The following is a 72089-nucleotide window of genomic DNA, read 5'->3' on the forward strand; positions in this document are numbered from 1 at the left end:
GCAGAATCGTCTCAGATTAGGGAAAGGAGACGTTTAGGTCAATTTGTGCATTCTGGCGTTCGTAGATACAAGAAAATTGTTAAAACTCTTCAGAAACGTCACTTTTGAAGTGTTTTCTTGTACTTTTAAGCCAATCAGATACCCTACAGGCCCGGAAAGAGCAACGAAACCATCAAATTTTAGCTAGAAACTGTATTTTTGTCGATTTTTATTGAATTTGAATTATATTTCAACATTTTTTGATGGTTCTGAGCCACGAAACACACTTAAAGCATGCAGAATCGTCTCAGATTGGGAAAAGGAGACGTTTAGGTCAATTTTGTGCATTCTGGCGTTCGTAGATACAAGAAAATTGTTAAGATTCTCCAGAAACGTCACTTTTGAAGTGTTTTCTTGTACATTTAAGCCAATCAGATGCCCACGGGCCCCGAATGAGCAACGAAACCATCAAATTTTAGCTAGAAACTGTATTTTTGTCGATTTTTATTGAATTTGAACTAAATTTCAATAATTTTTGATGGTTCTGAGCCACGAAACACACTTAAAGCATGCAGAATCGTCTCAGATTAGGAAAAGGAGACGTTTAGGTCAATTTTGTGCATTCTGGCGTTCGTAGATACAAGAAAATTGTTAAAATTCTTCAGAAACGTCACTTTTGAAGTGTTTTCTTGTACTTTTAAGCCAATCGGATAACCTACGGGCCCGGAAAGAGCAACGAAACCATCAAATTTTAGCTAGAAACTGTATTTTTGTCGATTTTTATTGAATTTGAACTATATTTCAATAATTTTTTATGGTTCTGAGCCACGAAACACACTTAAAGCATGCAGAATCGTCTCAGATTAGGAAAAGGAGACGTTTAGGTCAATTTTGTGCATTCTGGCGTTCGTTGATACAAGAAAATTGTTAAAATTCTTCAGAGACGTCCCTTTTGAAGCGTTTTCTTGTACTTTTAAGCCAATCAGATACCCGACGGGAACGGAAAGAGCAACGAAACCATCAAATTTTAGCTAGAAACTGTATTTTTGCCGATTTTTATTGAATTTGAACTATATTTCAACATTTTTTGATGGTTCTGAGCCACGAAACACACTTAAAGCATGCAGAATCGTCTCAGATATGGCAAAGGAGACGTTTAGGTCAATTTTGTGCATTCTGGCGTTCGTAGATACAAGAAAATTGTTAAGATCCTTCAGAAACGTCACTTTTGAAGTGTTTTCTTGTACTTTTAAGCCAATCAGATACCCGACGGGCCCGGAAAGAGCAACGAAACCATCAAATTTTAGCTAGAAGCTGTATTTTTGTTGATTTTTATTGAATTTGAACTTTATTTCAACATTTTTTTATGGTTCTGAACCACGAAACACACTTAAAGCATGCAGAATCGTCTCAGATTAGGAAAAGGAGACGTTTAGGTCAATTTGTGCATTCTGGCGGTCGTAGATACAAGAAAATTGTTAAAATTCTTCAGAAACGTCACTCTTGAAGTGTTTTCTTGTACTTTTAAGCCAATCAGATACCCAACGGGCCCGGAAAGAGCAACGAAACCATCTAATTTTAGCTAGAAACTGTATTTTTGTCGATTTTTATTGAATTTGAACTATATTTCAACATTTTTTGATGGTTCTGAGCCACGAAACACACTTAAAGCATGCAGAATCGTCTCAGATTAGGAAAAGGAGACGTTTAGGTCAATTTTGTGCATTCTGGCGTTCGTAGATACAAGAAAATTGTTAAAATTCTTCAGAAAAGTCACTTTTGAAGTGTTTTCTTGTACTTTTAAGCCAATCAGGTATCCTACAGACCGGAAAGAGCAACGAAACCATCAAATTTTAGCTAGAAACTGTATTTTTGTCGATTTTTATTGAATTTGAACTATATTTCAAAATTTTTTGATGGTTCTGAGCCACGAAACACATTTAAAGCATGCAGAATCGTCTCGGATTAGGAACCGGAGACGTTTAGATCAATTTTGTGCATTCTGGTGTTCGTAGATACAAGAAAATTGTTAAAATTCTTCAGAAACGTCACTTTTGAAGTGTTTTCTTGTACTTTTAAGCCAATCAGATAACCAGTGGGCCCGGAAAGAGCAACGAAACCATCAAATTTTAGGTAGAAGCTGTATTTTTGTCGATTTTTATTGAATTTGAACTTTATTTCAACATTTTTTTATGGTTCTGAGCCACGAAACACACTTTAAGCATGCAGAATCGTCTCAGATTAGGAAAAGGAGACGTTTAGGTCAATTTGTGCATTCTGGCGTTCGTAGATACAAGAAAATTGTTAAAATTCTTCAGAAACGTCACTTTTGAAGTGTTTTCTTGTACTTTTAAGCCAATCAGATACCCTACAGGCCCGGAAAGAGCAACGAAACCATCAAATTTTAGCTAGAAACTGTATTTTTGTCGATTTTTATTGAATTTGAACTATTTTTCAATAATTTTTTATGGTTCTGATCCACGAAACACACTAAAAGCATGCAGAATCGTCTCAGATTAGGAAAAGGAGAAGTTTAGGTCAATTTTGTGCATTCTGGCGTTCGTAGAAACAAGAAAATTGTGAAAATTCTTCAGAAACGTCACTTTTGAAGTGTTTTCTTGTACTTTTAACCAAATCAGATATCCTACGGGCCCGGAAAGAGCAACGAAACCATCAAATTTTAGCTAGAAACAGTATTTTTGTCGATTTTTATTGAATTTGAACTATTTTTCAATAATTTTTTATGGTTCTGAGCCACGAAACATACTTAAAGCATGCAGAATCGTCTCAGATTAGGAAAATTAGACGCTTGGGTCAATTTTATGCATTCTGGCATTCGTAGATACAAGAAAATTTTGAAAATTCTTCAGAAACGTCACTTTTGAAATGTTTTCTTGTACTTTTAAGCCAATCAGATACCCAACGGGCCCGGAAAGAGCAACGAAACCATCAAATTTTAGCTAGAAACTGTATTTTTGTCGATTTTTATTGAATTTGAACTATATTTCAACATTTTTTGATGGTTCTGAGCCACGAAACACATTTAAAGCATGCAGAATCGTCTCAGATTAGGAACCGGAGACGTTTAGATCAATTTCGTGCATTCTGGCGTTCGTAGATACAAGAAAATTGTTAAAATTCTTCAGAAACGTCACTTTTGAAGTGTTTTCTTGTACTTTTAAACGAATCAGATACTCTACGGGCCCGGAAAGAGCAACGAAACCATCAAATTTTAGCTAGAAACTGTATTTTTGTCGATTTTTATTGAATTTGAACTATATTTCAACATTTTTTGATGGTTCTGAGCCACGAAACACACTTAAAGCATGCAGAATCGTCTCTGATTAGGAAAAGGAGACGTTTAGGTCAATTTTGTGCATTCTGGTGTTCGTATATACAAGAAAATTGTTAAAATTCTTCAGAAACGTCACTTTTGAAGTGTTTTCTTGTACTTTTAAGCCAAGGACCCGGTGGGTGAGGTGGCTTGGCATCTGCCCACTTCACCTTGGGTCGTGGGTTCGATTCCCGCTCTGCCTCTGGGTGTTTTTGTATGTCCCCTTTCCTGTAATTGGGCCTCTCGGCCTGTTGGAAAGTAATTATTAAATCAGAAACCCAACGGACTCGGAAAAAGCAACGAAACCATCAAATTTTAGCTGTAAACAGTATTTTTGTCGTTCTTTATTAAATCTGAATGATATTTCAACATTTTTTGATGATTCTGAGCGACGAAACACACTTAGAGCATACAGAATCGTCTCAGATTAGGAAAAGAAGACGTTTGGGACAATTTTATGCATTCTGGCGTTCGTTTAGCTAGAAACAGTATTTTTGTCGGTTTTTATTAAATCTGAATTATATTTCAACATTTTTTGATGACTCTGAGCGACGAAACTCACTTAGAGCATGCAGAATCGTCTCAGATTAGGAAAACTAGACGATTGGGTCACTTTTATGCATTCTGGCGTTCGTAGAAACAAGAAAATTGTTAAAATTCTTTAGACTCGTCACTTTTGAAGTGTTTTATTGCAGTTTTAAGGCAATCAGAAAACCTACGGCCTCGGCAAGAGCAACGAAACAATCAAATTTTAGCTAGAAACAGTATTTTTGTCGATTTTTATTAAATCTGAACTATATTTCAACATTTTTTGATGATTCTGAGCGGCGAAACACACTTAGAGAATGCAGAATCGTCTCAGATTAGGAAAAATAGACGTTTGGGTCAATATTATGCATTCTGGCGTTCGTAGGTACAAGAAAATTCTTAATTCTTCAGAAACGTCACTTTTGAAGTGTTTTGTTGTAGTTTTAAGCCAATCAGAAAACCTACGAGCTCGGAAAATGCAACGAAACCTTCAAATTTTAGCCAGAAACAGTATTTTGTCGATTTTTATTTAATCTAAATTATATTTCAACATTTTTTGATGATTCTGATCAACGAAACACACTTAGAGCATACAGAATCGTCTCAGATTAGGAAAAGAAGACGTTTGGGACAATTTTATGCATTCTGGCGTTCGTTTAGCTAGAAACAGTATTTTTGTCGATTTCTATTAAATCTGAACTATATTTCAACATTTTTGATGATTTTGAAACACACTTAGAGCATGCAGAATCGTCTTTTTTGTCGATTTTTATTAAATCTGAACCTTATTTCACAATTTTTTTTATGATTCTGAGCGACGAAACACACTTAGAGCATGCAGAATCGTCTCAGATTAGGAAAGGAGACGTTTGGGTCAATTTTATGCATTGTGTCGTTCGTTTAGCTAGAAACAGTATTTTTGTCGATTTTTATTATATCTGAACTATATTTCAACATTTTTTGATGATTCTGAGCGACGAAACACACTTAGAACATGCAGAATCGTCTCAGATTAGGAAAAGGAGACGTTTGGGTCGATTTTATGCATTCAGGCGTTCGTAGATACAAGGAAATTGTTAAAATTCTTAAGAAACGTCAATTTTGAAGTGTTTTGTTGTAGTTTTAAGCCAATCAGAAACACAACGGTCGCGGAAAGAGCAACGAAACCATCAAATTTTAGCTAGAAACAGTATTTTTGTCGATTTTTATTAAATTTGAACTATATCTCAATATTTTTTGATGATTCTGAGCGACGAAACACACTTAGAGCATGCAGAATCGTCTCAGATTAGGAAAAGGAGACGTTTGGTTCAATTTTATGCATTCTGGCGGTCGTAGATACAAGAAAATTGTTAAAATTCTTCAGAAACCTCACATTTGAAGTGTTTTGTTGTAGTTTTAAGCCAATCAGAAAACCTACGGGCTCGGAAAAAGCTACGAAACCATCAAATTTTAGCCAGAAACATTATTTTTGTCGATTTTTATTTAATCTGAATTATATTTCAACATTTTTTGATGATTCTGAGCGACGAAACACACTTAGGTAGAGCATGCAGAATCATCTCAGATTAGGAAAAGGAGACGTTTGGGTCAATATTATGCATTCTGGCGTTCGTAGATACAAGAATATTGTTAAAAATTCTTCAGAAACGTCTCTTTTGAAGTGTATTGTTATAGTTTTAAGCCAATCAGAAACCCAATGGGCCCGCAAAGAGCAACGAAACCATCAAATTTTAGCTAGAAACAGTATTTTTGTCGATTTTTATTAAATCTGAACATTATTTCACTATTTTTTTATGATTCTGAGCGACGAAACACACTTAGAGCATGCAGAATCATCTCAGATTTGGAAAAGGAGAAGTTTGATTCAGTTTCATGCATTCTGGCGTTCGTAGATACAAGAAAATTGTTAAAATTCTTCAGAAACGTCAATTTTGAAGTGTTTTGTTGTAGTTTTAAGCCAATCAGAAAATCCACAGGCTCGGAAAGAGCAACGAAACCATCAAATTTTAGCTAGAGACAGTTTTGTGTCGATTTTTATTAAATCTGAACCTTATTTCACTATTTTTTTATGATTCTGAGCGACGAAACACGCTTAGGTAGAGCATGCACAATCATCTCAGATTAGGAAAAGGAGACGTTTGGGTCAATATTATGCATTCTGGCGTTCGTAGATACAAGAAGATTGTTAAAATTCTTCAGAAACGTCACTTTTGAAGTGTTTTGTTGTGGTTTTAAGCCAATCAGAAAACCTACGGGCTCGGAAAGAGCAACGAAACCATCAAATTTTAGCTAGAAACAGTGTTTTTGACCATTTTTATTAAATCTGAACTATAGGTCAATATTTTTTGAAGATTCTGAGCGACGAAACACACCTAGAGCATGCAGAATCGTCTCGGATTAGGAAAAGGAGACGTTAGGTTCAATTTTATGCATTCTTGCGTTCGTAGATACATACAAGAAAATTGTTAAATTTCTTCAGAAACGTCACTTTTGAAGTGTTTTGTTGTAGTTTTAAGCCAATCAGAAACCCAACGGGCTCGGAAAGAGCAACGAAACCATCATATTTTAGCTAGAAACAGTGTGTTTGTCTATTTTTATAAAATCTGAACTATATTTCAACATTTTTTGATGTTTCTGAGCGACGAAACACACTTAGAGCATGCAGAATCGCCTCAGATCAGGAAAAGGAGACGTTTGGGTCAGTTTTATGCATTCTGGCGTTCGTAGATACAAGAAAATAGTAAAAATTCTTCAGAAACGTCACTTTTGAAATGTTTTGTTGTAGTTTTAAGCGAATCAGAGAACCTATGGGCTCGGAAAGAGCAACGAAACCATCAAATTTTAGCTAGAAACAGTATGTTTGTCGATTTTTATTAAATCTGAACTATATTTCAACATTTTTTGATGATTCTGATCGACGAATCACACTTCGAGTATGCAGAATCGTCTCAGATTAGGAAAAGGAGACGTTTGGTTCAATTTTATGCATTCTGGCATTCGTAGATACAAGAAAATTGTTAAAATTCCTCAGAAACGTCAATTTTGAAGTGTTTTGTTGTAGTTTTGAGCCAATCAGAAACCCCACGGGCTCGGAAAGAGCAACGAAACCATCAAATTTTAGCTAGAGACAGTTTTTTGTCGATCTTTATTAAATCTGAACCTTATTTCACTATTTTTTTATGATTCTGAGCGACGAAACACAGTTAGAGCATGCAGAATCATCTCAGATTAGGAAAAGGAGACATTTGGGTCAATTTTATGCATTCTGGCGTTCGTAGATACAATAAAATTGTTAAAATTCCTCAGAAACGTCACTTTTGAAGTGTTTTGTTGTAGTTTTAAGCCAATCAGAAACCAAACGGGCTCGGAAAAAGCAACGAATCCATCAAATTTTAGCTAGAAACAGTATTTTTGTCGATTTCTATTAAATCTGAACTATATTTCAACATTTTTTGATGATTCTGAGCAACGAAACACACTTAAAGCATGCAGAATCGCCTCAGATTTGGAAAATCAGACATTTGGGTGAATTTTATGCATTCTGGCGTTCGTAGATGCAAGAAAATTATTAAAATTCCTCAGAAACGTCACTTTTCAAATGTTTTGTTGTAGTTTTAAGCCAATCAGAAACCCCACGGGCTCGGAAAGAGCAACGAAACCATCAAATTTTAGCTAGAAACAGTATGTTTGTCGATTTTTATTAAATCTGAACTATATTTCAACATTTTTTGATGATTCTGAGCGACGAAGCACACTTAGAGCATGCAGAATAGTCTCAGATTAGGAAAAGGAGACGTTCAGGTCAATTTTGTGCAAACTGGCGTTCGTTGATACAAGAAAATTGTTAAAATTCTTCAGAAACGTCACTTTTGAAGTGTTTTCTTTTTCTTTTAAGCCAATCCGATAATCCACAGGCCCGGAAAGAGCAACGAAACCATCAAATTTTAGCTAGAAACTGTATTTTTGTCGATTTTTATTGAATTTGAATTATATTTCAGCATTTTTTTATGTTTCTGAGCCACGAAACACACTTAAAGCATGCAGAATCATCCCAGATTAGGAAAAGGAGACGTCCAGGTCAATTTTGTGCATACTGGCGTTCGTTGATACAAGTAAATTGTTAAAATTCTTCAGAAACGTCACTTTTGAAGTGTTTTCTTTTACTTTTAAGCCAATCCGATAATCCACAGGCCCGGAAAGAGCAACGAAACCATCAAATTTTAGCTAGAAACTGTATTTTTGTCGATTTTTATTGAATTTGAACTATATTTCAACATTTTTTGATGGTTCTGAGCCACGAAACACACTTAAAGCATGCAGAATCGTCTCTGATTAGGAAAAGGAGACGTTTATGTCAATTTTGAAGTGTTTTCTTGTACTTTTAAGCCAAGGACCCGGTGGGTGAGGTGGCTTGGCATCTGCCCACTACACCTTGGGTCGTGGGTTCGATTCCCGCTCTGCCTCTGGGTGTTTTTGTATGTCCCCTTTCCTGTAATTGGGCCTCTCGGCCTGTTGGAAAGTAATTATTAAATCAGAAACCCAACGGACTCGGAAAAAGCAACGAAACCATCAAATTTTAGCTGGAAACAGTATTTTTGTCGGTTTTTATTAAATCTGAATTATATTTCAACATTTTTTGATGATTTTGAGCGACGAAACACACTTAGAGCATGCAGAATCGTCTATTTTGTCGATTTTTATTAAATCTGAACCTTATTTCACTATTTTTTTATGATTCTGAGCGACGAAACACACTTAGAGCATGCAGAATCGTCTCAGATTAGGAAAAGGAGACGTTTGGGTCAATTTTATGCATTGTGTCGTTCGTTTAGCTAGAAACAGTATTTTTGTAGATTTTTATTATATCTGAACTATATTTCAACATTTTTTGATGATTCTGAGCGACGAAACACACTTAGAACATGCAGAATCGTCTCAGATTAGGAAAAGGAGACGTTTGGGTCGATTTTATGCATTCAGGCGTTCGTAGATACAAGGAAATTGTTAAAATTCTTAAGAAACGTCAATTTTGAAGTGTTTTGTTGTAGTTTTAAGCCAATCAGAAACACAACGGTCGCGGAAAGAGCAACGAAACCATCAAATTTTAGCTAGAAACAGTATTTTTGTCGATTTTGATTAAATTTGAACTATATCTCAATATTTTTTGATGATTCTGAGCGACGAAACACACTTAGAGCATGCAGAATCGTCTCAGATTAGGAAAAGGAGACGTTTGGTTCAATTTTATGCATTCTGGCGGTCGTAGATACAAGAAAATTGTTAAAATTCTTCAGAAACCTCACATTTGAAGTGTTTTGTTGTAGTTTTAAGCCAATCAGAAAACCTACGGGCTCGGAAAAAGCTACGAAACCATCAAATTTTAGCCAGAAACATTATTTTTGTCGATTTTTATTTAATCTGAATTATATTTCAACATTTTTTGATGATTCTGAGCGCCGAAACACACTTAGGTAAAGCATGCAGAATCATCTCAGATTAGGAAAAGGAGACGTTTGGGTCAATATTATGCATTCTGGCGTTCGTAGATACAAGAATATTATTATTATTATTATTATTATTATTATTCAGTATGTTCAACAGAGTTACCTCCATTTACAGAACATACAACCGTTATACAAATGGATATAGAAAATTTAAGATAATACATATACAAAACAACTCTCCATAAAACTTCAGGATATGTCAGAAAAACTAAGCCTCTTGAGCTCGTTGATCGTGGTGTCAAATAGGTCAACATGTTGACTTGCATAATTACCTATCCTACACATCATCTGCAGTGGTGAGTATTTTAAAATTTCCGTACGCGGTGTTTGTAGATATAGCAAAGATTTATATCTAGGACCATATGATCTGTATTTGATATGGAATTTTATCTGCGAAAGCAAGCTTGGACAATCAAAATTTGAATTTAATAATTTAAACAGGAATATTACCTTAGCAGTTTTACTTCTTTCAGAAAGACTCAGAACCGAAAACCTTTCTAAAAGTTTGAATTGAGAATATCCAATCGGAGGATATATTCCATCAGCTCTAAATGATAGAAATTTGAGAAATCTACGGAGAACTCTTTCCAGTGTGTCAACACGATTTTTGTAATGAGGAAACCAAACAACGGACGCATATTCAAGTTTACTCCTTACAAACGCATTAAAAATATTTAACAAAGTCGATAAATTGGAAAATTCCCTTGCATTGCGAACTATATATCCATAGACTTTCAGTGCTGTGTTCACCTTCATCTCAACATGTTCCGAAAAGGATAATTTCTTATCAAATATAACGCCCAAGTCAGTCACAGTCTGTGGTCTACTCAGTAAATACTCATTTATTCTATAATTCCACTCTATTTCCGAAGATTTCAGTCCAAATGACATTGCCACACATTTCTTTTTATTGACAATTAGCTTGTTCATGTTACACCACTTGATGACTTGGTCGAGATTTTTTTGAATCACTTCACAGTCCTGCCTTGTACGAATTATAGAATATATTTTAATATCATCAGCGTAAAGCAAACATGGCACATTTAGTTCTGCTACAAGATCATTAATAACAATATTGAAAAGCAGCGGTCCAAGCACCGAACCCTGTGGTACCCCCGATAACGCCATATACTCATCAGATGAATGACCATGAACGAAGACAAACTGCTTACGATTAGATAGGTAAGACGAGAAAAATTCAACCACTTTCGGAGTACAACCCATACTACTGAGTTTAGTTAAAATGATACCGTGATCCAGTTTATCGAATGCCTTAGACAAGTCAAGATAAAGGACATCAGTTTGACAGTTCAAGTCAATAGAATTTGAGATGTATTGTGTGATAGTACACAAATTAGTTACTGCTATATTGTTAAAATACTTCAGAAACGTCTCTTTTGAAGTGTATTGTTACAGTTTTAAGCCAATCAGAAACCCAACGGGCCCGGAAAGAGCAACGAAACCATCAAATTTTAGCTAGAAACTGTATTTTTGTCGATTTTTATTGAATTTGAACTATATTTCAACATTTTTTTTTGGTTCTGAGCCACGAAACTCACTTAAAGCATGCAGAATCGTCTCATATTACGAAAAAGAGATGTTTAGGTCAATTTTGTGCATTCTGGCGTTCGTAGATACAAGAAAATTGTTAAAATTTTTCAGAAACGTCACTTTTGAAGTGTTTTCTTGTACTTTTAAGCCAATCAGATACCCAATGGGCCCGGAAAGAGCAACGAAACCATCAAATTTTAGCTAGAAGCTGTATTTTTGTCGATTTTTATTGAATTTGAACTTTATTTCAACATTTTTTTATTGTTCTGAGCCACGAAACACACTTAAAGCATGCAGAATCGTCTCAGATTAGGAAAAGGAGACGCTTAGGTCAATTTGTGCATTCTGGCGTTCGTAGATACAAGAAAATTGTTAAAATTCTTCAGAAACGTCACTTTTGAAGTGTTTTGTTGTAGTTTTAAGCCAATCAGAAAACCTACGGGCTCGGAAAAAGCTACGAAACCATCAAATTTTAGCCAGAAACATTATTTTTGTCGATTTTTATTTAATCTGAATTATATTTCAACATTTTTTGATGATTCTGAGCGACGAAACACACTTAGGTAGACCATGCAGAATCATCTCAGATTAGGAAAAGGAGACGTTTGGGTCAATATTATGCATTCTGGCGTTCGTAGATACAAGAATATTGTTAAAAATTCTTCAGAAACGTCTCTTTTGAAGTGTATTGTTATAGTTTTAAGCCAATCAGAAACCCAATGGGCCCGGAAAGGGCAACGAAACCATCAAATTTTAGCTAGAAACAGTATTTTTGTCGATTTTTATTAAATCTGAACATTATTTCACTATTTTTTTATGATTCTGAGCGACGAAACACACTTAGAGCATGCAGAATCATCTCAGATTAGGAAAAGGAGAAGTTTGATTCAGTTTCATGCATTCTGGCGTTCGTAGATACAAGAAAATTGTTAAAATTCTTCAGAAACGTCAATTTTGAAGTGTTTTGTTGTAGTTTTAAGCCAATCAGAAACCCCACAGGCTCGGGAAGAGCAACGAAACCATCAAATTTTAGCTAGAGACAGTTTTGTGTCGATTTTTATTAAATCTGAACCTTATTTCACTATTTTTTTATTGTTCTGAGCCACGAAACACACTTAAAGCATGCAGAATCGTCTCAGATTAGGAAAAGGAGACGTTTAGGTCAATTTGTGCATTCTGGCGTTCGTAGATACAAGAAAATTGTTAAAATTCTTCAGAAACGTCACTTTTGAAGTGTTTTGTTGTAGTTTTAAGCCAATCAGAAAACCTACGGGCTCGGAAAAAGCTACGAAACCATCAAATTTTAGCCAGAAACATTATTTTTGTCGATTTTTATTTAATCTGAATTATATTTCAACATTTTTTGATGATTCTGAGCGACGAAACACACTTAGGTAGAGCATGCACAATCATCTCAGATTAGGAAAAGGAGACGTTTGGGTCAATATTATGCATTCTGGCGTTCGTAGATACAACAAGATTGTTAAAATTCTTCAGAAACGTCACTTTTGAAGTGTTTTGTTGTGGTTTTAAGCCAATCAGAAAACCTACGGGCTCGGAAAGAGCAACGAAACCATCAAATTTTAGCTAGAAACAGTGTTTTTGACCATTTTTATTAAATCTGAACTATAGGTCAATATTTTTTGAAGATTCTGAGCGACGAAACACACCTAGAGCATGCAGAATCGTCTCGGATTAGGAAAAGGAGACGTTAGGTTCAATTTTATGCATTCTTGCGTTCGTAGATACAATAAAATTGTTAAAATTCCTCAGAAACGTCACTTTTGAAGTGTTTTGTTGTAGTTTTAAGCCAATCAGAAACCCAACGGGCTCGGAAAAAGCAACGAAACCATCAAATTTTAGCTAGAAACAGTGTGTTTGTCTATTTTTATAAAATCTGAACTATATTTCAACATTTTTTGATGTTTCTGAGCGACGAAACACACTTAGAGCATGCAGAATCGCCTCAGATCAGGAAAAGGAGACGTTTGGGTCAGTTTTATGCATTCTGGCGTTCGTAGATACAAGAAAATAGTAAAAATTCTTCAGAAACGTCACTTTTGAAATGTTTTGTTGTAGTTTTAAGCGAATCAGAGAACCTATGGGCTCGGAAAGAGCAACGAAACCATCAAATTTTAGCTAGAAACAGTATGTTTGTCGATTTTTATTAAATCTGAACTATATTTCAACATTTTTTGATGATTCTGATCGACGAATCACACTTCGAGTATGCAGAATCGTCTCAGATTAGGAAAAGGAGACGTTTGGTTCAATTTTATGCATTCTGGCATTCGTAGATACAAGAAAATTGTTAAAATTCCTCAGAAACGTCAATTTTGAAGTGTTTTGTTGTAGTTTTGAGCCAATCAGAAACCCCACGGGCTCGGAAAGAGCAACGGAACCATCAAATTTTAGCTAGAGACAGTTTTTTGTCGATCTTTATTAAATCTGAACCTTATTTCACTATTTTTTTATGATTCTGAGCGACGAAACACAGTTAGAGCATGCAGAATCATCTCAGATTAGGAAAAGGAGACGTTTGGGTCAATTTTATGCATTCTGGCGTTCGTAGATACAATAAAATTGTTAAAATTCCTCAGAAACGTCACTTTTGAAGTGTTTTGTTGTAGTTTTAAGCCAATCAGAAACCCAACGGGCTCGGAAAAAGCAACGAATCCATCAAATTTTAGCTAGAAACAGTATTTTTGTCGATTTCTATTAAATCTGAACTATATTTCTACTTTTTTTGATGATTCTGAGCAACGAAACACACTTAAAGCATGCAGAATCGCCTCAGATTTGGAAAATCAGACATTTGGGTCAATTTTATGCATTCTGGCGTTCGTAGATACAAGAAAATTATTAAAATTCCTCAGAAACGTCACTTTTCAAATGTTTTGTTGTAGTTTTAAGCCAATCAGAAACCCCACGGGCTCGGAAAGAGCAACGAAACCATCAAATTTTAGCTAGAAACAGTATGTTTGCCGATTTTTATTAAATCTGAACTATATTTCAACATTTTTTGATGATTCTGAGCGACGAAGCACACTTAGAGCATGCAGAATAGTCTCAGATTAGGAAAAGGAAACCTTTGGGTCAATTTTATGCATTCTGGCATTCGTAGATACCTGAAAATTGTTAAAATTCCTCAGAAAGTTCACTTTTGAAGTGTTTTGTTGTAGTTTTAAGCCAATCATAAACCCTACGAGTAGCTATATAGTGGGGCTGCTGGCTCAGATCAAATGAGGTCAACCCGAGCTAGGATCCCCACAACTTTTGATCGAGCGGTCATTGATCTTTTTGGTCGAAAATTGACCTGGGCGTTCATTGACTCATTGTGGCTGCAGGTGGCTGACATGAGCGTTGACCTTGCTTTTGCTCGGTTAAACTGACGCAGCGATCCACTTCCTATCTCGAGCAGGCTCGAGTAATACCCCACCATCTCTTTTGCAGTTATATAAACGTCGATTTACTTGTCAGTGATTTATTTAGTTTTGTGCCTTCAATTGTTGAATAGATTGTAAATTTAAAATGTCGTCTTTTATTTCTGGTTTGAATAAAGAATCACAATTACAAGCTTTTGTGAGTGCAAAAACTTTAGAAGAAAACAAAAGTTTTTAATTAAAAGTTTTAGTAAAAGTCCTACAAAATACGGGGACAAAATATTTGTGCAACTGGAAGATTTCAGGACAATACTACCCCAGCGCTTTACTGAAAAATTGGACGATTCAGTAATCGACGATCTTAACAGAAAAATTGCTAACTGCTGGAAGTTGCGTTTCGTCAACAAAGGACCGATCGGTCAAACCGTCAATATAGAATTCATTGAAGGATGAAGATAATGAAAAATATGAAATATAATCTAACTACCGTTAAAACTTTGCATCGGAGATTAGATTTACATTTGGAACGTATTCGTTCCATAAAAGAAGCAATTAAGTTGTATGAAATAAGAAATGGACTTAACATTCTTAAGCTGTACTAGAATTAATGATTTTAATAAATTATAATTAATCACTTACTGTGTGTTTTATTTCACCATCCTCGTACAAAATATTATTTTATGGTGAATCGTCATGAATAAAAGACGTGTGTGCTTCGATAATATACCTGTTATTTTCTTAATAAATGGTAAAGAAAACCGAATTAATACTTGGTTATATGATGTTAGAAGATTTCAAATGAATGTGGAACGTTTCGAAATATAAATAAAACCGTTAATCGAAAAAATGATGGAGAAGAAGCGAAAATTTAGAGAAACAATCGAAAAGTTAGATTCACAATTGAAAATTATTCAACTAAGAAAATCAGTTAAATAACATCTTCGAAAATTGGAATAATTCAAATTTTATTATTATATTGTAATAAATATTGTTTATTTCGTTTGATGTGTTATTTTCACCAGTCCCATATAAAATTATTTAATTGCGATTAACCGTCACGAATAAAAGCCGTGTTTCTTCCGACAAAATTCCGTTTATTTTCGTAATAAATAAATGGTCACTTATATTACAACTACTACTACTACCAATATCTACATTACTGCTACAAACATCTAATTATTATCTAAACTACTGGCCTACACACAATTAATTCTACAAAGCAAAATTTTATACTACTACTATATACATAATTATCACTACTACAACAACAACAACTACTACTACTACTGCTACCTGCTATTACTACACTAAATTTATTTTGTTCATTAATTGTTTCACCCCTTTCACATTACTTTCACAGTGGATAAGTTTTTTGTTCACTTCCGCGAGTTGCGTTTTTCGTTCTGCCAATAGTCTCTGAAATTCGCAAACTTTATTGAAGTATCTTTTCACGTCTTTTTCATACTTGGCTTTTTTTCATAACAGGTCACTTCGGCGCACCTTTTGAATTTGTTCCGCCGCTCGAGACTTCCAACGGAAGGACGACAGCAGCTCCGACGCCGTGGATGGTGCCTGGAACTCATCTTCGCTGTCCTCCTCCGTTCGAAGTGACAATGCCGGTGTTCGGCAAGCCTGTTCCTCCTCTTCCTGCTGGTGTTGAAGTTCCCTTTGCTGCTCCTCCTCTTCTTTATCTCGCTGTTGTTGTTGCTGCTCCGCTTGCTGCTCCTCCTCCTCCTCCTGCTGCCCTTCTTCTTGTTCCTTCGTCACGCCACAGACGTGGCGAAGTAAACCCATATTTTTGCCTTGCGTTTCCAAACCCTCAAATAATGAGGGCGTTAAAGAAACGCATGACTCGTCTAGTGCAATGGACAGCTGGGAGGGCGTCTCTGAAGGCTCTTCCCTTACTTCTATGGCCTTAGAAGTGGACGCTTCTTGCCGAATGGATTTTATTTCGTCCAATTCCTCGGCCGTTAAATCGGCCAGTTTCCTCATTTTCGGCATGGCGGGCTGTCAAACAAAATAAAGACTTATAAACATTTCAACATTTATGAATATACAAAAATTAAAAAAAATGTATATGATAAAATATTAAAAAAAAAACATTTAGCAAAAAAACAAAAGACCTGTCTGAATTGTGTTGTCTTCTAATATTGTAAAAAATATTAAACAAATAAATAATTAAAAAAACGTACCTGAATTACAACATCTTGAATGATATTGATTTTTTTCGGCTTTAGTGAATGCTTCATCTTCTTCACTTTCACGATCACTTCTCCACATACACTGAAGAACTAATAATGACAATTATGTGTCTCCATACAAAATATATCGGAAAAATAATGTAGAGTAATGAAAAAATAATTTTAGAAAGAGGGGTGAAATGCCAAATCAGCAATTTATTATGTCCATATATGGACATCTAAAAGACTGCTAGACTTCAAGGTCATGAAAAACTCTTCCCGTGAGAAATGCAATTCAGCAGTTCTCATGAGACATACATATCAGCAATTTCAATAACACGTGCTTTTCTCAGAATTTAGGGGTTCAAGGTCATGAAAACAACTATTTCCGTGAGAAATGCAATTCAGCAATTTTTGAAGACGTGCTCTTCACGGAACTTAAGAGTTCAAGGTCATGAAAAAACTATTTCCGTGAGAAATGCAATTCAGCAATCCAAGCCTCACTGTGAAGCACATGTATATAAGACGTATTTGTGTTCTATAAATTTATCAGTTCAGTTCACAGATCAGATATGTTTCCACTGAAAGAGAGTATTATGGTTTCTCGCGATCTTGATACAGATTCGTTGAATGAAGAGAAACGTTGTATCATTCAAGCAATCGAAAGTTTGTTACGACAAAAATTTTCATCGTGCAGAAAATTCATGGCTGGTGGATGTGCCGCATTTCTATTGAACCGAACCTCTTCATATACGAACATTGATATTTATATAGAAAAAAATGAAAATATAGAAGAATGGGCTAAGGATAACTGCCAAGCTAACCGAATCTCTACTTACGTTTATCAATCCAAATGGCCTTGTTGTTATTTGAATTTTGAAGGTTTTCTATTTAACCTTATTTTTATTGAACCTCGTCCTCAAATTTCCTTGGAAGCCAGAATACTAAGAATTCTCAAATCTTTCGATTTAACTATATGCAAAGTGGCAATGTATTTTTCAAGTGGAGTAAATCCAGTACTTGTTGAATGTAAATTAACAGATGTGAATTTCGACAATGTTGAAAAAAAAGATCGCATCACCAAGTATAAGAAAAGAATTGCCAAAAAGGAAGTACGATTTGAACCAAACAATTTAGTCATGTCAGCATATACTGTAGTGGTAGATCACGATGATTCCTGTAGTGCTGGTAATAATTTGAAAAATATCAAATAATTTATTGTTGGGTTAAATCGTAGTGCTGAGGCTGTTAGAAAAAATGATAGGATATATGTGAAATAAAACTAATAAATGTAAATAATTGTTTTATTGAATCCGTACATTCATAGATTTTCAAACATTTGTTGGATTATTGGGTTTGCTACAATGAGTGAAACATATTAACACTAAATAAAATAACACACAAAATATAATTACAAAAATAATTGCTCCTGCAGAAGTAAATATCCAGATCCAGGGTTTTGCCAAACAATATTGTGTAGCATTTTCACCGCTAGAACTTTTGTATCCACTATAATCGTTAATAATGGTGATAGTTGGTGACTTGCATCGGCTTCTGTTTTTGAAGACAAATTCTAGTTGATACTGCAGTTGGTTGGAAACGGATACATTTTTTGAATAAAACATAACTAACTGATCATGTCCATCTTTAATTTCTATCATTTTTCTACAAGTACATTTTTTATTTCTAACCAGAGTTTGTAAATATACATCTGTAACATTGCTATCAGTGAATAAATAAAAATCTTTCTGTATTAAAATGGTCGATAAAATAAGTGTGCAGTTTAAGCCTAACATTGTTTGGATAGAATGAGTACTTTGTTGTTGCGAAGTAACATATATATGTATTCAACACCACCACCACCACCACCACCACCACCACCACAACTAGCACTAACGGCTCGCCAAATCCCAGCATGCTACTGTTACGGTCATTATCGAGAATATGAGAAAAAGTGAAGCAAACCACACATGATCGTTTCTTAAACAAAAATCAATGACTTCCTTTGAATTGTTACTACAGTTAATATTTTCTATTATTAACCATTGAGAAAATTGTCGATTTCCTTGTTCTGTTTTTATCTTGTAAGCCAAATGATTTTGCGTTGTTATATTTTTCGCAGAGAAGAGATGATAACTGGTTTCGATTATATTGATCGGAGTAATTTTTTCCCAAAATTCCTTTTCATACGTCTGAATATACAGGAGAGTTATGTTTGGCGTGGTATAGATATATAAGTTGTTTTCAACAAGCGCACTTAATAGTACCATCACGTTGATAGGCAGAAACATTTTAGACTAGTTATGTTCTTGTATACACACACTCGAATAGCAAGCTTGTAGAGGTGGTAAGTCATTGTAGGGTGGTAGCGATAAACGGACCGAAACAAATTACTATAATTATTTTATTATTTTCTTCTAAAAACTGACTTATAATTATTGATTGCTGTTCTGTCCAGCAGCAGCTCCCTACTCATGGAGGGGACATACGTTTGACTAATTTCATCATCCCAGTTGTCTGGGCATTCTATTATTGGCGGTGGTGGTGGTGGTGGTGGTGATGGTGGCGGCTGGGATGCTCTGGAAGCAGGCTCACGGAGACATCTCTCCCGCTCCCATTGCTCACGATGACAATTAAAAATATGGCGCTTCAATCGGCCCTCAAGAAACCTATGGCTTCTGTCAAACGGGCATATGAAAAATTGCTCTAAATAAAAAAAGAAAAAACAATTAAGATTTTTATTTAATAGTAATAAAGACAAGCTTACCCATTTTGTTGTTTATATATATTTTTCTCAAGTGTTGAGGACTGAGTGTGATCTTCAATTTGTTGAAGACTGTTATAACTCTTGCGGGTGATCTTCAATTTATACACATTATCGATCCCCACTCTTGCTATTTTCCTCCACTTTTACTACAGAATACATTTTCTTAATTACTCTGAAGTTGATAATTTAGTTGTTTTTCTGAGCTTGCAAAAATACGCGTCTCATTTTTCGCTGATTTTTATTAAATTTGTTGAGTTGTGAGTTACAATCGGAAATTCGCGTTTACATATAAATAAGAAGGTATTCCACAGAAAAATAAAGAAAAATAATATTGCTCTTCTTTCTACTGTGATAAACAAGTTCGATAACAAAAAAAAAAAAAAAGAAATGCATCCGCAGGAAACAGTGACGGCTATATGTAAAGGCTCGCTTAAGCTAATTCATGAATATATTAGTAAAATCAAAACAATCGAAGAAATTAAAAAATTTTTAGTATATATAAATACCAGCATTAGAATAATTAGAAAAGCACTTAGATGTAAAATACATCGGGAAAATATTTTAGAAAATGCTAATTCCTTAGAAACAAGTCTAGCTTATCTAAAATTTTACCGCTTCAAGCTTTTAAATAAAAAAAAACATTTGTCTCTAAAAATTGGAGAAGGTTATTTTAAAAGAGACAAATTTAAACCTACGGCAAACGTAACCTGCCAAGACATAGAATCTTGTTTTGAACAAAGGATTCGTACAGGATTTATAATTAATCATCACATTAAAGATCCTCTTCAGTTTTGTAACAACAAATTTCAAAACATTTGTATATGGAAAAATTAACTACACAAGAACGTGAGCAGTTTGAATCCTCACAAATATGTCATATATGTAAAAAAACATTTTCAGAAAATAACGTTAAAGTGCGCGATCATAATCACTTAACTGGAATGTATAGGGGTGCTGCACATCAGAGTTGTAATTTAAATTATAAAGATATTTGTGTTATACCTGTGGTGTTTCATAATATGAGTGGAAATGACGCACATTTTTTTATTAAAGAACTTTCAAATTCAATAAAAGGTGACATTAAATTGCTTCCCATCAATAAAGAAAGATATATTTCATTTACTAAATTTGTCGATGATACAAAAGTTAGTTTACGATTTATTGATTCTTTCAGATTTATGCCCTACAGTTTAGACAAGTTTTTTTTCCAATTTAGATAATTCACAAAAAATTATTACGCAGACAAATTGTAATAATATGGAAGAATTTTATTTGTTAAACAGAAAAGGAGTGTTTCCTTATGATTATATAAATTCCAGGGAGAAACTCCTTGGAACAAAACTACCCGAAAAAAAGGATTTTTATAGCCGCTTATACGAACAAGATATTAAAGATGAAGATTATTCTTACGCTATCAAAGTTTGGAATACTTTCAATATTCGTACATTAGGAGAATATTCCGATTTATATTTAAAAACAGATGTGCTTCTTCTAGCCGACGTATTCGAGGCATTTCGAACTACGTGTTTAAATACTCATCAACTTGATCCCTTACATTATTATACTGCACCAGGCCTTAACATTTGATGCCATGTTAAAAACGACAAAAATTAAACTAGAACTCTTAACGGATATAGATAAAGTCCTTTTTGTGGAGAGAGGTATTATAGGTGGAGTTTCTCAATGTTCTAATAGATACAGTAAAGCCAATAATAAGTACATGAATAAAGACGAATATGATCCTTCACAAAATAGTACCTATTTAATGTATTTTGATGTTAATAACTTTTACGGAGCGGCAATGTCTCAATGTTTACCGTATGGGAAATTTGAATTTGTAGAAAATTTCAATATTTCAGATATCTTAGATACTTCTAATAATTCCACAACTGGTTATATTATTGAATGCGATTTGGATTATCCAGTAGATTTGCATGAAATACATAGCGATTTACCTTTAGCTCCAGAGCACATGATACCACCCATTTCAAGGTCTAAACTTAAAAAGTTGTTTTTGACTTTATATCCTAAGAAAAATTATGTTATACATTATAGGAATTTAAAAATGTATATAAAATTTGGTATGAAAATAAAATGTGTACATCGTGTTCTTAAATTCGAACAGTCTGCGTTTTTAAAAGAATATATAGATAAGATACAAGGCTTAGACAGCAAGCGAAGAACAATTTTGAAAAAGATTTATTTAAATTAATGATTAACGCTATTTACGGTAAATGCATGGAAAATGTTCGAAAACATAGGGATATTCGATTGGTCAGTAAATGGGAGGGACGATGGGGAGTTCGTTCTCTTATTTCTAAACCAAATTTTCACAGTTCCGTTGTATTTGATGACGATTCAGCGATCATCGAAATGATTAAATTAGAGGTGTTTTTAAATAAACCAATTTATGTCGGTTTTTGTATTTTAGATATTTCTAAAACTTTTCTCTATGAATTCCACTATGGTTATATTAAGGAAACATTTAACAGTAATGCAAAGTTGCTTTACACCGACACTGACAGTCTAATTTACGAATTTCATGTAGGTGATATATACGAATATATTAAGAAAGATTCTCATCGGTTTGATACTTCAGACTATGATTTGTATATATAATATTTATGGTATAGAACAAAAAAATAAAAAAGTGCCAGGTTTGATGAAAGATGAAAATAACGGTAAGATTATGTTAGAATTTGTGGATCTCAGATCAAAAATGTATGCATATAGAGTTGCAAAGGATGATTTTAATAAAAAAGTAGTTAAGAAATCCAAAGGTAGTACGAAAGCTTCACTTAAAACAATAACATTCGAAAATTATAAAGAATGCTTATTTAATAACTGAAATTACGAAAAGTCCCAAAATCTCATCAAATCAAAGCATCATATTGTTTACACAATAAAACAGGAGAAAATAGTTCTCAGCCATAATGATGATAAGAGAATTGTTACAAGATTTGCAACGGATACGCGACCTTGGGGATATCATATTTCGCCACCAGAAATGTGAAGAGTGGGGAATTATAACATAAAAGCAGTTTAAGTTAGCTGATGATTTATTCGATGTTGGTGATTTAACATTACTACAATGTCTGACTTGAGACAATTTGTTGATTTGCAAGCATTTTGTGCATCCGAAAATGTGTATAAAACTTATCTTCGCGCCGCTGCGAATGATAGGACAAAATTAAATTTGTTCCTTACATTATTGAAAAAGCAGAATTTATTGTACTGGATGAAGTGTTTAAATGGATTGCTGAAAATGCAGTTGGTTTTTTTACTCTTGACATATGTGTACTCCTACAAAAGAAACAATCTGTTGACAGCTATATTGATGCATTTCTACATATATGTGAAAGAGACAACATTGAAAATTTAAATTATGTTTCTTTGGAGTTTTTAATGACCACCAACTACCTTGATAATTCACTAGTTTATAAATCTTTTATTTATAAATTATTAAGTGATCATCGCTGGCAGAATATGGGGGATATCTTCTATCCTGTTGAAAATATCCGGAAAAATTACCGACGGATCGAGCAATGTGTTGACGAATTTATGTGTCGAGCTGCATATTTGGCAAATCACAAAGCACTCACTACATTCTTTGAGGCTCTAACGATAATCAATTACGATTCCTTCACATTTAAACCCTCTGAAAATCAGGAGCACAAAAGAATTTTCACCTGACTCAAAAAGAACATTGTCAAAGGCGAAGCTAATCCTGAATTACCATTAGGATGGACCGAAGGACCAGATGAAGCAAGATGGCCCTTAATTAAATTAGATGATTATAAGTATAAGAAAACTTTAGATGTAATTTTTGGTTCTCATAAATAAAATACACAAAAATTGTTGTATATGTAGTTTTATTTACCCCTCAAACATAATACATTAATTTTAAATACAGTAACATTTTAACTTATTCACAACACTCTGACGACATCTTGTGCAGGAATGTATTTTACCATTCCGTCGTGAAGAATAAGACAGTAGGCTGTGGTGTCTGCTGGAATACCTGAGGTCGTTTCAAACCACAAAGTAATTATAACGGGGCCTCTCTTCAAAGCTTCCGTTTGTTTAGAACAGTCGATTACTACTATGGGTGTCTTTTCTTTAAATTCATCCTTATCGAATAATGGCTCGCTAGTTTTGGATAAGAACGATGTCTGGAACTCTTTAAACATATCATAGAGAATTGCATAACGATTATTTGTGAAATCAACATTCAGGTTGTCGTAGGGATACATAGTATCGTTAAGATACAATTTTACATCTCTCAGATTACAATGATCAAATTGACTGTAGTTTTTCTTCAATTGATTTTTTCTTCCCTGTTGCAATGCAAAAAGTATGTACTGAGGTTTTTCTAAGGAAGTTTTAATAGTCCAAGTATTAGTTATCGATTGATTTTTTACTTCTAAACATAATATCCAATTCCCTGTTGCTCCTTACAATGTCGATCAAGGCGATCCTTTCGGCATCGGACACGGACAAGTGATGCATTTTCCAGTATATTTTACTAAGTTCTACTTTAATTTTGTATTTATCATATGAAGAAATTAGAGCATTTACATCGGTATTAGAACGAACTAAAACAAGCTCTTGTCTTACATTCAAAATAGCCTTTTTGAAATCTTCGCAAAAGCCAAAAATCATTTTTAATGGAATCGAAACTTCAAAAGTTCCATTTTCTTTAATTATATTCGAATCTTTTTTAGGAAACCATCCAGCATTCTCTAGAGCTACGCGTTCATTACTGTTATACGTTACATATCCTTTCATGGTGGACGCTAACCCTGGGTTTCTAATACTATCCACAACGACTCCAGCAATTTCATATCTTATTTGATTAAACAACAAAAGAACGCCATTATTTACAAATTTGATTTCTGATTTCTGTACAATTTCGTCCATTTCATTTTTCACAATAATCTTACCCTCTATATGCAATGTACTCAAATGAGGAAAAGTGTATAAATCTTGATGTTCAATAGGAATTCTTATTTCATCATCATAGTTATATGAACTGTTAGAATAAGGCAAGTGTGTATGTCTTTCTCCATAATAAATTGAATGATCATATGCAGCTTTTTCGTTTACGTTTAATATTTCAAAATTTATTGCTGTCTTTTATACTGGATAAAAATATTATTTCAAGACCGTTAATCCTAGAGATTCAAGAAATCTACGATTCCCTAAAGTTAAACGTTTGATCATTGTAGAAGGACTGACTGATTTTCTTTTCATCGTCCTATATATATACCGAATTTCGGTTTTTTAGATTTTCATTAAAAATAATACCCATCACGTGAGGTTCTTAAGATGCAAACGTACACCCACCTCTTCACCTCTAAAACTAACAATATTTCCTTCTTGATCTGTTATTTTAACGATTATCTCATCTATTTGTTTCGTATTAATTGGTAGATATATAATATTTAATGGTCGCTCCACTATTTTATAACCGGGAGGTACTGTTGGAAAAAATTGATGTATTAGGTGAACAGGATTTCCGTTCTTATATGAACCAGTTACTATATTACAATAAACGCAAAGAGCATTCACTTTTAAAATTTTTGCTGGAAAGTCTGATATATGAGTTTTATGCGCTTTCAGAATATTGTTCTTAAATCCTAATAAACTTCCTAAGGAATCCTTTCTTGAAAAATTTATATCAAGGGTACATTTGACTTCCGATTTTAAGGTATTATTATTTCCTCTGATTATTAAGTTTGATGTTGACATTTTAAATTTCTTTATTCTATTTCCGTATTCGTCAGTTTGGTATTGAAAATAATGTTCCATATAGTTTTTGATTTCTTTATTTAAATACGACTCAAGGTCTTCTATCTCATAAGAACCCCCGGGAATTTCTATATAATGCTCTTTTTTGTCTGGTGTAAAAAATAAAATTTGTTATTATTGTTATCGATATTTGGAAAAGAATTCCAAGTAACCAAACTCTCTAAACCTAGAGCATAGTTATAATCTTCCAAAATAATTGGTGGATAGTATCTGCTCGAAAGTACAGAACTGTTTCCATCCAATGAAAATAACATCGACATCGTAGTACTTACTTCAATGACACTATCAATTGAACTAAAACGCTCTAACTTCGAACAATCTTATTTGTAACAGTTATATAGAAATCGTAGACACAAATGTCCACAATTAATAGTTTTAAAAGTCTGTAAAGCTTGATGATTATATACTATATTACAGGAACCGTTGCTCTGTAAATATTTGATCAGTTCAAGAGGTGGCCTCAACTCTCCATAACTATCGAAGTATATAGCTTCGTTTCGTGTTTTTTTTTAAGCTGTCCAATGTGTTCCAGAACCTTCCTTATTGTCTAGATTTAATATACCACACTCATTAAGGTGCACTTTATTTGGAAGCGAATCTTTCATAAAAACTCCTCTGAAGCGAGGAATTTTCAAACGCTTTACATATTTGCAAATGTCGATGTTGGTGAGAGCATGTTTTGGAAGATTTATCGGTAGTTCTTTTGAAATTTTGATGGGGCTAAAAAAAGACCATATCCTCTTTTATATGGTTTCAAATATAATCCACTCCCTGACTTTCCTACAGCTATCGACTCCATTTTCTGATTGTGTCTTTGGTTTTCTTTCAACTGTTCTTTAGCTGATTTAGCATCGTTAACAGCTTTTGCAACGGCTGCTGCACCACCACCTAAAGATCCCAGAGCGCCTAAAGCGGCAAATGATTTTACTGCTCTCATGGCCACTTTTACAGCATCGTTCATATTCTTAAATTTCTTATTTTTTAAAGCAAGTCTGGCGGATCTTCTTAAAACGTTAAAATTCAAGGCCTTTCCACGTCTAATAGTTTTTCTTTTGATTCGACAACCCATACCAAGTTTTATTTTAGCTTTCATAGCAGCCGCAACACCTAAAGCAGCAGAAAGATGCGTCCGAAGAACGTAGTCTAAGTTTTGCTTTATGTAATAGAACTTTATCGGCTTTATGTCGATTTCCCAAATCTCTATGTTCACTGTAAGCTATATCGTGAAATTTGCAAGCTTCGTCTAATTGATTTCGACCTTTATCTCCTCTTGCTAATCGTTTTTCTAATTTAGTTCCTGGTCCACAAAAGTTATAACCCGGAATATGAAGTTCAAACGGTAATTTATTAATAACCGAATTTACGGTCCCACGTCCACAATATGTTTTTCTGTAGGTCTCATTACGACGACTGTTCCTTGTTCGCTTCGTAATCTTCATTTATACTCAGACTTTCGTATCAGCTAAAATACTATCGGAATCGTAGAAAAATTTAGTATTTATACCACATGTCGGTTTCTTAATTAGATGTCGAAATGCGTTTGATCCCTCAAAACCTTAAATTGCCGATAAGCAATAACGATATCAAAATTAACAGTGAGAATAAAAGACACGGAGATCTTTTACCATCGACAGTAAGATGTATTATTGTCGGACCGTCAAATTGCGGAAAAACTAATGTTATGATAGGTTTAATCGAACATCCAAATGGTTTAAGATTTGAAAATGTCTACGTGTATTCTAAATCTCTTTTCCAACCAAAATATCAATATTTGGAAAATCTTCTAAAACCTATTAAAGGTATAAATTTTTATAGTTTTAGCAATTTCGACAATAACAACATACCACCAGCGCACAAAGCTAAAACTAATTCTGTCTTCATTTTTGACGACGTGGCATGTGACAAGCAAAATTTAATGAAAGAATATTTTAGCATGGGACGACACAGAAATATAGATTGTTTTTATTTATGTCAAACATACACATGTATTCCTAAACATCTAATAAGAGACAACGCAAATTTTATTATTTTATTTAAGCAAGATAATTTAAACTTGCGTCATATTTATGATGATCATATCGGTAGCGATATCACATTTGATAAATTTAAAGAAATGTGTTCATTTTGCTGGCAAAATAGTTATGAATTTTTAGTAGTCGATAAAGAGAACGAAATTCGTAGTGGTAGGTTTAGAAAAGGATTTGATAATTTCATTGACCCATTTTCATAATTTCAGTCTATAAAAGTATCCGTCAACATGCCAGTTCCTGTAAAATATAAATGTCCAGAATGTGGAGGTGAAACAGATACCCCTAACTTACCCTGTATATATTGCTATTATAAAGATCATATAAGAGATCATTACAAAACAAAACATGTGCATCTATACTATTGAAATATGAAAAAAAAAACTAGAATAAAGTCTTTTTTATAGAATGTTTGTGAAATGTTGCATACGTATATAAGCCTTTAATTCAAATAGATTAATTCAGTTTATTTGTATTTTCGAAAGTCTTAGGAGACATGGATTCGAAAATATCAGATGTGCTTGATTTAAAAAAGAAACTGATTAAGAAAAGAAAAGATTTACAAAGAAAATTAGAACTAATTAAAGCAACTCAAAGAAATGAAGAAAAAAAAGTATGAACCCCTTACCAAACATTTGGAAACATTAATTGAGAGAAGAAGTGAATGTGCAATAAAAAGTAATCAAGATGTGAAAACAAAAAATGCATCGAACATTGAGCACAGTACACCAACAAAGCGAAAGTTGGAAAATACAATTCTATCTCCTGTTCGTGCGAAAAAAACTATCAATAATACACCAATGCAAGAAGAAATTTTCACACCAAGACAAAAAAGAATTGCTACAAAAGTTACTAACCTTGTGAAAAGAATCGATGCAATCAAAAACGAAAAAGAAGAAGGAATGAGTCCGATTAGTTCAAAATATGATATTCTGTGACAGGGAGATTTCGAGGAATCAATAAATTAAACAGATGCACAGAACAATGTGTTCGAATACATTCCCGAAGAAGACAATGATAATTACAACTTCGATGAAGTTCTTGAAAAATCTGTACAATTAAGTAAAAATTATATTAAAAACATCGTTGATACAGATGTTTACAACGAATATTTAAATGATTTTGATGAATTACCGAGAAAATATATTGACGAAATGCATCACGATACAGAAAGTAAATTTGATCACAGAACAGGCGTAAGACATGACACGTTCTCAGAGAAATTTTACATTGGTTCGAAGGAGGTACAATTTGTAGGTCCAGATATAAAAATAGATAATGAGATATTTAAAGGGACGCCTGGAATTTATGAACTCATTTTTAAAAAGAAGACTATTCATTTTACTGTGGAAGACAAAGAAATATACAGTGCCTCAAGGGAGACGCGAGAACATGGGCGACGGCCAGCCGAGACGGATGGAGCACCTACGAGGACTTCCGCCACGACTTCGTGGAGTTGTATTGGCCCACACACCAACGCAGGGCCGTGGCTGAGGAGGCCCGGCGAGGACGCTTTGACCCCCACCGAGATGGACTCATGGTGGACTATTTCATCAACAAGTACGGGCTCCTGAAGTCGCTGATGTTACCAGACAGCGAGCTCGACACCCTAGACAACGTCATGAGGGTGTTCCCGGACGACGTCTGGAGTGCATGGAGCACCATCCCACCGAGGGAAAGGTGTTTTGCCAGGGCTCAAGAGTTCCTCCTTGGACGTGGGTCCGGTCGAGAACACAGGGGCTCTGACAGGGGGTCGGCCCACCGAAGGCGTGAGCGCCGGTCACCGCGACGCAGGCGTCGCGACGATTCCAGGTCACACGCTCCTGTCCCCGCGTTGCCTGCTCAGGCACCCTTTAACCCCTTTTCGCTTCCTCCGCCCAACACTTCGGGAAACGCCTGGAGGACACGTTGGTGAGGCAAACGTGTCTTGATACACTTGGAATCGGGGGGACGTGTCCAGAAGAAAAAAGATAAAAATTCGATTGGCCTTCCTTTAGGTTAGCGTTTCCAGTCGCTGCGCGTAGCTTCGCTCCGAAAACGCTGGGGGACGACTGTAAGGATCCAATTCGAATTTTTAAATTTCAAATGAATTTCGCGCGCACAAGAAACGGTTGGTAAGAAGAAGAAGAGGTTGGCAACCAACCACACCAAGAGAGAGACATGCGCAAATGTGGGGATGGTTTTGTTTCTTGAAATGATTCACTTCCCTTTGACCCCTTCGAACGAACAGACGACTTCCTTTTGACCGCTTCGAGAGATCACACCACTTCCTTTCGAGCGCTTCGAGCAACAGGTCGTATTTTTAACTGTGAGTTATTATGTGCCTTTGCTGTTGTTTTTTTGTTTTTCCAGTGTTGATCCGTTCCATTGGAAAACCTAGCAGCCCCCATTGAGCCATTGGGTGTTCCTGATTTCTCATCGTTCTTACGACGAGGTTTTTGTGTTCCTTTTGGCGGTAAGCCGTGTCGAAATCTTCGCATCTTTGGAGAGATATGTTTCGACCCCATGTTTTGGACTGGGTCCTGTTTCGCGGCGAGTTTCAAGTTCCGACGGTGTTTCTGACCTCGTGACTCATCGATGCGTGCGCTTTTTTCCACTAATCTCGTTTTTTTTTATCTTTCATTTAAAATCCGTCGCAGTAGGGCTTTACAGGAAGTGATTTTTATTTCGGGCCATGCTTTATTTAGCTATATTTGTGAAATCTGTATTTTGGATGGCGGCAAACGAGTTGTTATTTTCACCGTTCTTTGTTCAGGCAGCAGCCATTTTGAAGCGTCCATTTTGTTTCTTTTTTTTTAACCGAGCACATGTTTTGAACTATTGAATCTATTGAACAAATTAACAAACATTGTGGGTCATGGGGGGACGTGCCTTTTATTCCTTTTATTTAGCCCGTCGTTTACACAACGCCACAGGATTCATCGCATCTTTGCATCGCATATTTTCGACGCCTATTATTTGGAATGACGAATTCGTCCAACGCCATTTTGTGCCTGCAGATTGTCTGCCATGTTTTTGTTTATGTGTTTTGTTTGGGGAAATGTATGTGTAATAATGAATTTTAACCAATAACTTGACTGGACACGAATTATTGCTAATCTCATGTAAATCTGTTAACACTGCAATGTTTCACCTCATGCAATTTTTCTTTATCTCACAATTCTAGCTTCAGTAATTTTCCTTGTTGTATAATTTGAGTTGAACGTAAATTTCCATGTTCTGCAGTTTTGACCTAACATGATATTTTATTTGCACAAGTTTATTTCACACCAGATCTTTGTTTTATAAATCTTTGCTAAGTTTTGATCATGTAAATATTTTGTTGATGAATATTTCTATCATGCAAATTATCTGATGTCCAGTTTTGATCTCAATTAAGAATTATTTGTTGTTGAATTTTCGTAAGAGTGTGTGGCGAATTTAAATGTTGTGTATTGCTCTTTGTTGAAACTTTAACACTTGTTCGGTTGTAATTTCATATTAGGGTTATAAAGTTTGAACATTTAAATAGAATTGGAGGTAAATAACACAATAACACGTAGTGTCGGCGATGGGCGCAGTTCCTAGTTGCGGTAGCGGAATGTATCGCGCTGTCTTCACAAGATGTGCAGGCTTTGAATCAGATTTCAGTGGGAACGGTCTTGGCGATGAGGTAGTTGACCAGACTTCACCTCTAGTTTTAGGCCGAAACGGCCTGCTTGGACGGCATGTTCGTCATGGAGGGGTGCTGTGCGGCAGGCTTGGTGTAGATAGAATCACCGTCGCGGGGGAAACCAGCCCAGACCGGGAGCTCCAAACTTCGCTCACGCTACGACGCCCCCTCTGGGTATTTTCTGTGCTCATAAATGAAATTGATATATCTTGTTCTATATTTTGTTCGATCGCCACACTCTCATAATGATTCGGGTTCTACCATCCAATTTACATATGTGTAGGTCTTGTGTTTGTTCGGTTTTCATATGTGTATGTCTGTCAATTCGCGAGTGTTTTACGTTCATATATCTTAAGGTGTTTGACATGTAATATGTCGGTGAATAAAATCCCAGGGGGTTTTGGGGAATGAAGACCGATGATACCTTGGCCCTGCGGACTCGCCAGAAGGGCAATTTGAGCCTCTGTCGTCGTTCTTCGTTTCTTTTTCCTCCTTAGGAAGGCTTTTGACCAACCTAATTTTGTCTATTATTTCTTGCGCTCTCGACCGTGTATGCACTTGTATGAAAGAACGTCTTCCCGCCATTTTTCAAAAACAAAAAAAAAAACACAACGTAGGTTCTCATTTGTTAGACGATCACAGCCAAGGCCAAACTTTGAATTTTTGAATTTTTCGCGGGCCTTTCAAACTGTTTCAATGTCAATTTCAAAGGCGGGAAGTTTGGGTTATCACAATACTAAACTTTCAGATTCAGTTGACGATGACATGATTACTATTTCGAACTATATGTTCTATAATCTAATATTTCACTTCGAATCAGCTAAAACCATCGAAAACACGTACATATTAAAGTCTAAAGAAACTCACTACACGTTTCCTTTAGAAATTGGTTCAATTGCAAAATTAAATATTACTAGCAATGAAATAAATATTTCTGTAAATAACAAAATATTTAATAAAGAAGAAATGGAAGGACTTTCATTACGTAACGGTGACCGTATCTCGTTCAAATATGCCTTCAATAAAACAGAAAATGTACCAGATTTGTTCGCAGAAATGATAATAAAATGCCCTGTGAATTTTGAAGAATCATTAGTTACGTCCGAGAAAGCATATTATAAACACAAGAGCAATGAAAATGAAGCGCAAGAAGGTGTATGAACCAACTCCCATTAAAAGAGATATTGTTCCAGAACTGCACAAACCTCTAAGAATTAATTTTAAACGACGTAAGGTGATAATTAAGGGTATTAACGAAACATTACAAGCAGATTTAGTGGAAATGATACCGTATGCTAAGATAAATAGAGGATACAAATATATACTTATTGTTATTGACTGTTTCTCAAAATATGTGTGGGCTGTTCCAGTAAAATCGAAAGATTCTCAACAAATAACCACTGCAATGGAAACAATTTTATCCAAGATCGTATGGTTACCCAAAAATTTACAAACAGATCAAGGAAAAGAATTCTACAACGTAAAGTTTCAAAATCTTATGAAAAAATACAAAATAATCATTACAGTGTTTACAGTTTAAAAAAGGCCTCAATCGTTGAAAGAGTAAATCGCACATTGAAAAATCTAATGTGGAAAAAATTTAGTTTGCAAGGAAATTATAAATCGTTAGATTTATTGCCAAATGTGGTACATCAATATAATAATTCTTATCATCGTACTGTAAAAATAAAACCCTCACAAGTTAACAAAAGTAATGAAAAAGCTATTCTAAAAGCTGCTTATATTCGCATTAAAATAGTTAGCAATAAACAAAAATTTAAAGTTGGTGACAACGTAAGAATAAGTAAATATCGTGGAATCTTTGATAAGGGATACACACCCAATTGGTCAAACGAAATTTTCGTAATAAGGAAAATTAATCTCACTAATCCCATCACATATTTTTTGAAAGATGAAAAGGGTGAAAACATTTTAGGTGGCTTCTATGAAATGGAACTACTAAAAGTTAAGCATCCAGGTGTGTATCTCGTTGAAAAAGTTTTAAAAAAGAAAGGCAACCAACTGTATGTCAAGTGGTTAGGATTTAATAACACTCACAATAGTTGGATTGATACAAAAACAATTGCATAGTCGCTTTCTTCTCAGTCAGTCGAAATAATTGACAAGATGAAGTTGGTTGTAGTTGACGTACAAGGTTTTACTCTGCAAGAATTCATTGTAAAAGAACTTACGATATACGATGGAATTAACACAATACAGGAAACATTCAAATCCACCAAACAATTCAACGAACTCGATGAAAAAACCAAGAAACAAGCCAGATATCTAGAACGTTACCATCACATGTTGAGATTTAATGACGGCTCCAAGGATCAGATATTTGCAAAAGAAATTTTGCTCAAATACATCAAGGAACATGGAGTGGAGGTCTTATATGTAAAAGGAAAATGTAAAGAAAATTATCTCATGGAAACGCTAGGAAAAGACTGCCCCAAAGTTGTGAACCTCGAAACAATTGAAGACTGTGTGAAATTGTCTAAAGAAATCCCATCATGTGATAATCATATATCTAAAAATAAAAAATGTTAGTGTTCTTTAAATAATGCTAAGTGTATATACAATTGGTTGTATGAAATATTTCCTCAATAAATGACGTAATATTAAATAAATTGTGTTTCATTTAAACGCAAAACAAAACTGTAGAACTCCATATAAAAAAAACTGTCAGGTGTGGGATTCGAACCCACGCTCTCTTTCGAGAATCAGAGCTTAAATCTGACGCCTTAGACCGCTCGGCCAACCTGACTACGGACACAGAGTCAGATCGATCGAGCACAAGGCGATGACAAAGCAAGGTCAACGCCGAGGTCAGTCACATTCATACACAAAGAGTCAATGAACGCCCAGGTCAATTGTCGACCAAAAAGATCAATGACCGCTCGATCAAAAGTTGTGGGGCTCCTAGCTCGGGTTGACCTCATTTGACCTGAGCCAGCAGCCCCACTATATAACTACTGATATTATTTGTGACATACACATTAAGTTCGTATGAGTTGATCTTCCTAAAGAAAAGCCGTGCTGGTGTACAGAAATTACTTACTTAATATTGAAATAAATTTGTCGATATAAAATACTTTTATAAACTTTGGAAAAGCAGGATAAAATTGAAATGGGGCGGTAACTGCGCACATCGGATATATCTGCTGATTTGTATACCGGTACAATTTTAGTGTTCTTCCACATATTCAGGAAGCAAGAATTATTAAGGCTTAGGTTAAACAAACAACACAAAGGCTTAAGAAAGGCAGCTGAACAGTCTTTTAGCAGAAAAGAAGGGACTTGGTCGATGCCAGCGGAATAAGTGTTTTTAATTTTACTGATAGCTGCAAGCACATCGTCATCAAAAATTTGGATATGGAACGGCAAGTTGCTGCTCTTACTAACATATTTATTACCTTGCAATTCGTTGGTTTCAGGTGAATCAAAAATCGAGAAAAAATAATGGGCAAACACATTAACAATGTCCAATGGACGGTCATACTTACTGTTGTCAAAATGTACGGAACTTGGAATGGAACAACGACCACGTTTTTCTTTTATAAACGTCCAAAAATATTTTGGATCACTTAACAATGAGTTTTGCGCTTTAATAATATAGTTATTAAAATCCCCACGAATTAACCGTTTGACGTCACGCCGTATATGAAAAAATTTAGGTATGCTTCACCGGATGGTATCTGCTTGTGGCATTTAAACAACTTTCGTTTTAGTTTAAGCATACTTCTGAGTTCTGTCGAGTACCAGTTAGGGTAACGAAACTTTTACACTTAAACAAAGGCACATGCTTGTCAAGTATATCATACAATACGCTATAAAAATGCTCACAAGCTTGGTTTACATCAGCGATTCTATACAAATAATTCCAATCAGCGTTGAAAATATCCTCGTACAATAAAAGAAAATTCGATTTTTTAAAATTGTACAATTTGGCCATATTACATGTATCGAAGTTGATGTAAGAGACTTTTTTTAATTGGAGATTAATATGTAACGCCGGATGGTGCATGTCTTCCGCAATTAGTGGACATAAATCACGACTAACAGTACAGTGAGTTGAGGTACTAAAAACTAGGTCTAAAAGGCGACCATCAGAATTTGGAACAGAATTAAGCTGTGTTAAGTTTAAAAGTGAAGTCATGTTGCGAACAGAACTTGATTTTGTAGTATTCTTATTACTGGAAAAACTTGGAGAATTGAAGTCCCCAATTAAAAATATATTAGAAAGCTCAATGGCGTAGCTTTCAAAGCATTCCATAAATAACACAATCTCAGTTACAGAAAGATCTGGCGGTATGTAAACCAAAAATATGTGTAAATTAGCTTCTTGACAAAATAACTTACAACCTATGATATCACACAGAAAAAAGTCCTTAAATGTCGACATGTTCAGGCATTTAACGTTGAACTGAGCATTAACAGCCAGTACAACTCCCCCGCCGCTTTGACGTCTCTCTGAACGAAATGTAATGTAATTTAGCGGAATAAATTCACTGTTATTGATCGATGGATCAAGTCATGATTCTGTAATACTATTATATCAAATACATGAGCCGTTAAATTGGAGTAAATATCATTAACACGTGATCTAATGCTGCGAGTGTTCTGATAATAAACAAAGAAACTTTTGCTACTGCTGGGAAAGGTTGTAGGTGATTTAGCAGACTTCGAAGTTATGTTACTTACATTGGCCGCATCTGAGGCCGATCTAAAAAACTGCTTTTAAAATCTGACAAAGGTTCAAAACGATTAAACACTTGAACTGAGCTCGTACTTGGGACACTTTGAACATCTGTAGGCTTGAAATTAGGAATTTTGCTAATATCTATGCGAACTGGTTCACCAAATACAACATTACGAAGTTTATCTTCGGCAAATTTAAACGCAAAACAACTCTTATAGTACCAAGCCGGATGGTCAACACTAATGTCAAAACCATGCATATGTTTGAGACCTCTGCAGTTACTACAAACCTTAGCACCTGAGTGACAAGTATTTACCTGGTGCTCACCTGCGCATAAAGCACAGATAACTGGTCTAGGGCACTTAGTTTTATGATCGAACCCATTGCATTTAAAGCAACGTGTAACTGTCGTGTCATCATACAACTTGCAAATATTTATGCCTACAAGTAATCCACAAGCTTTCATAATTTTCTAATATGTATGTATATCAAGCTGAACAGTTGCCTGAAGTATTTTTTTATTCTTTTTTAGGTGCCAGAAATTTAGAAGCCTACATTCAGTTGCATCTGCTAACAAATCAGAGTTCTGGGATATTAAATAACTCATAAAAGACTCCTTATTTAGACAAGAGGGAATCCCGACGATTCTAACCCCAGGGTGTTCTGATCTAAGAACAAAAACATCGTAATCATTCAATAGTTTATCTGCTGCAAGTTGTTTTAGTTTTTTTGAATTTTCGATATTATTACATCCTACGAGGATAGCTCCATCCTTAGCTTTTTTGGAAGTTGTGACAGAGATATTTTCATTCAATAAATCTACATTCTGCAACAGATCTTCTTGTGTTTGGAAAGCTTTCTGCGCAACTTTTGGTTTAATCATTACTTTGGCTTGCGTTGTGGAACTTAATTTATTTGCATATGTATCAGTGGGTTTAATCGTGTCTGCAATAGCTACAGGAATTGCATAAATTTCGTCTGATTAACTTTCTTCGATCTCATACTTTTCACTTTCTTCAGTTTGATCTTGAAGGTTCGTTTTATCGGTGATTAGGTAAAACAAGCAATCATTGTTTTCACATCGGAATATTTTTGGAAGTTCTTCTTCAAAAAATACAACATCTCTGGCCTGACTTTAGATTTATGAATGTGCATATGGAGATGTATCATAGAAAGGTGCGAGAAAAAAAATATTCAGGATTAAAAGATGTTTAATGGGAGCCGTTCTTGATTTGATCAATAAAATAAAGTGACTTATTCATTATTTTATTTGTATACATTCATAATATTTAAATGAACAATTTACCACACCTCTACGACAACCTTAAAACGTTTGCAAAACATCAGAACATTTGTAGTTTTAGATTTAAATATTGTAAAATGGTCATATGTAATTCTGATTTTTTTTTCAAAAATCTGAAAGTTTAACGTAAACAGTCAAAACGGATTCAAAAACCATAAGTGTAGAAGTATGTTATTTTATAAACTTTACACAGCATTTAGTATCTAAAATTTTGAGGTGACGTCATCACATTCTTAATAGCCGTGATTAGACAAATTTTAGTTAACGTTTTATTATCTACACATATTCTTAAAATACGTGTTTGGCCTCCTGACATGTAAACGTCAAATTAACATTGAAATGACATCTTCGGAAACATCAAATTTACAGTCATCCTGGATGTTTACCATCCGGCGTGCGTAAAAATTGACCAAATTGTCCGCTCTTCCTAGACGTTTATAAATAAAAATCTCTTTACACAACGAAAATATAATGATTAAAACGCCAAATACATAAGTTATTTATTGTTGAACAGCAATGTATCATATAATTTCGAATATTTTTTAGTTCAAACGGAGCTACGCCATCTTGTGTATTTTTGTGCACCAGTTACAGATCACTGTAATTCACATATTCATTGACAGTTATGTTTGTTTTATTTCTGATTTTATGTGAAATTTAATAAAAAATATAAATAATTTTTAAAAATTGTCGGCCAAAAAGTTTAATACAAATCTTGTGCGTTAACCATTTTACAGCGCTCAATCATTAAAGCACTCCGGCTTCGCCGTCGTGCTTCAAATTTATTTCGCGGTGCAAAATGTAAGTTACCACACGCGAAACTCGAAATTTTTATGTTTAAAAGGCTTTTAAAAAATAAATTGTTTTACAAATAATAAAGAATACCTGCAGAAAAATACAAATTACGCAAGTCTTTGTTCAACAGAATATTTGAAAAACACAGAAAATTTTAGTTAGAAAAGCGAAATGTCAAAAAAATATTTTGACGTTCTTCTTTCGTTGCAAATGTTTTAACGTAACGCCTACTGTAAAATTGTTTAAAGCCGCGTACTCGATACCGAGTTACAATTTCGTAGGGTTTGAATTTGAAGGATTAGTGTAAGTATAAAAATAGGTCGTGCTTCAAAATTAAAACCTCGCCTGTAAAATGTCACTTACCGCACTCATAATGTAAATAACTATTACAATTAGACAACAATCAGTCCAGTAGTTTGGAAAAATATCTGTCTTATAAAACTCAGACAGACAAACGCAAACGGGAGATCTTTTTTCGTAATTTAGGGGGCATGTAAGGTCGAGGAAACATTTTGGGTTATGTGTTTTTACAACAAAAATTTGACATTTAAAACTAGCATTGATAATTCCAAATAACTAATACAACTTCTTATCAAACAAGTAATGGTGAAGTACAGTCCATACTAATTAGAATAACATAAAAACAAAACGCAGTAAACCAGTTTATTGCAATGTATTTAGCTATACGCAAAAGATACTTTGATATTCAAGACATCTCCATGTTCAATTTCATTCCCACATTGTGTGGCTATCACACTGTTGAAAAAAGAAATAAATTTAGGTACGTTAGTAAGTGTTTATTATTTTTAGATCATAGCTGGTCGCTTAGTAACATGTACTTATTTCTATCGTTTTTAGACAAACAGAATCCTTATTACTATCGCTTACAATCGAACACTTACCTTTCATTGTTCTAATACTCCAAAACTATCGAAACAATTTGATATCAAACACAATACGAGTACAGTTTGCAAATAAAATAGGTCGTCCACGTCTTGGCCATTATCTGCTGTAGTTTTGCTTCTAAACAGTTTGCATTAAAATCGAGAACATGAATTTTAAAGACTTCTTCAGTTTGTTGTTCTCCATATGCATTTTACTGCAGTCGTGTTCAGCTGCTACCGGTTCGTATTTTAGAAGTGTTACAGTTTAAATTTCAAGATGTACTTTCCAGATAAGGTATTTTGCTATTATGAATCATGGGACGAAGCAATTATGAGCCCAGAAGACATAGATGTGAATATTTGCACCCACATAAATTACTCCTTCATGGGAATTAACGAAGATGGCTCTCTTCGACTGGACGGATCAGATGGTACCACTTTCTAACAGTTGTAAAAATGGAAACTGAGTTTGTTTTTCAGACATATTGAACCGTTTAAGCGCCTTAAAATCAAAGAATTCCAATTTAAAATTAATTCTAAGTGTTGGTGGATGGGCAGAAGGGTCAACTCCTTTCTCGAATGTTGCAGCCGATGCTACCAAAAAAGCTACCATGGCCGAGAGTACCTTGTGGTATCTCCAAATTTACAATTTTGATGGGGTGGATATCGACTGGGAATATCCTGGCGAAAGAGGTGGAACTCCAGCCGATCAAGTAAGAATATAAGATGTTTTACAGTTTTCGCTTCGTTCTGCCATACATGATATGATGTGGATATGATGTATATATTATATTTATTTTAGTGCCAAAACATACATTAAATTAAAAAAATCAAACTAATTCTTCAAAATTATACAGTAAGAATTCTTCAGTATTTTCTTAAAAAAAAAAAATATTGTCTAGTAAGGGGTCATTTACGTTTATCAGACATAACAGGGATCTCAAGACTGACCCCTGTGATACACCTGTGCGGTTAACCCTATTTCCGAATCGTCAGACTGTCCGATTGTATTATTTTCAAATTTTTCAGGAAAACTTCATCGATATGCTCTGGGTTCTTCGCAACAAATTTAACGACAACGGTGGCTATCTGATAACAACAGCTGTATCTTCTGATCCCGATGCTGGAGCTTACAATGTTGCCGCCATTTCAGAGTAGCTTTAACAAAATTGCAAAACGGCGATTATTATATTTTGAATTTTAGTGTAGTGGACTACATTAACGTGATGACTTACGACTTGCATAGTGCAGCCAACGGTAAAACTGGACAAAATTCTCCTCTCTATGCTTCATCGACTGACAGCGACTGGGAACAAAGTCACGCTAATTGTGACGCTGCTATAAATAATTGGTTCAACAGAGGAGCAGCACCTGAAAAAACCGTTCTTGGTTTAGGCTTTTACGGACATGGTTTCACATTAGCTGATCCCAATAACCATGGAGTTGGAGCACCGGTTGTTGGGGAGGGGCAAGGAGGTTCATATGCTCAGGTACATTTATTAATTTCCGTAATGATTTATTTAATTATTCTGATATAAATTTTTGCTTTAGATTTGTGCTCTAGTTGATGGATGGACGGAAGTATGGGACGACGAACAGGAAAACCCATATAAATATTCGGATGATCAGTGGATTGGTTTTGACAACCCTCGGTCTATTGGGCTAAAAGTAAGAATTCACAATTTTTTTGTCTAGTTTTGACTATTTTTTTAGGTGCAATACGCAAAAAGTAGGAATTTGGGAGGTGTGATGATGTGGGCTGTGGATCAAGACGATAAAAATGGTGTGTGTGGTACTCAAAACGCATTGTTGCAAGCTATTAAAGACAATTTATAATCGATGTATACTTTTCTCTTGGAGTGAGTGGACCTGGATTTGTGGTGCAACTGCTGATCATTTGGATATTAAATATATAATACTACTGGGTCTTGTTTTTTGTTTTCCAATTATCTTGTTGCTGACGATTCTGATCGAGACGACGTACTTGCGGTATGCAGAATCGACTTAATTTGTCAAAAGGAGATGATTGAGTTAGTTTTTGATATTCTGGCGTTTGTAGTTTCATGAAATTTGTTAAAGAACATCATAAACGTTACTTTTAGAGGGTTTTCTTGTGGTTTTATGCAGATCAGACACCAAGCGGGCTCGAAAACAGCAAGGAAAGCATTAAAGTTTGCTTAGCAATAATTTTTTGGTCAATTTTAATTTTTAAAATCTGATGTTCTCCCTGCTGTTTTCGACCCCATTGGGTCTCTGATCTGCTTAAAACCACAAGAAAACGTTTTAAAAGTAACTTTTCAGAAGTTTTTTAACAAAGTTCATGAATCTACAAACGCCAGAATGTGAAAAAATAACCCAAACGTCTCCTTTTCATCAACTAAGGCGATTCTGCATACTGCAGTACGTCGCGTCGATCAGAATCGTCAGCAACAAACAAGTCGAAATATAGTTCAGAGCTCATAAAAACGACCAAAATATGATTTCTAGCTAAAATTTGATGCTTTTCTTGTTGTTTTCGAGCCCGTAAGGTATCTGATCGGCTTAAAACCACAAGAAAACGTTTTAAAATTAACGTTTCTGATCCAAATTTATCCTATCAGTTATTTTATCAGTCGTTATATGATTTATTTGATTTACTTGTTCGAAAAAATAAAGTACGAAATTACAACTATCCGCCTTGGTTCACCCAGGAGCTTATATTCAAAATTAAGGGGAAGAGCAAGATTTGGAAAAAGTTTAAAACAAAATGACAGGAAGGAGGATTATGAATCATTCAAAAACCTACGCAAGGAAGTTAAATTGATACTAGTAAAGCTTTACAAAAACTATATGTCAAAGGTAAAAAGTGAAGTTTTGACTGATCCTAAGAAATTCTGGCAATTTGTAAAGGTTAAAAAAATGGTACAAAGATTCCTCTCAACATGACTCTTTTTTAAAAATATAAATTATTCAGGAACGAAAATGAGTGTATATGCTTTTTCTCGTAAATATAAGTCGTAATATAACTCTTCAGTAAGTACCTTCTGAATAGCGTTCCAGTTAATCATGTTTCCCTCAGCACGTCATTGAATTATTATCACCGGCGTCAGAGACGGACGTTATGGAAGCGATTTTCAAATTAAAAACGAAAATCCTGAAAAAATTCCGGCAATTATTATTAGAGCGTGTGCCCTGGCTTTGGCCGGTCTCTTGACCAGATTATTTAATATGTCAATTAAAGTTCTCTCTTTCCTAATTTGTGGAAGGAATCGAAAATTGTTCCCGTTTTCAAAGGTGGTAAGAAAAATGAAATGGAGTATGATCGTCCAGCGTCTCTCATTAATAATTTTTCTACAATATTTGAATTTGTATTATTTAAACAATTATTCTTTCAATTTAAGAATTCCTGGGGTGAAGTACAACATGGTTTCATGCCTGGAAGGTCAACGGTGACTAATTTGTATGCGTTGACGCAGTTTGTTTCCAAAGCTTTTGATGAGAATTGTGAGACGGATGTAATTTATCTGGATTTATCTATAGCGTTTGACAAGCTTGATCATGGAATTATGCTAAACAAACTTGGTATAATGGGAGACACACCTAGTCTTATTAAATTTTGTTCATCCCACTTATGCGATCGTGTCGTTTGTGTTCATAAATGTACATTCTTCTGCGAAATGGTGTAGTAGCTACTCTAACTGTCCCTTGTCTATTATAATATGCAGATGATATTAAAATATTTTCTAGGATAAAAACACGTTAGACTGCGAAAATTTGCAAGGAAATATTAATGTAGCGTTGAATTGGTTTCAGCTAAATAAATAAATAAATAAATAAATAAATAAATAAATAAATAAATAAATAAATAAATAAATAAATAAATAAATAAATAAATAAATAAATAAATAAATAAATAAATAAATAAATAAATAAATAAATAAATATAGGTTTATTTACCATGTTATGAATAGTCATGTATGGCAAGTCCAAAAAACAAGTACAATAACAATAATAAAATAAGATAAACGGGAGACAATAAAACAATGATGTAAATAAGTCTCATTTATGAAATTAACTGAAATGGAGCTTCGAAGAATTCCTCAACAGAATGAAAGTAATTTTTCAGTACAAAATTCTTAACAGCAGATTTAAATTTACTTAAAGGATAATGCTGAATACTGCTAGGCAGCTTATTGTAGAGATGCAAATTTGAAGAGTTTCTTATACAGTTGTTGATTCTATGAAATGGCAAGAGTAGCTGATTTTTGTTTCTCGTATGATGGTTGTGTATTTGCGACTGAGAAAAGTAGCTATCAATGATCTCTAGGATGGCTCTTTGTAATAATACGAATCGCTTTTTTTGCACTTATAAAAGTAACATCACCGGCATACATAATTACACTATCCGGGGGGAAGGAGTAGAAAATATCGTTTGCATAAATGATAAATAAAAGTGGCCCAAGAACAGAGCCTTGGGGCACACCATGTTTAATTTCACGGGTTATCAAATTCGTGTGATTTATAGTGACGTAATGTTTACTTCCATTTAAATACGTCTTGATTAGGTTTAATGGTATTCTCCTTACCCCATAGTTGTTTATTTAACACCAGTGAGTGAGAAACTCAGTCAAATGTTTTGCTTAAATCCAGTAGCGTAATGGTTGTAAATTCACTATTTTCAAATCCGTTGACTGTGTTTCTCACTACCTCATAGACAGCATCTACCGTTGATAGATTACTTCTAAATCCAAATCGCGATTTATGAAATAAAGAAAATTTCTCAAAAAAAGTAATTAAACGATTTTTGAATAAGATTTCGATAACTTTACCAAGTAAGAGTACGATAGATATCGGACTATAGTTATCTTTAATATTTGGCTCTCCCTTTTTTAAAACAGGTGCCACTCTACTTAATTTGTAGATGTCTGGAAACACTCCCGAACTAAAAATCATGTTTTTCAACTGAGTAAGTGTATGAACAGTATTTTTAAGTATATTGACATTCATCGAGTAAGCCTCAAACGAATTGGTATTTTTCAGGGAATGTACCACTCTAAAAACCTCGTACGGGGTAGTGGGGTAAAGATAATAGTTGTTTTTACATGTGGGAACTTTAACTAAGAAAGTCTCCATATTCGAAGCACTGAACTGCAACTGGTTGACAATTTGAGCAGCAGTATTAGTGAAAAAGTTTAGGGCTTATTAAAACGAATTTTACCAACAGTAGGACGTTCCTCATTTATAATATTCCACGCGTCTGTAGATCTAGACTATTAGTAGATTCTGCTAAAAATGTATTATATGTCTCTATTTTAGTATGAGTAATGGTAGGTATATCGGTATAGGTCACGAAAGGAATTGAACGCTACTTTGTCAAGCACGGAATTTGTGCAGTTAATGATTCTAAGACGGAACGCATATTCTTTAAGTTATCGTTATACCAATTTAGACTGCGATTTTTTAATGTATACTTTTTCAATGGCATTAGTTTGTCTATCAGAGTGTTATACACTTGAACCGTGAAAAATGCCGCATTATTAACATGTCCTGCATCATGAAAGGATGTATGTTCAGTCCAGTCAATTATGACAAGGCTCTCTCGCAATTTTTTTATAGTCTGTTGTGTAATTTTTCTTCTAAAAATTATTGCGTTTTTATTTTTGGGCATGTTTACCTTAATACTGACGACTTGTCCACTATGATCCGCGAGACCAGGATCAACCACATTTGTCTTGTACTAAGAGTTTACCAAATTAATTAAAATACACCCAGTTGATCTCGTAAACTGAGAAATAGTGACCCTAATTCCAAACGAGTCAATAAGACACCTAAAATTAGTTAAAAATTCAGAACTTTTCTCAAAATGACTGTTAAAATCACCTGTTAATGGAAATAAGTGTACGGTGATGTAGTATGGGCTCAAAAAGAATGTTATTTCCTTTAAGTATAAATCAATGGACCAGGTGTTGGCAAAAAGTGGGTTTGTGCGCCACTTGGGTGTGAGATTTGATAGTAAATTGGCTTTTACAAAACATGTTGACCGAGTTGTTGCTAGTTCGCTTAAAGTGTACGGCTATATATTGCGTCATGCCAGAGAATTTTCTAACATATCCACTTTATTGTGTATTTTTAATGGTTTTGTTAGAACTAATCTCGAGTACGCATCGGCATGCTGGTTTCCTCACCATATTACACATCGGAATAGTTTGGAGCGGGTGTAGAGAAAATTTCTGAAAATTTTGTCTTCGTGAGGATGGCGTTTATCCTCCGGTGGGGTATTCGAAACAGTTACTTTTTGAGCGGTTTTCAGTGCAAAGTTTAACTGAAAGAGACAAGGGGTCAAGCCTTATATTTTTATATAAAGTAGTAAATTCGTTAACTGACTGCCCATATTAATTAGAATCGATTAACTTTCATGTTAATATTAGGCCTTATTTATTTCGGGTCAAGAAAATATTTTATATGCAAGCTCCTAGAATATATTAAAATTTTCTCCGCTTTATTTAATGCGTGATTTGGCTTAATTCGTCTGTCGTTCGTAGATTCAAGAAAATTGTTAAAATTTTTCATAAACGTAACTTTTCAAATGTTTTCTCGTGTTTTAAACCAATCGGACACCTTATGAGCTTGGAAAGAGCAACGAAACCATTAAATTTTAACTAGAAATCGTATTTGGTTCTAATTTTATGAAGTCTGAACTATAATTCTATATTTTCTGATGATTCTGAGCGACACAACGCACTTAGAGCACGAAAAATCGTCTCAGATTGCCAAAAGGAGACATTAGAGTTAGTTTTTCTCATTCTGGCGTTCGTAGATACAAGAAAATTGTAAAAATTCTTCATATACGTCACTTTTAAAGCATTTTCTTGTAGTTTTAACCCAATCAGACAAACTATGGGCTCGGAAAGAGCAACGTAACCATCAAATTTTAGCTAGAAATCGTATTGTGGTCGAATTTTATTAAGTCTGAACTGTATTTTGACATTTTCTGAAGACTGTGATAGACACAACGCATCTAGAACATACGGAATCGTCTCAGATTGCCAGAAGGAGACGTTTGGGTTAGTTTTTCATATTCTGGCGTTCCGAGATACAAGAATATTGTTAAAATTCTTCAGAAACATCACTTTTATAGCGTTTTCTTGTAGTTTTAAGCCAATCAGCACCCAACGATCTCGGAAAATTAACTAAACCATCAGATTTTAGTTAGAAATCGTATTTTGGTCGAATTTTATGAAGTCTGCACAATATATTCGAGATATTGTTACGATTCTGATAGGCACAATGCACTTAGAGCATGCAAAATCGTCTCAGATTTCAAAAAGTTGTTGCTCGTGAAGCCTCTAGCCATATGTAGTGTACGACCGCCCTTATGCGCATGTCCGTGGGGAAGCCGCAAAAGGAGAGTCGATGGTAGTCTATCTCCGCGTGAGCATGTTATATTGTCATGTCTTACATGTTCTGTAATTATCGTTACCTAAATATATTTTGATGTTTTAGTAGTCGTTTAAATACACAACAGATTGGCGCAGTCGAGTCGGTAACGAACAGCTTCGCGAAACAGTGCACATGCAAAGCAAAGAGGGAAGGAAGAGCGAAAAAGAAAATGGCTTCCAGAGGAACAATAGAAACGTTCGACCCTACGAATCCACAAGCGTGGACTACATATGAAGAACGGCTAGAATTTTACATGGGGGCGCAGAAAATAGTAGCAGATGAAGAGAAAAGAGCCGTTTTTCTCAGCGTATGCGGCCCAGCCACATACTAGATCATAAAGGCCAAAGCAGCCCCGGCCGCTGTGAAACAAAAGAAGTACGAAGAAATCATAAAGCTCCTGCGAGATCATTTCGTCCCCAAGACGTCATCGATAGTAAGCCGTTTTCAGTTCATAGAAGAGAACAGAGATCAGGGCAATCCATTTCCGCATTCATTGGAGAATTACGGCAACTGGCTGAAAAGTGCAATTTTGAAGCCGGTACACTCAACGACATGTTACGAGATAGATTGGTGTGCGGCGTCAGAGATGAAAACCTACAGCGTCGCCTATTGGCAGAAGAAACACTCACATTTGTAAGTGCCCAATCCATTGCAATCGCACACGAAACAGCGCTGGCGCATGCATCTTTGTTAAAGGAACCTGTTTTACCCGCATCCCAACAGACGTCATCGGTCAACAAGCTTTCCTATAATACCGACCAAAGACGGAAATTGACAGATGAACGATGACAAAATGGACGCCATGGAAAAATAAACAAACCTTGTTTTCGTTGCGGAAAATCAAACCATTCGCCTGATCAGTGCACATTCAGAGGGGTGGAATGTCATTTTTGTAAGAAGGTAGGCCACATAGAGAGAGTTTGTTTATCTAAGAAGAGACAACAGGGACAACAATCTACAAGAATGAAACAGTCATCGACACATCAACAAACCAGCATTAAAGTCGATGAGCCAAATGAATACAGCATTTACAACTCAGGTGCTGCACATTCGGTAGTTGGAAAAAGTACATTCGAACAAGTGAGGCGTACAGCAAACAGCCTACAGCTAAAACAACCAAATGTGATACTGAAAGATTACCAGAAACAAAACATTGATCGTTTAGGTGCCTGTGATGTAACCATTAAGTTAAAGTCGAGATGTCAACGACTAGCCCTCATAGTGACGGAACAAGATCATGCAAACCTCTTAGATCGTAACTGGTTTGAGGCACTAGGCATAGCCGTGGTTGGTATAAATTCTCAGACAGCAAAGGTCACTGATTTATATCAAGAATTCGAAGATGTCTTTTCACATGAATTAGACAAATTTAAGGGCACTCCTCTATCCTTCAATCTGGATGCAAACGTCAAACCGATTATTTGTAAGGCAAGAAAAGTGCCATATGCCATGAAACCTCTCATTGAGAAAGAGTTAGAAGATTTGGAAAAACAAGGTGTGCTAGAACCTGTAAGCCACCCAAATTGGGCAACACCCATTGTAGCTGTAATGAAGTCACCCACAGAAGTGAGAATTTGTGGGGATTACAAATCCACATTGAACACGGTTCTCCACACAGACACCTATCCGATTCCATCAGTACAGTCAATGCTAGCAGTTCTAGCAGGGGGAAAATACTTTGCTCGACTGGATCTCCGACAAACTTTCCAGCAACTGACCGTGACAGAAGAGACTGCAGAAGCCCAAACCTTAATAACGCATAAAGGTGCTTTTAGAGTGAAGAGATTGCAATTTGGCATCAACATTGCTCCACATATTTTCCAAAGATTTATAGATCTTAGATTAGCAGGAATCCCTGGGGTTCTACCATATTTTGACGACATTTTGGTAGTAGCCTCCTCAATGGAAAATCTAAAAATGCGTCTGCGAGCAATATTATCAAGATTTAGAGAAGATGGGCTTCGGTTGAGAAAAGAAAAATGTATTTTGTTAACGAACAAAGTGCAATTCTTGGGGTACGAGATTACAGAAGAAGGTATTCGGCCCTCCGAAGAAAAGAAAAAAGCTATAATAGAAGTTTCAACACCAAGAAATGTAGAAGAACTGACAGCATTCCTGGGTATGCTCAACTTCTATAGTATTTTCCAGTAGTTATATAGTGGGGGTTCTAGACCAGGTCAAATGAGGTCAAACTGGTCCAGCTCCCCCATTACTTTTCATCGGGCGATCATTGACCTAGTCGTTGCTCGACCTTGGTCGTTTATTGCCCTCGTTCATCTCGAGATCTATCCCCTCTTTTCGTTTAGGTCGGGGAGGGATCTCGGACGCAATCTCGCATCCCCACTTCCGTTTTATACTTGTATAAAAGTCGATGGATTCGTCTGTAGGAATTACGTTTATTGCCCTTGGTCATCTCGAGATCTTTCCCCTCTTTTTTTTTTAGGTCGGGTCGCTGCACGGGGCTGGCCTTGGCTGACTTACCTTAGGACTGCACGTGCCTGACCTGTACGTTTTGACACCGCCTTTTACTCGATCGACCTGACCCGTTTTTCCATAGTCAGGTTGGCCGAGCGGTCTAAGGCGTCAGATTTAAGCTCTGATTCTCGAAAGGGAGCGTGGGTTCGAATCCCACACCTGACAGTTTTTTTTTTCGTTCGTTATTTTGACGTTTTGTGTTGCGATTAAATAAAACACATTTTAATATAGTATTCTTTATTGAGGAAACCTTGAATACAACCAATTGTAAATACATTTAGCATTGTTTAAAGAACAGTAACATTTTTTATTATTAGCAATATGTTTATCACATGCTGGGATTTCTTTAGATAATTTCACAGAGTCTTCAATTGTTTCGAGGTTCACAATTTTGGGGCAGTCTTTTCCTAGCGTTTCCTTAAGGTAATTTTCTTTACATTTTCCTTTTACATATAAGATCTCCACTACATATTCCTTGATGTATTTGAACAAAATTTCTTTTACAGATATCTGCTCCTTGAAGCCGTCATTAAATCTCAACATGTGATGATAACGTTCTAGATATCTAGCTTGTTTCTTCGTTCTTTCATCGATTTCTTTGAGTTGTTTTGTAGATTTGAATGTTTCGTGTATTGTGTTAATTCCATCGTAAATCGCAAGTTCTTTTACAATGAATTCAGGTAGACAAAAACCTTGTACGTCGACTACAACCAACTTCATCGTATCAATTATGTCAACTGACAGAGAAAAGCGACTATGTAATTTTTTTTGTATCAATCAAACTGTTGTGGGTGTTATTAAATCCTAACCATTTTACATAAAGTTGATTACCTTTCTTTTTTAAAACTTTTTCAACGAGATATACACCTGGATGCTTAACTTTCAATAGTTCCATTTCATAGAAACCACCTAAAATGTTTTCACCCTTTTCATCTTTCAAAAAATATGTGGTGGGATTAGTGAGATTAATTTTTCTTATTATGAAAATCTCATTTGACCAATTGGGTGTGTATCCCTTATCGAAATATTCCGCGATACTTACTTATTCTTACGTTATCACCAACTTTAAATTTTGATTTATTGCTAACTATTTTAATCTGAGTATAAGCAGCTTTTAGAATAGCGTTTTCATTACTTTTGTTAACTTGTGACGGTTTCATTTTTATAGTACGATGATAAGAATTATTATATCGATGTACCACATTTGCCAATAAATCTAACCATTTATAATTTCCTTGCAAACTAAATTCTTTCCACATTAAATTTTTTAATGTGCGATTTACTCTTTCGACGATTGAGGCTTTTTTTAAACTGTAGACATTGTAATGATTAATTTTGTATTTTTTCATAAGATTTTGAAACTTTACGTTGTAGAATTCTTTTCCTTGATCTGTTTGTAAATTTTTGGGTAACCGTACGATTTTGGATAAAATTGTTTCCATTGCAGTGGCGATTTGTTGAGCATCTTTTGACTTTACAGGGACAGCCCAGACGTATTTTGAGAAACAGTCAATAACAACAAGTATATATTTGTATCCTCTGTTTATCTTAGCATACGGTATCATTTCCACTAGATCTGCTTGTAATGTTTCATTAATACCTTTTATTATAACCTTGCGTCGTTTAAAATTAATTCTTACAGGTTTGTGCAATTCTGCAACAATATCTCTTTTAATGGCAGTTGGCTCATACACCTTCTTGCGTTTCATTTTTATCAGTCTTATGTATATAATGTGCTTTCTCGGCACTAACTAACGATTCTTCAAAATTAACAGGACATTTTATTATCATTTCTGCGAACAAATTTGGTACATTTTCTGTTTTATTTACAGCATATTTGAACGATATTCGATCACCGTTACGTAGTACAAATCCTTTCAATTCTTCGTTACTAAAAAATTTGTTATTTACATAAACATTTATTTCATTACTGGTAATATTCAATTTTGTAAGGGTTCCAATTTCTAAAGGAAACGTATAGTGCGTTTCTTTAGAATTTAATACATACGTGTTTTCCACGGTTTTATCGGATTCGAAGCGAAATATCAGATTATAGAACATATAGTTTGAAATAGTAATCATATCATTGTCGATAGAACCTGAAAGTTTCGCATGTTTTAACAAATGACGCCCGAATTTATCCAGAGTCATATTAAGGAGATGTTTGCTAAATGAAAACTGTCGGATTTTTAATTTTGCCGTGTTATTGTCTTCACAAGAAGTTTGCGTGTAGAAAAATAAAGACGAGAAGTACTGGTAAGCTGGTTGAAACTCAGGAAAGCTGGGGTGTAATTTATGACACCCATAATCTCTGGTAACAGTTCGGCACCCGCTTGTCGTGTATTATTGTTCGATTTTCGTTCGTCAACAGTTCAATTTTCATATACGAAATTATAAAAATGACCACAAGAAATTAATACGAAATAAAAATCTGAATGTGTACAAAAATCAACTTCGCAAAATTAAGACAACAAATAGTAAGTCCAAGCAATTATAATCTAATTGGGAAACTGATTGATTTACAACAAAAAAAGCACTCAGCCGAATAATTATAAATGCAGTTATTTTTCGGACACAAAACAATCACTTGCGCAACACCTAAAAAAATTTGTGGCAAGTAAAACAAAATCGATTTTAAGTGTCCAAATGGTTCTACTGAGTGTGTCCCTATACTGAAATGCAACGAGAAAATCACCAATTTCTGCATCAGTACGTACCTATATGTCATGATGTAATGCAAATTATAAAATAAACTAGAGACCAATAATTTGTTTCGTTCTTATTTATGCGTATTTATAAATATACCCAATTGTTTTACTTAAAACGAAGTACTTCAATTATTTGGTTTACATATTTCAATTATAACTGGTTCCCTAGCTGGTTAGTATCGGCTAAGTTCAAACTAAAGAGGTATAGAAACTACCTGTGTATACTGAATGGTTATCCGGCTAATTATAAGGTTTATGGTAATCTTTTATTCAAGAAAATAAAATTCTTTCAGGTAATACACTTTGATCTTTGACAAAAAGCCGAGAAGCAATAGGATTGGTGATTATATAAAGTAACAATAATAAAATTTCTATTAGTAACATTGACTTACACTTTATGTAAGTGTATAAAAACAGCGGCGGGTCTAAAAAACAATAATATTTATATGTACAGAAATTAGGAAATAAAAGCATAATAATAGTAAAACTAATCAAATGGTAATTAAACTGCATTTTTTGTCTGTAGTTTTAGTAGGTTTTTGACATAATAATTCTGATAAAAGTTTTTTCGACTTTTTCGTGGCTTTGAAAGTGGAATCTTCGACATTCGTCCCATTTCAAAATTTACTCTTTATATATTTCAATGGTCACAACGAGTCCACTAACTACACTGAAGTAAGTTTATGCAAAGATTAAATTTGTCACCGAAAAGATGTCGGAAGTAATAAATTATCCCATCGGTCCAAGAACGTTCGGTGGGTGTTATACCCCAATCCGAGAGAGACCGCAGTAAGAGACAGCAAATGGAACGAATAAAATAAAGCTTCAAACACGATCAGTTTTAAATCAAAATTATGAAGTTTTATAAATCGCGAATTTTTTTTTTTTTTTGAAATATCATAGTAAACACTTCAAAGAATGTCCATGACTTACTTTAATGTGAATTTTATAACTATGGTCGGCACAGTCGGACCTAATATTAGTGTGATTTTGAGCATATTTGCGATTTTATTAGAGCAAAACAGGTCATTTTTTCTCCAATTTTATAAGTTCCGGACACTAATAGCATATCAAAGATATTGTAAAAAAAAAAAATGGTTTCAGATTCCAACTAGTTGTCTAGTATTTGTGAAATAAAATCTACTGTAAATTCACTGAAAACTAAACCGATAACATCACCTTAAGCAATAATTTTAGCTTCGCGTAGTTCTTCTATTATAGAAACGATTTCGTTTTGATGACCCGAATGGCCTGCTGTCTGGGAAGCGACTAACAACTTCAGTCTTTCAACTAATTCATTTGGATCTTCCCAATACACATAATCAACTTTATTTGTGTTTACTTCTTTAAATAGTACTTGACCACCTTTCTTCGGTTTTTTATACTTCGTGAGAGTTGAGAATAATGGTCCTATAATATTTTTGTATTTCATCGAACTTGTACCCAATATTCGATCATTTTCATCGAAATTTCTTCGATATGCATTGGTTTTTTCTAAAATTTTTTTGTAAATTTCCTTGTCTTCGGTAGTAAAATGAACAGGCTTTTTTTTAAAAATAAGTTCATAAATTCCAGGAGTCCCTTTAAAGATTTCATTGTCTATTTTTATATCTGGACCTATAAATTGTACCTCCTTCGAACCAATATAAAATTTCTCTGAGAAAGTGTCATGTCTTACGCCTGTTCTGTGATCAAATTTACTTTCTGCATCGTGATGCATTTCGTCAATATATTTTCTGGGTAATTCATCAAAATCATTTAAATATTCGTTGTAAACGTCTGTATCAACGATGTTTTTAATATAATTTTTACTTAACTGAACAGATTTTTCAAGAACCTCATTGAAGTTATAATTATCATTGTCTTCCTCGGGAATGTATTGGAACACATTGTCCTGTGCATCTGTTTTATTTATTGATTCTTCGAAATCTTCCTTTGATAAAACATCATATTTTGAACTAATCGGACTCATTCGATCTTCTTTTTCATTTTTGATGGCATCGATTCTTTTCACAAGGTTAGTAACTTTTGTAGCAATTCTTTTTTGTCTTGGCGTGAAAATTTCTGCTTGCTTTGGTGTAGTAACAATAGTTTTTTTCTCACGAACAGGAGACAGAATTGTATTTTCTAACTTTCGCTTTGTAGGTGTACTGTGCTCAATGTTCGACACATTTTTTGTTTTCACATCTTGATTACTTTTTATTGGATTTTCACTCCGTCTCTCAATTAATGTTTCCAAATGTTTAGTGAGGGGTTCATACTTTTTCTCTTCATTTCTTTGAGTTGCTTTAATTAGTTCTAATTTTCTTTGTAAATCTTTTCTTTTCTTAATCAGTTTCCTTTTTAAATCAACCACATCTGATATTTTTGAATCCATGTCTCCTAAGGCTTCCGAAAATACAAATAAACTGAATCTATTTATTTGAATGATAGGCTTATATACCTATGCAAAATTTCACAAACATTCTATAAAAATACTTTTTCTACCGCCCACGTTTTTTGGTTTTCTAATAGAGCTATTAACGCACGCAAATGACGTCACAACAGTTCGTTAATAGCCGAAAGGCGTTCTTTAATAGATCTGGTGTAATTTAGATCGGTAAGATTGGTAGCAATGACGAGAAATGTCAGGTGAATGTCAGTGGCAAATCTAAACTTAAAATTTCTCATGTTTCCGGACGCGTAACTTCTTCGCAAGACATTTTAACCAATTTTAAATTACAAAAACTCGAATTGGTTCGAATTACAATTGTTGTTGTGAAAATTAGAACCTCAAATATTTCGTGGTTAGTGTCAGACCGACCCATCGCCAACCACGACAAAAGTCCCCAGATTAAAAAAAATGCAAATTTCAATTAAATTTTGGGAAAAAACGTGTGCGGTAGAAAAAATAGTATAAATAACTCGTTCATAAGGCCATTGAGGCACTCATCCTTTATATAACTCGCGGCTTCGCCGCTCGTTCTATAAACTTGGATTCGTGCCTCAATATTTGCCTTATGAAACTCGTTCTTTAATATACTATTATTCAATAGTACAGATGCACATGTTTTGTTTTGTAATGATGTCTTATATGATCTTTATAGTAGCAGTATATACATGGTAAGTTAGGAGTATCTGTTTCACCTCCACATTTTGGACATTTATATTTTACAGGAACTGGCATGTTGAATGTTCAACATACTTCTATAGACTGAAATTATGAAAATGGATCAATAAAATTATCAAATCCTTTTCTAAACCCACCACTACGAATTTCGTTCTCTTTATCGACTACTAAAAAATCATAACTGTTTTGCCAGCAAAATGAACACATTTCTTTAAATTTATCAAATGAGATATCAGTGCCGATATGATCATCATAGATATGGCGCAAGTTTAAATTATCTTGCTTAGATAAAATGATAAAATTTGCGTTGTCTCTTATTAGATGCTTAGGAATACATGTGTAGGTTTGACATAAATAAAAACAATCTATATTTCTGTGTCGTCCCATGCTAAAATATTCTTTCATTAAATTTTGCTTGTCACATGCCACATCGTCAAAAATAAAGACAGAATTAGTTTTAGCTTTGTGCGGTGGTGGTATGTTGTTATTGTCGAAATTGCTGAAACTATAAAAATTTATACCTTTAATAGGTTTTAGAAGATTTTCCAAATATTGATATTTTGGTTGGAAAAGAGATTTAGAATACACATAGACATTTTCAAATCTTAAACCATTTGGATGTTCGATTAAACCTATCATAACATTAGTCTTTCCGCAGTTAGACGGTCCGACAATAATACATCTTACTGTAGATGGTAAAAGATCCCCATGTCTTTTATTCTCACTGTTAATTTTGATATCGTTATTATTTATCGGCAATTTGAGGTTTTGAGGTGTCAAACGCATTTCGACATCTGATTAAGAAACTGACATGTGGGGGGGTATAAATACTAAATTTTTCTACGTTTCCGTTAGTATTTTAGCTGATCCGAAAGTTTGAGTATAAATGAAGATTACGAAGCGAACAAGGAACAGTCGTCGAATTGAGACCTACAGAAAGAGATATTGTGGACGTGGGATCGTAAATTCGGTTATTAATAATTTACCGTTTGAACTTCATATTCCCGGTTATAACTTTTGTGGACCAGGAACTAAATTAGAAAAACGATTAGCAAGAGGAGATAAAGGCCGGAATCAATTAGATGAAGCTTGCAAATTTCACGATATAGCTTATGGTGAACATAAAGATTTGGAAAATCGACATAAGGCCGATAAAGTTCTGTTAGATTAAGCGAAACTTAGACTACGTTCTTCGGACGCTTCTTTGGGCGAAAAAGCTGCTGCTTTAGGTGTTGCGGCTGCCATGAAAGCTAAAATAAAACTCGGTATGGGTTGTCCAGTCAAAAGACAAACTAGCAAACGTGGAAAAGTCTTGAATTTTAATGTTTTAAGAAAATCCGCCAGACTTGCTTTAAAATATAAGAAGTTTAAGAATATGAACGATGCTGTAAAAGTGGCCATGAGAGCAGTAAAATCATCAAAAGGAAAAAAGAGAGTGAGACCTCTTCGTCACAGACGTATAATACCCATACCGAAAAGTGGTGGATTTTTACCTCTACTACCAATATTTGCCGCTTTAGGCGCTCTGGGATCTCTAGGTGGTGGCGCAGCAGCCATTGCAAAAGCTGTTAACGATGCTAAATCAGCTAAAGAACAGTTGAAAGAAAATCAACGACACAATCAGAAAATGGAGTCGATAGCTGTAGGAAAGTCAGGAAGTGGATTATATTTGAAACCATATAAAAGAGGATATGGTCTTTTTTTAGCTCCATCAAAATTTCAAAAGAACTCCCGATAAATATTCCAAAACATGCTCTCACCAGCATCGACATTTACAAATATGTAAAGCGTTTGAAAATTCCCCGCTTCAGAGGAGTTTTTATGAAAAATTCACTTCCAAATAAAGTACGCCTTAATGAGTGTGGTATATTAAATTTAGACAATAAGGAAGGTCCTGGAACACATTGGACAGCTTATAAAAAAACTCGAAACGAAGTTATATACTTTGATAGTTATGGAGATTTCAGACCACCTCTTGAACTGATCAAATATTTACAAAGCAACGGTTTCTGTAATATAGTATATAATTATGAATCTTTACAGACTTTTAATAGTATTAATTATGGACATTTGTGTTTAAGATTCCTATATAACTGCTACAAATAAAATTGTTTGAAATTCGAGCGTTTTAGTTGAACTGTTAGTGTCGTCGAAGTAAGTTGCACGATGTCGAATGTATTCTCATTGGATGGAAACAGTTCCGTACTTTCGAGCAGATACTATCCACCAATTATCTTGGAAGATTATAACTATGCTTTAGGATTAGAAAGTTTGGTTACTTGGAATTATTTTCCAAATATCGATAACAACAACAACAAATTTTATTTTTTTACACCAGACAAAAAAGAGCATTACATAGAAATTCCCGAGGGTTCTTACGAGATAGAAGACATTGAGTCGTATTTAAATAAAGAAATCAAAAACTATATGGAACATTATTTTCAATACGAAACTGACAAACACGGAAATAGAATAAAGAAATTTAAAATGTCAACACCAAGCTTAATAATCAGAGGAAATAATAATACTTTAAAATCGGAAGTTAAATGTACTCTTGATATAAATTTTTCGAGAAAGGATTCGTTAGGGAGTTTATTGGGATTTAAGGATACCATTCTGAAAGCGCATAAAACTCATATATCAGATTTTCCAGCAAAAATTTTAAAGGTAAATGTTCTTTGCGTTTATTGCAATATAGTAACTGGTTCATACAAGAACGGAAGTCCCGTTCACGTCATCCATCAATTTTTTCCAACAGTACCACCCGGTTACAAAATAGTGGAACGACCATTAAATGTGATATATCTACCAATTAATACGAAACAAATAGATGAAATAATCGTTAAAATAACAGATCAAGAAGGTAATATTATTAGTTTCAGAGGTGAAGAGGTAGGTGTACGGTTGCATCTTAAGAAGGTCACGTGATGGGTATTATATTTAATGAAAATCTAAAAAACCGAAATTCGGTATATATAAGTAGGGCAATGAAAAAGAGATCAGTCAGTCCTTGGAGAAGGGTCAAACGTTTAACTTTAGGCAATCGTAAATTTCTTGAATCTCTAGGATTAACGGTCTTGAAATAATATTTTTATTGAATATATAAGTCAGCAATGAATTTTGAAATATTAAACGTAAGCGAAAAAGCTGCCTATGATCATTCAATTTATTATGGAGAAAGACATACACATCTACCTTATTCTAACAGTTCATTTAACTACGATGATGAAATAAGAATTCCTATTGAACATCAAGATTTATACACTTTTCCACATTTGAGTACATTGCATATAGAGGGTAAGGTTATTGTGAAGAATGAAATCGACGAAATTGTACAGAAATCAGAAATCAAATTTGTAAATAATGGCGTTCTTCTGCTGTTTAATCAAATAAGATATGAAATTGCTGGAGTCGTTGTGGATAGTATTAGAAATCCTGGGTTAGCGTCTACCATGAAAGGATATGTAACGTATAACAGTAATGAAAGCGTAGCTCTAGAGAATGCTGGATGGTTTCCTAAAAAAGATTCGAATATAATTAAGGAAAATGGAACTTTTGAAGTTTCGATTCCATTAAAAATGATTTTTGGTTTTTGTGAAGATTTTAAAAAGGCCATTTTGAATGTAAGACAGGAGCTTGTTTTGGTTCGTTCTAATACCGATGTGAATGCTTTAATTTCCTCAAATGATAAATACAAAATTAAAGTAGAACTTAGTAAAATATGCTGGAAAATGCATCACTTGTCCGTGTCCGATGCCGAAAGGATCGCATTAATCGATATTGTAAGAAGCAACAGAGAATTGGATATTATGTTTAGAAGTAAAGAATTACATGAATTTGCTCCACCAGTACAATCGATAACAAATACTTGGACTATTAAAACTTCCTTAGAAAAACCTCAGTACATACTTTTTGCATTACAGCAAGGAAGAAAAAACCAATTGAAGAAAAACTACAGTCAGTTTGATCATTGTAATCTGAGAGATGTAAAATTGTACCTTAATGATACCATGTATCCCTACGACAACCTGAATGTTGATTTCACAAATAATCGGTATGCAATTTTCTATGATATGTTTAAAGAATTCCAGACATCGTTCTTATCCAAACAAACCAGCGAACCATTATTCGATAAGGATGAATTTAAAGAAAAGACGCCTATAATAGTAATCGACTGTTCTAAACAAACGGAAGCTTTGAAGAGAGGCCCCGTTACAATCACTTTGTGGTTTGAGACGATCTCTGGTATTCCTGCAGACACTACAGCCTACTGTCTTATTCTTCACGACCGAATGGTAAAATACATCCCTGCACAAGATGTCGTCAGAGTGTTGTAAATAATTTAACCTGTTATTGTAATATTATGTTTGGGGGTAAATAAAACTACATATAACCCATTTCTGAGTGTTTTATTCATGGCTACCAGAAATTACATGTAAAGTTTTCTTATAATCATCTAACTTAATCGAGGGCCATTTTGTTGAATCCGGTCACTCAGTCCATCCTAATGGTATTTCAGGATTGGCTTCTCCTTTGACAATGTTCTTTTTGATCCAGTTGAAAATTCTTCGGTGCTCCTGATTTTGAGAAGGTTGAAATGCGAAAGAATCGTAATTTATTATTTCTAAAGACTCATAGAAAGTACTGAGCGCTTTATGGTTTGCCAAATACGCAGCCCGACACATAAATTCATCCACGCACTGGTCGATCCTTCGATAATTTTTCCGGATATTCTCAACAGGATAGAATATATCTCCAAGATTCTGCCAGCGATTATCACTCAATAATTTATAAATAAAACATTTATACGTTAGAGTATTGTCCAAATAGTTGGTGGTCATCAAAAACTCCAAAGCAGCATAATTTAAATTTTCAATTTGGTCTCTTTCGCATACATGTAGAAATGCATCGATGTAACCATCGACACATTGCTTTCTTTGTAGCAGAATACAAATGTCAAGTGTATAAAAATCACTTTCACTTTCGGCAATCCATTTAAACACTTCGTCCGGTACAATAAAATCTTTTTTATCAATGAGATGAAGGAATAAATTTAATTTCGTTCTATCACTCGCAGCGGCTTTAAGATATGTTTTGTACACATTTTCGGATGCACAAAATGCTTGTAAATCAACAAATTGTCTCAAGTCAGACATTGTTGTAATAATGAAATAACCAACATCGAATAAATCATCTGTGAAATTTAATTGCTTATATATGGCAATCCCCACTTTTTTTTAACTTACGTGCGAAATATGATATCCCCAAGGTTTCGTATCCGTTGCAAATCTTGTTACAATCCTTTTATCATCATTGGGGCTGAGAACTACTTTTTCTTGTTTTACTGTGTAAACAGTATGATGTTTGGACTTGATGAGTCTTTGTGATTTTTCGTAACTTCGATTATTAAATAAACATTCTTTGTAATTTTCAAACGTTATTGTTTTAAGTGATGCTTTTGTACTACCTTTGGATTTTTTAACTAATTTTTTATTGAAATCGTCACTTGCAATTCTATATGCGTACATTTTAGATCTGAGACCCACAAATTCTAGCATAATCTTACCGTTATTTTCATCTTTCATTAAACCTGGTACTTTCTTATTTTTCAGTTCTATATCATAAATATTATATAAATCATAGTCAGAAGTATCAAATCGATGTGAGTCTTTCTTAATATATTTGTATATATCATCTACGTGAAATTCATAAATTAGGCTGTCAGTGTCGGTATAAAGTAACTTAGCATTATTTTTAAATGTTTTTTTAATATAGTCATAATGAAATTCATAGAGAAAAGTTTTAGAAATATCTAAAATGCAAAAACCAACATAAATTGGTTTATTCAAAAATACTTCTAATTTACTCATTTCGATTATTTCTGAATCATCGTCAAATACAACAGAACTGTGAAAATTTGGTTTAGATATAAGAGAACGAACTCCCCATCTTCCCTCCCATTTACTAACCAATCGAATATCGCGATGTTTTCTTACATTTTCCATGCATTTACCATAAATAGCATTAATCATTAATTTAAAAAAATCTTTTTCAAAATCGTTCTTTGCTTGCTGCCTAAGTTTTGTATTTAAATCTATATATTCTTTTAACCACGCAGATTGTTTGAATTTCATAACACGATGTACACATTTTATTTTCATACCAAATTTTGTATACATCTTTAAATTCCGATAATGAATAATATAATTTTTCTTGGGATATAAAGTCAACAATAACTTCTTAAGTTTAGATCTTGAAATGGGCGGTATCATATGCTCTGGAGCTAATGGTAAATCACTATGAATTTCATGTAAATCTATTGGATAATCTAAATCGCATTCAATAATATAACCTATTGCTGAATTTTCTGGGGTATCTAAGATATCAGCTATATTGAAATTTTCTACAAACTCAAATTCTCCATACGGTAAATATTGAGACATTGCCGCTCCGTAAAGGTTGTTAACATCAAAATACATTAAATAGGTACTATCTTTCGAAGGATCATATTCTTCTTTTGGCATGTATTTGTTATTGGCTTTACCGTATCTATTGGAACACTGCGAAACTCCACCTCTAATACCTCTTTCTACAAATAGAACTTTATCTATATCCGTTAAAAGTTCTAGTTTAATTTCTGTTGTTTTTAACATAGCATCAAATGTTAGGCCCGGAGCCGTATAATAATGCAACGGATCAAGTTGATAAGTATTTAAACAAGTAGTTCGAAAAGCTTCAAATACATCGGCTAGAAGAAGCACATCAGTTTTTAAATATAAATCAGAATATTCTCCGAATGTATGAATATTAAAAGTGTTCCAAACATTGGTAGCATGGGAATAATCTTCATATTTAATATTTTCATCGTATAAGCGACTATAGAAATCCTCCTTTTCGGGCAATTTTGTTTCAAGTAGTTTCTCCCAGGAGTTTATATAATCGTAAGGAAACACTCCCTTTCTGTTTAACAAATCAAATTCTTCCATATTATTACAATTTGCCAACGTAATAATTTTTTGAGAATTATCTAAATTGGAGGATAGTTTGTCTAAACTATGTGGCATAAATCTGAAAGAATCAATAAACCGTAAACTAACTTTCGTGTCTTCGACAAATTTAGTAAACGAGATATATCTTTCTTTGTTAATGGGAAGTAACTTAATATCACCTTTTATTGAATTTGAAAGTTCTTTAATAAAAAAATGGGCATCATATCCGCTCATATTATGAAAGACCACGGGTATAACACAAATATCTTTATAATTTAAATTACAACTTTGATGGGCAGCGCCTCTATACATTCCAGTTAAATGACTATGATCGCGTACTTTTATGTTATTTTCCGAAAATCCTTTTTTACATATATGACATATTTGGGAGGATTCAAACTGCTCACGTTCTTCCGTAGTTAATGTTTCCATAGAAATAACGTTCTGAAATTTATCGTTGCAAAAATGAGCCATTCGATGTAACTCCTGAACGAACCATTGAATGCAATTTTTACCTCGATACAAACGAAATTTAGAAAATGAATTATCATATGAGCAGTGAAAATAGTAAGCAATGCTGTGCGCAATATGTTTTTGATAAGTTTCGGTCTTATTCGTGGTGGACATATTCTGTTTGGTACAATCAAGAAGAATACTCTCGAGATCTGCATAAATAGTAAAAGGTACTTTTTCTTGATGTCTATAATTTTGAAAATACAAGTAATTTTCGTTTTCTGTTGGCAGTCTTATGGAATATTTATTAATACTGGGACGAAGATTGAGCACAGTTTTGGATCGAACTCATCCAGAATCCATGCCACATCGTAACATGAAAGAACAATCCCCGTTGCCATCACGACAATTTAGACCTGGTGATAAAGTTTATTCGAGGAATTATAGACCCGGTCCAAAGTGGATACCAGCCACTGTTGATGAAGCGTTTGGTCCGGTTTCCTATAAAGTCGTAACATCCACTGGCCAGGTCGAGAGGAAGCATGTGGACCAACTTCGTCTGGATAGGGAAGCTGTACCGCCTTCTACCTCTGCCTCCCACGTCGTCAAGTGATCAACGAGGGTCAATCATCGAAACCCCTGAAGCAGAGGCCGCGCCATCTTCTGGGCAGTCCGAGAGGTCGCAGAGATATCCCCAACGTCAACGTCAACCCCCGAAGCGATTAAATGACTTTGTCCAGGAGGGAGGGATGTAGTGTACGACCGCCCTTATGCGCATGTCCGTGGGGAAGCCGCAAAAGGGGAGTCGATAGTAGTCTATCTCCGCGTGAGCATGTTACATTGTCATGTCTTACATGTTCTGTAATTATCGTTACCTAAATATATTTTGATGTTGTAGTAGTCGTTTAAATACACAACATAATAATCAAATTAGAAGAATTTGACTATGAGGTAGTTTATAAAAACGGTAAGGCACATGCGGATTCGGATTGTCTCTTACGGAACCCGGTGTCTCAGGCGCCCAAAGACGAAGTAGATCTTTTTGACATACCTATTTCGGTTATTATTGTAGCGACAGATTATGCGACACGATGGGCGGAAACTAAAGCCTTACCAAACGCCAAAGCAGGCTCAGTAGCAAAGTTTATGTTACAGAATACATATAATAACAAGACACGGGGCTCCTCGAGACATTTTGAGTGACCGCGGGACAAATTTTCGATCAGAGCTTATAGGCGAATTGTTGAGGCTAATGGGAACAAATTGTCAATTTACCACGGCATATCACCCTAGCTGTAATGGACTGACAGAAAGATGTAATAAATCATTGGCCGACATGTTAGCGATGTATACAAACACTAACCAAACCGATTGGGACGAGTTTCTCCCACACGTGACCTTCGCATATAACACCTCTCGTCAAGATACGACTAAATTATCACCTTTCATGTTAGTTTACGGTCGGGAACCTGTACTTCCGTCCGAAACTAGTCTAAGAAAGAATATTGAAAATATAGATATAATAAATATTAGGGAAAAAGCGTTAGCGGTTAGAAACATGGCGGTGGATAATATTCGATTAAAACAAAACATCGATAAAAAGCGGTACGACGAAAAGCATCGTCACGTAAAATTTCGGGTAGGAGACAAAATTAAAATATTTACTCCTGTTTGAAAAGTCGGAAAAAGTGAAAAATTATTATTGCGGTGGTTTGCCCCATATTATATTACAAAAAAATTAAGCGACGTTGATTATGAGGTGCAAAAATTTAATAAACGATCTAAAAAAGAAGTCGTACACGTGGGGAGGATATTACCGTATAACGATCCATGGACGGGAAACGGCGCATCCGACGAAAAGTAAGAACGCTCGAAAAAACATATACCCTGTTGATGGGGATATACAAGAATTCCTCAACCGTATCACCTGCGTGTCGTAAAAGCCGACTAGAAGGGATGAAGTAGGGGGTCCTAGAAAAAAAAAAGAGATTTAAAGATATTAATATTAATTTTTTTAGGTATGTGTGTCTGTGTCATTGTTCGGTACAGGAAGGGCCAAGTAGAAGTTAACGCTGGAGCCTTTTGGAAACCAGTGGTACAAACTTTAGATTACGAGGCCTCGATTCCGATACACTGGTACAGACAACCTAATGCAAACATGAAGACACCAAAACTTAGTCACCATTGTTCAATGCAATGTCATACCTCCGAGTCACTAACGATCACTGAAATTGAGGAAGACTTATTTATCATCACAAAACTGCGACGAAATTCCGGAGGTGGGACGGACGGTCCGGTGACGGTCCGGAATCTCGCCGATAACGTATGGGGTGGCGGCGTACTTGGGTGCCAAGCTTTGCGTCGACTAGTATCGCTGATGTCAGAAACACGTCTGGTCGACCAAACTTATGCAGCTACCTTCACGCCGCCGGGGGTGGCGCCTTCGGTCAGCGCAATGCTCCAGGTCAGCGATGTCGCTGAAGCCGAATTTGCTACCACGTATCCGATGGTCGACGTCGGTATGGAGGCGTTGGGGTTCGACACGATGACGGTGTCCACGACCTCGTCGGTGACGGTCGGGAGAGACGTGGTCAATTCCTCCAGGTTCATCTCCGTGTCGATTTCGGCCTGGCGACGGAGATGGAAATCCTTCAAACGCCGGCGGAGCGTGTGGACGGAGCCAGTGGCGTCGATCCCAATTTCGCGCAGGGCTTCTTCCAGCTCGTGACGCTGCAGCTGGGGCACCCACGTCGCGAGCGGAGCTGGGTGCGGCCGGTCTTGGTCCTCCTTACCCATTCTATGACGTCACCAATTCTGACGGTGACGGTTAATGGCGTCACGGGGCTTCGGGGACAGTGGCGGCGACCACAACACAGCACAAAAACAAAAAAAAAACAATAAGATAACGGCTCTTATCTTTTTCGGCAATTTTGCCACGAGACCAAAAAAAACAGACCGCTCAAAAACGACGGTCTCCCGCTGATAGCGGACAAAAACGTAGCTGGTGGCGGCGGACGACCGGGGGCTGCTCACTTTAGGCCCCTGCTCGGGCGCCAAATTATGCGACGAAATTCCGGATGACGGTCCGGAATCTCGCCGATAACGTATGGGGTGGCGGCGTACTTGGATGCCAAGCTTTGGATCGACTAGTGTCGCTGATGTCAGAAACACGTCTGGTCGACCAAGCTTATGCGGCTACCTTCACGCCGCCGGGGGTGGCGCCTTCGGTCAGGAGCGGCGGTCGCTCGGGCTCCAGCTCCCTCTCCGGGGGAGGGAGCGCCGGGGTGCTCTAAAGCCGGAGACACGGTATTCAGCTGGTGAGCCGCCGCGAAAACGCGAGAATAATAAATAAAACGGCGAGGATATTTTATAACAAAATAGGGTTTATTCCCTGCCACCAGCTACACAGTCTAAAATAATAAAACTTACGGCTAAGCAACTTAAATAAATATAAAACGGTTTTACAACAAAAAGAATTAAATATCCGGCACGGTCGTTCCTCCTGGGCGGCGACTTCCTTCAGGTCGGGCTCCTCCGGGCTCTGGGGGCGGCGACCTTGAACCTGGAAATCGCGCGAAGACGGCACGGCGACCCGGGATGAGAGCGCGGTGACGGTAACGACGCGTGCACGACGGTTTCGGGTTGTGACGGTGACAAAAAAAAACGCGGTGACGGTGACACGGTTTCTCGCTAGGGCGCGGCTATTCTAAAACCGGTACAAACACGCGCAGATGACCCAAAAAGTACTTACGGTGGGTCGGAAGGTCAACTGCAGACTTCTCAAACGAAACTTCTCCACACAAAACAGCAGCCACAGACTCCCGCACTCTTTGGAGTTTTAGGCAAGAGTCCTCTTCTTCCGCCGCGGCGGCGCGGCGATCGCGAATTTACCCCCGGTTCTCGCGGTACACGTCACGGTTTCCGGCCCGCGAAAATTCGCTTCGTTACAAAACTAAAGGTAAGATCATATATTAAATGTCCCGGCGAAAATAAAACCTTGCCTTCGTCTCATAATCTGCTCGGAGCATTGAAACTCAAACTTCCCTGTCAATGTTCTCTTAACTATAAGCAAGAGATAATCATACCCGTTAGGTTTCCATGCTCAGACGAGATGCCCCCAGTATCGTACATTAACCATATAATTCCTGCATCCTGGTCGACACTAAAATCCTTCGTCCTTAATCCAATCCACACCCATTTTCTACCCACATACAATAACTTATCGGAATGCATAAACCACAATTGGTCACTAACTATCCCCCATCTGAACTTAACATCCCCCAATCAACTTATCCAGGACCTACTACAATCGTTTCCCCAGGAAGACCTATAGACGAGTGTATCCTTCGCAGATAGTTATGGGACACATAGTTTTTAGATTTTGGTAGTTTGGAATTTATGCATTAGTGTCTTGCTACTCTACCTTCTGTACAAATACAATAATATAATGTTATTAGCGTCACTGTCCCAACCGGTACGAGGATATGATAGTCAGAATCGCATCTGTCATGATATCTTGTTCTATGCCTTATGTGGTATTTTCGGCCTATTCTGTCTCTATTTCGTACTGAAATTTTTACGACAATTATATAATCACTGTAAACGGCCGAATATACCAAATACAGTCATAGAAACACCCAACTTGCTCGAGGAAAACCCCCAATACAGCAACACACCTTAGAATTACGATTTCAAGTGAAGAGGTCGATCAAAATTAATAATAATAATAAATAAATGTACTTCCTTAGATAATAATAATAATATACACTTTTATTAAAAAGTTACCATTCTTACAACAAGTTCAAAACGTCTGCAATATTTCAAAGTATTTAGTTTTGCAATTCTTGATTTAATTAATTAAATACATCACATTGAGACACCCTGTATAATCAAATCTAAATAATATTAACGCAGTGATAAATCACAAGTAAAAACTCATCATATTTTGCACATTTAAGAAAGGATTTATTCAGCAAAATTTTGAGGTGACGTCATCAATTTTTTAGGGAGGGATGAGGAAATATATTTTGACTAAAAATTTACCATGCCTATGATAACTGTGAAACAATTAAATAAATTCACCCATTCATTAATTCTTTTGAGTCGCCCTTATATGCAAATTAAAAAAATATCAATGGAATGGTAAATCACAAGTACAGACTCATCATATTTTATACATTTTAGATAGAATTTAGTCGGCAAACTTTTGAGGTGACGTCATCAATTTTTTGAAGGGGACAAGTAAATATATTTTGAATAAAAATTTACTATGCTTATCATAACTGTAAATCATCTGCAAGATTTCAGAGCACTCGCTTTTGCAGATTAGAAATTAAATTGCAAAATGTCGTTTCATAATTTTGATTTTTTTTCAAAAAATCTGGATATTTCGGGTAAAAACTCAATTCGAAGTCATAAACTACATGTGTAGAACAATGTTATTTTTTACAATTTAAAACCTATTTACTATGTACAAATTGGAAGTCACGTCATCACATTATTGGTGGGGATGATTAGGCAAATTTTGGTTAGCGTTTTACCATCTACATGATATTCCTAATATAAATACAAAATTTCATAACAATCGGTCTAGTACTTTCGGAGATTAATAATAATATTAATAATAATAATTTATTAACTTTCAGAAAATCCACACAACAATTGTAATAGATTTAAGAAAGAATTGTCAAAGGAAAACAATTAACATAAAGGTACAGTACATTAGAAACTTATACATTTAATAAAATATAGCGGATATGATATGTTAGAAATTCGCTAATTGCGTAATAATTTTTTTTTTATAGAAATTTTTTTATTTTAGATTTAAAGACAAGAAAATTAGACGCATTTTTAATGTCGCAGTCAAAACTGTTAAAAAATTTGCAGCAATTAAAATGCAAACTTCTCTGATAGTGAGCTGTCTTGTGCTGTCTTGGTAACAACAAATCCTTGTGTCTTGTATTATGTTCGTGTTCTGTTCTATTATTTTTGAAGTTGTTTATGTTTTTGTATGTGTATGATAAAATTTCACATATTTATAAGCTTGGCAGCGTCAGGATTCCGTGTTGTTGAAAAGTTGATTTACAAGAGCGTCGGTATTTTAGGCTCCCTAAAATTCTTACTGCCCTTTTTTGTAATATGAATACACGGTTAAATTCAGGAGAAAGGCCCCAGTGCGTAATACCGTACTTTAGAAGACTCTGCAAGTTAGCAAAATAAAGTTGCTTTGCCGTAGAGAAGTTACATTGTCTCATTATGTTTTTGAGAGCATAGCAGACAAACGCTAATTTAGAAGACTTGCACTGTGAGAGCAATACTCGCGTAACTCAAAACCAGCTTGTTTTGAGTAATGATGATTTAAAATTCCCAAGTTTTTATATATTATTTGTATCTTAAATACCAAAGGCTTCGAAATACATTATAGTCGTATTGTCAATTTATTACCTATTAATCGTGTTTTTATTCCTTTAGAGTAGAATCTTCTACTCGTTATAGAAAACAAGAAATTTTGACTTACGTGACTATTGCACTGGTACACCATATCAAATATTTTGGCTTGCGTGTTAATAAATTTAAGACAAGAGCAAACTAGCAACGCATTGTAATGAAAAAATGTAACAAAACACAAAACGATCACAGTATTAATTCATTCAACATCTACAATGACCGGCAAAAAAACCGACCACCCTGAAAAATTTCGCAAAACCAATTTAAAACTTATTAATATAACTAGTGATCGTTATTTTATTAAACAATCATTCACTATTGACACATGATGTACAAATTAGCACAAAAAAGAAGACAATTAAACGCAGAATTAAATTTAATTTAACAAAATAACGGAAACAGACCAAGTACGATATTTTCTTAAAAAAAAAAAACAATAAAGGAGGCTGTTGTTGTAAATAGTGTTTTTCATCATTGGATTATAAGTTTGGCAATTAATAAACGTTTTCACGCGAAAATAATTCCGTTAACTGTTATAGACGTCTTTCAAAGTGTTGCTCTGTTTCTGTTATTTTGTTAAATTAAATTTAATTCTGCGTTTAATTCTGCTTCTTTTTTTTTTTGCTAATTTATACCTTATATGTCAATAGTGAATGGTTCTTTAATAAAATAACGATCACTAGTTAAATTAATAATTTTTAAAGATTCGTTTTGCGAAACTTTTAAGGGTGGCCGGTTTTTTTTTGCCGGTCAGTGTAATATGGCTAAATTGTTATAAAATGTGTTATAATTTTATTTAATTCGTTTTTTTATACATAATGGATTCAGTCCATCGTATTTTTTTACGTATTGCTAAAGGACTTTCATAAATATTGTTTAATCATTTTCATTTAAGTCTAATGCCGCCGTTGTCGTGATGTTCGAGAATTGATTGACTATTATTTCCTGATATACTTCCTTTCTATACGAAGCTACAAAATTCCATCGGACTGTTTTACAAATTTTAAATTTTTTATTTCGCTCTAATTAACTTTCCTACTTTTCCTATTCAAAGAAAAATTGATTTCCATGTTTTCGATCAATTCTTAACTATATCAGAAGACATACATTGTGCATTTGTTGTTTTCAATTTGTACCTAAATTAGTAGGAGTATCCATTATCAACATCGACTGAAATCTCATAGCTTCACAGCTTACTTGCATTTCACTTAGTTTTGAGATACGGCAGTCTTGCATTAAGTGCACACGTAATGTTCGAAAATGCAATACAAACATTTTGATGATTTTGAGCATTACACAATTATTAAAAACCGTTTATACTTACATATACTAAAACTACATTAACTTTTTTATGCATTAATGATAAATTTAAGAATTGACTTACCTGAGTATTGTTCTCACAGTGCGATATGAAAACCATTTTAGGTGGTTATCGAAGGAGATACCCACTAGTTTGATAGACGACGAACACGCAATGGTTATATTATTTACATTGAGTGTGAATTCAGCACAACTTACGGTAATGGTGAAAAAAGTAAATGCCATTTTCTCGTGGTTAATACACAGTTTGTTTTCTGTGACCCATTTTTGTGCCAAAGTGTAAACATTTGTCTCCTTATTAATGACTTCAGTGGTACCGCCACCTGTGATAATGAAAATAATGTCGTCAGCATATGACATTACTAAGGAGATGCAGTTTTAGGCCATGCGCCTCCCGCCACTTTCCGTCAGCAGCGTCCGCTGTTATTGCTTCGCTTCGCCCGTCGGTGCATGTTCGGTCATTTTAATATTGGTGATTGGGATAGCAGGCATCGCATTTTGCCGTTGCAGCTATTATAAAATAATCTACATCTCATCCGTGTATTGCTACGTGGAGCCGATGGTTATTAGTTATTATATATATATATATAATAAAAGCAATAAACCACTGATATGTATGTTAAATCTTGCATTTCGCCGCGCGACACTGAAGTGGCAATGATAATGAGGAGTGGGAGTTATAACCGCGTCCTTGAACTATTTTTGCATCTCTCTAGACATTACTGAGCAATTAAAAGACTTTTTCATGAGTAATAATATAATAAGTCATTAATGAAAATTATCAAGAGAATAGGACCAAGAATAGATCCTTGTGGCACTCCTACAGTGATGCCTACTTCTGCCGAAAGGGTGTTCTTTACCAATTCGGCTGACCGGGATATCGACGCGCCACGTAGCGGAAAGAATGTGAACCCTCCAGAGGGAGATAGCTCTGACTCGTGCGTGGTGTTTATTTTGTGTTTAATGCTTTTTAGTGCTTTTTAGTTGTGTTTAATAGTGTTTAGTTGTGTTTAGTGTTGTTTTTTATTGTGCGATTCATTGTTGTTTAGAGTGTTTTAAGACAATTTCCCTTTCGTTTCGTGTTGCTTGTGTTCTTTTGTACTTATTATTAGTTTGAGTTGTAAATATGTTGATTTCGATCAGTAACATATACAGTTACATACAAGACAATGCGTGTGTTGATCGAAAAACGCGGCCCCTTGAACAAGGAGAAGCACTGTATGTGGCTGGCTTAATCGGCAATTGCACTTTTGAGGGACAAAACATCGAAGCACGGTGCATAGCCTCAAAAATTAGTGCAGCACCTCACGAAATTCAAATTCAATTTGCAGATTATTCAGGTGATGTGACATTCTGAAAATATGTTAATATAGACCTAATAATGGATTGTCTTATCAGATTACAGACAGTGGAACTGTGTCTGCAGCTGCAAAGCAGGAGCAGGAGGGAAATGTAAGCACATAGTTGCCACCCTACTGTATGTTTACAAGTAAGCTGCACCGTTTCTTGTTGAAATCATAAACATTTCATTATAATTTTAGTGCTCAGAGTATAGGCCTACTTAGTTGCACCGATGTTCCCCAGGCATGGGGCAAACGGAAGCGGGAAGAACTAGTAGAAGTTGTTCCTGTGGAACAATTTTGCCATGTTAAGTCATCGGAGCATTCCAAATGTGATATGGCAGGAATTATTCCAGAAGATTTCGTACAAAAGTGCTTTGAAGGTAGACATCAAATTATATAAATTGATTTTGTATTATCATTTATTTTTTTGTAATAGTTCTCCCGAATTCTGGAGCTGCCATGCTGTTCAAGGGGACTATTAATCCTGAAGATAGGTCTAGGTTGTATCAAATAATTGTTATAAATGGCATCATCAAGCCTTAGCAATTGTTAATGATATAAACACATCTTTATTTAAAAGTTTTTGCTGCTGCTGTTTTTTTTTCTTTTGCAGGGATGATCTCTTCAGTGCAATTTGCGACAATGCTTATCGGAGCGAATTGAGTGAGGTAATATACCAGGTTAATCTAGATGCTCCCTTACGGAGGTGTTGTGTAGCCACCTACAACAAATTGTATCCATGCGACGGATTTGAAATTTGTAAAGACACATTTAAAAGCAAAGCCACATGGATGCAAGAACGACAGTATAGAATAACCGGTTTGTTTTCATAATTTTTATGAGCTTATTTAACATGATGTTACAGGTTCAAGATGTTACACCTTATTTACATACAGTCAGGGTGACTGGCATACCAAAGCCGTGAAATATTTTTATCCCAAATCATTTAAGGGAACCTATGCCACAAGATATGGCAACAACCAAGAAGATTTTGCCCGGCAAGCATATATGACCAATCTCCCAAGTGCCGAAACTGTAATCCAGTGTGGGCTGATTGTGTGCCAAAAGAATCCATGGTTGGCCTGTTCTCCTGATGGCATTGTGTTTCGGGATAAACGACCAATTCGTTTATTAGAAATTAAGTGTCCTGTTTTAGGTGAACCAAGCGAACTTGTAACTGAAAAATTTTATGAAAACTTGTTTTTATAGGTGCAAAAAAAACCATTACTGAATGTCTTCCATCATTGGAGTACATGGAATTTTCAGAGGGGGAAGGCTGGACATTGAAGAGACGGCATGGGTATATGGCCCAAATACAATTGTCCTTGGCAATTTTAAATTTACTAGGTTGCGATTTCATCATTTATTCAAGTTTTGACAGATCTTTTTATTTGCTAAATATAGATCGGGACGAAATATTTTG

The 72089-nt window shown here is 35.0% G+C and overlaps 4 protein-coding genes and 1 non-coding gene across 5 annotated transcripts in view; 3 read left to right on the forward strand and 2 right to left on the reverse strand.

Moving 5' to 3' along the window:
- Positions 1 to 15584: 15584 nt before the first annotated feature.
- Positions 15585 to 16531, reverse strand: LOC135134623 (uncharacterized). Its single transcript, XM_064063346.1, has 3 exons — positions 16475 to 16531; positions 15783 to 16289; positions 15585 to 15698 (listed from the first exon to the last, which is right to left on the reverse strand). The coding sequence occupies exons 1-3, from the start codon at positions 16529 to 16531 to the stop codon at positions 15585 to 15587; spliced, it is 678 nt and encodes a 225-aa protein (XP_063919416.1).
- Positions 16532 to 33402: 16871 nt separating this feature from the next.
- Positions 33403 to 33486, reverse strand: Trnal-uaa (transfer RNA leucine (anticodon UAA)). The gene has a single exon. It is a non-coding gene; the product is annotated as a tRNA-Leu (tRNA).
- Positions 33487 to 38490: 5004 nt separating this feature from the next.
- LOC135134357 (acidic mammalian chitinase-like) lies at positions 38491 to 40324 on the forward strand. Its single transcript, XM_064063008.1, has 7 exons — positions 38491 to 38643; positions 38694 to 38834; positions 38884 to 39116; positions 39433 to 39557; positions 39608 to 39893; positions 39955 to 40071; positions 40117 to 40324. Exons 1-7 carry the CDS (start codon positions 38571 to 38573, stop codon positions 40237 to 40239), a joined length of 1098 nt encoding a protein of 365 aa, XP_063919078.1. The 5' UTR covers positions 38491 to 38570; the 3' UTR covers positions 40240 to 40324.
- Positions 40325 to 45832: 5508 nt separating this feature from the next.
- On the forward strand, positions 45833 to 48308 carry LOC135134625 (uncharacterized protein K02A2.6-like). The gene is made up of 5 exons (XM_064063349.1): positions 45833 to 45848; positions 45918 to 46117; positions 46163 to 46455; positions 46695 to 47969; positions 48266 to 48308. The coding sequence occupies exons 1-5, from the start codon at positions 45833 to 45835 to the stop codon at positions 48306 to 48308; spliced, it is 1827 nt and encodes a 608-aa protein (XP_063919419.1).
- A 21934-nt stretch (positions 48309 to 70242) lies between these two features.
- Positions 70243 to 72089, forward strand: part of LOC135134375 (uncharacterized) — a 1907-nt gene continuing 60 nt past the window's right edge. Inside the window, exons 1-6 of the mRNA XM_064063029.1 lie at positions 70243 to 70663; positions 70722 to 70812; positions 70865 to 71046; positions 71103 to 71485; positions 71532 to 71822; positions 71876 to 72089. The exon at positions 71876 to 72089 is cut by the window's right edge and continues 60 nt beyond it. Coding sequence (XP_063919099.1) covers positions 70450 to 70663; positions 70722 to 70812; positions 70865 to 71046; positions 71103 to 71209 — 594 coding nt within the window. The 5' untranslated portion in view covers positions 70243 to 70449 and the 3' untranslated portion in view covers positions 71210 to 71485; positions 71532 to 71822; positions 71876 to 72089. The remainder of the gene's footprint in view (positions 70664 to 70721; positions 70813 to 70864; positions 71047 to 71102; positions 71486 to 71531; positions 71823 to 71875) is intronic.

The sequence above is a fragment of the Zophobas morio genome, unplaced genomic scaffold (genome assembly GCF_036711695.1).
Source record: "Zophobas morio isolate AGI-343-1 ecotype UQ-CSIRO unplaced genomic scaffold, CSIRO_AGI_Zmor_V1 ptg000023l, whole genome shotgun sequence".
Taxonomy (NCBI): domain Eukaryota; kingdom Metazoa; phylum Arthropoda; class Insecta; order Coleoptera; family Tenebrionidae; genus Zophobas; species Zophobas morio.

Bases quoted from the DNA above. Each gene is read 5' to 3' on its own strand.
- LOC135134623 (XM_064063346.1), bottom strand. From the start codon at position 16,531: ATGAAGCATTCACTAAAGCCGAAAAAAATCAATATCATTCAAGATGTT. The intron at 16,290-16,474 runs GTACGTTTTTTT...TTTGTTTGACAG, and splicing joins TTCAAGATGTTGTAATTCAG to CCCGCCATGCCGAAAATGAG. The intron at 15,699-15,782 runs GTGCGCCGAAGT...TGCGAATTTCAG, and splicing joins CGGCGGAACAAATTCAAAAG to AGACTATTGGCAGAACGAAA.
- LOC135134357 (XM_064063008.1), top strand. From the start codon at position 38,571: ATGAATTTTAAAGACTTCTTCAGTTTGTTGTTCTCCATATGCATTTTA. The intron at 39,117-39,432 runs GTAAGAATATAA...CAAATTTTTCAG, and splicing joins GTGGAACTCCAGCCGATCAA to GAAAACTTCATCGATATGCT. The intron at 39,894-39,954 runs GTACATTTATTA...TTTTTGCTTTAG, and splicing joins AAGGAGGTTCATATGCTCAG to ATTTGTGCTCTAGTTGATGG.
- LOC135134625 (XM_064063349.1), top strand. The intron at 46,118-46,162 runs GTTTTTCTCAGC...TAGATCATAAAG, and splicing joins CAGATGAAGAGAAAAGAGCC to GCCAAAGCAGCCCCGGCCGC. The intron at 47,970-48,265 runs GTAGTTATATAG...TTTTTTTTTTAG, and splicing joins AACTTCTATAGTATTTTCCA to GTCGGGTCGCTGCACGGGGC.